The sequence below is a fragment of the Pelophylax lessonae genome (genome assembly GCF_965119305.1).
Source record: "Pelophylax lessonae genome assembly, chromosome: 5".
NCBI lineage: Eukaryota > Metazoa > Chordata > Amphibia > Anura > Ranidae > Pelophylax > Pelophylax lessonae.
Window position 1 is genome coordinate 171,434,740 of NC_138772.1, and position 72,089 is coordinate 171,506,828.

Here is a 72,089-nt window from a genome sequence, read left to right on the forward strand (position 1 = left end):
CCTCTATGGGGGATCGGAGGAGAGCAGACCGCTTGTCCGCTCTCATCAGATCCGCTCCGCTCCGATTACTGAACGGATGGAAAAATAGGGTTTCCATCCGTCCAGATTTCAGCACAGGATCGGATGCGGATGGCAGCGGGTGTCAGCGGAGGTGACCTCCGCTGACACCCGCTGCCCCATAGAGCTGCATGGAGGATCCGATCAGATCCGCCTAAAAAACTGATAGGCGGATCTGATCGGACCGCCCGTGTGAAAGAGCCCTTCAAGTTGCTCTGTTCTGCAACACTACATACATTGTAACCACTTCTACCAGAGCAATTAGCTTCCTGTCAGGAAAGGAATCAGCATTCAGCAACAATAGAATGCTGGATGCAGAGCAGGTGTGTCACCACGCCCATCTCCCCAGCCCTGGCCCTATATAAGACACACTCTGGCTGTGCTTCAGTGCTGGTTTATCATCAGCTCCTGTACCCGTGACCTGTTCGATTGCCTGTTGTTCCTGTGTATCCCGGCTAGCTCCTTTGACTTACCTGCATCTCTCCTTCGTTTGACCTCGGCTTGCCTGACCACCCCTTACTCTAAAAGACACCTCTGCTGGATCTCCTGTGTACCGACCTTGGCTTGGATCCCACGGACTCTCTCTCTTGTGCGGCCCTCTGTACCTTCATCTCCTCGGACTGATTATCTGTGTATGACCCTCGGCCTGGCATTAACCTTTGTCTCTTTTCTCTGAGCATCTATAGATCTCCTGGAAGCGGTCCTGAATCACCATCCATCCATCCATCCGGGATCCATCCGCATCCAGTGCTCCTTGGGACGTGTCATCTCCTGTTTCACCACCAGGGGTGATCCGCACCGAGCTGCAAGGGAAGCCCTTTCAGCACTTCGGCCTCCACCAAGGTAACTGACAGCATAAACCAGCCATGTCAGAGGCCGACAGAGGTGCTTCCCCGCTCGAGGCTCTGTGCCAACAGGTTTCAGCCCTGACCCAGGCCGTACAAAGACTACAAGATGGTTACTTCCAGCTGGAAGGTCGGGTACTTAACCTAGCCGGCTCATCCTCCCCGACGGACCCTACTCAGCCTGCCACTAGCTCGCTACTGGCTCCGTCCCAACCGGATCAAGCTAGCTCCGCCCATTCAGTTTCAGCTCCGCCACCAGAGCCACGGGTGCCCACGCCAGAATGCTTCCGTGGGGAGCGAAGGAAGTTCAGGGCCTTCAAGAATGCCTGTTTGTTATATCTGGCTCTCCAGCCCAGGACCTTCTCCTCTGAATCCATTAAAGTAGGGTTCATAATTTCCCTATTGGCTGACGAACCTCAGACTTGGGCACACAACCTCCTGGAACAGAAGAGCCCGATCCTAAATTCCGTAAGCTCCTTCTTTGAGGCTATGGCCCAATTATATGAAGATCCCCAGCGCACGGTCACCGCAGAGTCTGCCTTACATGCCCTACAACAGAACAAACGCCCGGCCGAGGACTACACTGTAGATTTCCGTAGGTGGGCAGCCGACACGGACTGGAATGAGGTAGCATTGAAGTATCAGTACCGACATGGCCTCTCTGAAGCTCTAAAGGACGAGCTTGCTCGAGTAGAGACACCAGCATCCTTGGAAGATTTAATCTCCCTTGCCATCCAGATGGACAGGCGTCTCCGGGAAAGACGCTCAGAACGCCTCCAGGGGGCTCGAGCTACTTGGGTCATGCCTAAGGTTCCATTTGCTGCCTCTCCTCTTCCTGGACCAGCTGTCAATGCCTCTGCAGATTGTGAACCCATGCAGATTGGGCTAATTCGTTCCTCCCTAACCCCCGAAGAGCGACAACGTCGCCGCCAGGTGAACCTCTGCCTATACTGTGGAGCTCTTGGCCATTTTCTCTGCAACTGTCCTGTGAGGCCTAGTAAGTGCTATTCACGGTCTCTTCTGAACTGTCAGGTCTCTGAGCCGTCCCCTGCTCACCTTACCCTTCCTGTCTCCCTACCGGTAGCCGAAGACAGGATCCAGCTGACGGCAATTATTGACTCCGGAGCTTGTAGTTGTTTCCTGGACTGCACTCTAGCTAAGAAACTAGGAGTCCCCCTGCAAGTTAAGGAGCAACGGCTTCAAGTCTTTCTGGCCGACGGGTCCTTGCCTAGCTCCGGACCCGTGACCAAAGAGACCTATCCGGTTCTTACTATCACAACCCCGGGCCATCAAGAGTTCATCCGCTTCAATGTCTTGTCCTCTCCCTTATTCCCGGTAATCCTAGGCCTACCTTGGCTCCAGGCTCACAATCCCCAAATTGATTGGATAAAGAAGAAGATCTCCTTCTCATCCAAATACTGCCAGGATCACTGCTTCCCTCCTGGACCCAATGTCCCTGCCGCTTGTCTAGCCGTCCAGCCGGTCCCAGACCCCCTTGAAGACCTTCCTGAAGCTTATCGGGACTTTAGGGATGTATTTGACAAGAAAAAGGCTGATGTTTTACCCCCTCACAGGCCCTACGACTGCCCTATTGAACTTCTCCCAGGGGCAGAGATCCCTTTCGGAAGAATATTTCCCCTGTCTGAGAAGGAATTGGAAACTCTTCGAACCTATGTCAATGAAAACTTGGAAAAGGGGTTCATCAGGCCCTCATCCTCTCCAGCGGGTGCTGGAATCTTCTTTGTTGAGAAGAAAGATGGCACATTAAGACCCTGCGTTGATTACCGGGAGCTCAACAAGGTGACCATCAAGAACCGCTATCCTCTCCCTTTGATTCCAGAGTTGTTTCAGCGCTTCCGGACTGCCCGGGTCTTTACTAAATTAGACCTCCGAGGGGCATACAACCTTATCCGCATCCGAGAGGGGGACGAGTGGAAAACAGCATTCAGGACCCGGTTTGGCCACTTCGAATATATGGTCATGCCCTTCGGGCTGTGTAACGCCCCGGCCACTTTTCAACATTTGGTGAATGACATTTTTTTCGAGAGTTTCTGGACAACTTCCTAATTGTGTACCTAGATGACATCCTGGTCTTTTCTTCCACTCTGGAACTCCCCCGGATCCACGTTAAGAAAGTACTAGACACCCTGAGGAAACATGGGCTCTATGTGAAACTGGAGAAGTGTGAATTTGAGAGAGAGTCCATCCAGTTCCTAGGGCTCATTATCTCAACAGGGGGTGTATCTATGGATCCGCAGAAGGTGAAAGCAATTCTGGAGTGGCCAGCCCCCACAGACAAAAAAGGAGTTCAGCGATTTGTGGGTTTCGCTAACTTTTACAGAAGGTTTGTGAAGGGGTTTTCAACAATTATTACACCCATCACCCAACTTACGTGCCAGCAGATCCGCTTCCGCTGGTCACCGGAGGCTCAGTCAGCCTTCGATGAGTTAAAGAACCTGTTCGTGACCACACCTATTCTCCAACATCCGGACCCAGCTTTACCCTACATCCTCGAAGTGGATGCCTCGGAAGTAGCCACAGGGGCTATCCTGTCCCAGCGACAAGGCCCAAAGGCCTTACTACATCCGGTAGCGTTCTTCTCTCGGAAAATGTCACCCCCAGAGAGGAATTACGATGTGGGGGACCGGGAACTCCTGGCCATTAAATGTGCCTTAGAAGAATGGAGGTACCTGCTGGAAGGTGCAATGCACCCTATTATGATATTCACGGATCACAAAAATCTAGAATATCTCAGGGCCGCTAGACGCCTAAGACCTCGGCAAGCCCGGTGGGCTTTATTTTTCTCACGCTTCAATTTCCATATCACCTACAGGCCAGGGTCGAAGAATGGAAAAGCGGATGCCCTGTCCCGGATGTTTCCAGACTCTCCCAGCACAACGGAGCCCAATACCATCTTGTCAGCTCAAAACTTTTTCCTGATCCACGCTGACCTACAAACCTCAATTCAACAAGCCTCTACCCAATGTACAGGACTTGAAGCAGAGTCTCTAAAGAAACGGGATGGACTCCTCTGGTACCAGGAAAAAATTTTTGTTCCCGCACAAGTGAGATTGATGGTCCTCAAAACCTTTCATGACCACAAACTTGCCGGACATTTTGGGGTGAGAAAAACCTACGAACTTATTCAACACCGCTTTTGGTGGCCTCAACTGCACCAGGACTGCAGAATGTATGTGAATTCCTGGATTACGTGCCAATGGAGCAAAGGGGCAAAAGTCAAGTCATGGGGCCTGTTGAGGCCATTACCGATTCCAGAGCAGCCCTGGAAAGGTTTATCTATGGACTTTATAGTTGAACTACCGCCCTCAGAAGGGTTTACCACCATCCTAGTAGTCGTAGATCGACTTTCAAAAATGGCTCATTTCCTGCCCATGGTGGGCACTCCTTCTGCCTTGGAAACAGCCAACGCATTCATCAAAGAGGTGGTCAGGTTACATGGACTTCCGAATAATATAGTATCAGACCGAGGCGTTCAATTTACCTCTAGATTTTGGAAGGAGCTCTGCAAGGCCTTGGCGGTTGGAGTGTCCCTGTCCTCTGCCTACCATTCACAAAGCAACGGGCAGACGGAAAGAACAAATCAAACTCTAGAACAGTACCTCCGATGCTTTTGCACCAGCTCTCAGGACAACTGGGTCTCCCTGCTCCCATGCGCAGAATTCGCTTACAATAATTCTGTACACTCCGCAACCAACCAAACCCCGTTTTGGGCTAATTATGGCTTCCATCCTTCTTTCTTGCCCAACTTGGACCAGGAAATCACGGTTCCCGCAGTCCTGGATCGTCTGGCTGCCATTAAAGCTAATTTTCAGTTACTACAGGACAATATTCAGAAAGCCCAACAGGATTATAAGAAATTCTTTGACCTCAAACGGAAGGTGAACCCTGCACACAAGGTGGGAGATAAGGTCTGGCTCTCGTCAACTAATTTAAAACTTTCTTGCCCATCCAAGAAGTTGGGGCCAAGATTCATTGGTCCTTTCGAGGTCAAGAGAGTGGTGAACCCTGTGGCCTTTGAATTAGTCTTGCCCGGTTCTTTCAAAATTCACCCGGTGTTTCATGCCTCGCTACTGAAGCCCGCAATACCGAGCCCATACCCGGGGAGAGAAGAGGTACCACCTCCTCCAGTTGCAGTGGAAGGGGAGCCTGAATTTGAGATTGAGACTATCTTAGATTGCCGACGGAGAGGCAATCGCACTCAATACTTAATTAAATGGAAAGGATACCCCCCGGAGGACAATTCCTGGGAACCATTGGGTAATATCCATGCTCCTAAGCTACTGAGAGAATTTCATAGCAAATTTCCGGAAAAACATGGTCAGAGGGCATCCAGAGGCTGCCCCTCGGGGGGGGGGGGGGGGCACTGTCAGGAAAGGAATCAGCATTCAGCAACAATAGAATGCTGGATGCAGAGCAGGTGTGTCACCACGCCCATCTCCCCAGCCCTGGCCCTATATAAGACACTCTCTGGCTGTGCTTCAGTGCTGGTTTATCATCAGCTCCTGTACCCGTGACCTGTTCGATTGCCTGTTGTTCCTGTTTATCCCGGCTAGCTCCTTTGACTTACCTGCATCTCTCCTTCGTTTGACCTCGGCTTGCCTGACCACCCCTTACTCTAAAAGACACCTCTGCTGGATCTCCTGTGTACCGACCTTGGCTTGGATCCCACGGACTCTCTCTCTTGTGCGGCCCTCTGTACCTTCATCTCCTCGGACTGATTATCTGTGTATGACCCTCGGCCTGGCATTAACCTTTGTCTCTTTTCTCTGAGCATCTATAGATCTCCTGGAAGCGGTCCTGAATCACCATCCATCCATCCATCCGGGATCCATCCGCATCCAGTGCTCCTTGGGACGTGTCATCTCCTGTTTTACCACCAGGGGTGATCCGCACCGAGCTGCAAGGGAAGCCCTCTCAGCACTTCGGCCTCCACCAAGGTAACTGACACTTCCTTTTTTGCACACATATTATTAAAATACACATTTAATCCCCCCCCCCACTCTGAAAAGCTAAGACCCTAGAGAATAAAATGGTGGTAGTTAAATTGTTTGTACGTCACATGACATTAGTGCATATCAAATGCAACTTTGCAGTATTTTTGTAAAAAAAATATACTAAAGTTAATTTTGTTGCCCCTAGGCAAGTCTTAATCTTGCCTAGGTTGTTAGCCCCGGCATAAATAATAAGTACATCTGGAGAAGGCTATTGCCCACAAAGATAAATTAATTGACCCCTAACATTCCTCCACCTTAAGCCCCTTACACCCCACCACAAAACATGAAATAGTCTTTTATTTAAACCAAGATTTGTTTTAGAATTCCTGAACAAAGCTCTTCTTTTTGACCAGTATATAAAGGAGTGGCCAACTATCCAATTGACCCGTCTGCCACTAAAGAAGAGATTAAACAATGACAAGATCAGGACAAACATATGACTTAAATCTATCACTATTCCAGCGCCCCAGCTTTTTTAGCTCATCACCCGAAACCCCAAGGAGGAAAGAGTGTGAGGAAAATTGAAAACCAGATAAATTGATAAAGAAAACTGAAATCTTGTTAGGGGGGATAGGTTAAAATGAATAAAAAAATGAACCTGAAAATTGTGGTCTAATGCAGTGGTCCTCAACCCTGGCCTACAGGGCCCACTAACAGGCCAGGTTTGCAAGATAACTGAAATACATCCCAGGTGATATCATTTGCTGCTCAGTGATTGCAGTACTCTAGTCTGCATCTCCCCAAGGTAATACTTAAAATCTGGCCTGTTAGTGGGCCCTGAGGACCGGAGTTGAGGACCACTGGTCTAATGGACAGATATTGGGAAATCCTGAAGACCGGACAAATATTCTCAGAAGGGGCTCTATTAAGAATAACCCAACGACCCTTTCCTAATTGATCTGACTTAGACCTACGAAGAAAGATCCTTACTGTATCCCCAGATACCAAAATGTCAGGATACAAAACAAAAAAAAAGGAAGAAGATTTATTTGGAGTTGTGAACTCCCCGATTTAAAATGCACTAAAAAAAATGCAAAAACAAAAGCTGTTCTAAACAAAATTGTCTTGAATGAGGAGATGCAAACAGAATCCAAGACAGAAATTAGCTTCATCAAATAATCAGCAGAGATTGGGCATCTCCGACCCACAGAAGGGAAAGACTTTTTAAAAACCTTTAAAACTTGTCTAACTGGAAAAAAGGAAGATAAAGAAGCAGACCAGAACATTTTAGAAAAAAGAGACCCCTGCCAAAATGTTGTTAATTGAGGAAAAACTGACTTTTGCATGAATTAAGGACAAAACCTAAACCTGTGAAGGGATTCACTGAATATAACGAAATATTATTTATAGAACAAAAGACCAGGCTTGTATATAGTCCTCTCAGGGGCGACAGAATTAGTTAAAATAACTGTGATTGGCCCCAGAGAAAACCTGGGTATGGAAATCCTTCCCGATCCGCCTCCAGAGCAAGCTCTCGAAACCTCTGGAACTGCGAATGAGATAATGTGTCAGCAATCTCATTAGTAAAACCGGGAATATGCTCTGCTTTCAACCAAATGTTAGAAGTCATACACTGTAAAACTAAGAAACAAAGTGATTTTATAACTAACTCAGATTTTGACGATAAGCAATTTACCACAATGAATACGCCTTTGTTGTCTGTGTGCAAAATTTCTGAAAGAAATTATGCCAAATGACTATAGACACCAGTACTGGAAATAGCTCCAGCAGAACTAAATTGCCGTAATGACTGGAGATTTATAAGACTCATGCTACTTACCAGCACACCAATGACCATTTAGAAAGGCATCACAACCAATAGAACCTGAGGCATCTGTGAATAGGCGAATATCCAAATCTTCAAAGAAATGAATTTTGCCATAATGTACAACCATTGAAATTTAACAAAAACGGATCCCAAACTCTTAAGTCCTCCTTAATGGAATGGGTAAGTGAAAAATGTGACAATGGTTTCTTTAACCACTTGCCGACCGCCGCAAGTACATATACTGCGGCGGTCAGCCCCTCACAGGCAAACAACAAGCCGCCTGTCATTCTCCCCTGTGTAGGAACAGTGATCATACGGTTCTACTATGTAGGACCGTTGATCATTGTTCCTACACCTCAAGCCACAGGCAATCACAGTTAGAATCACACCCCTAGGGACACACACAGCCCCTCCCTCTCAAATAAAGTTAACCCCTTCACTACCAGTGTAGTTTTACAGTAACAGTGCATATGTATAGCACTGATTACTGTAGTAATGTCACTGGCAACCCCAAAAGTGTCAAAAATGTCAGTCAAGGGTCCGATCGGTCTGCCCCAATGTCGCAGTCCTGCAAAAAAAAATCGCAGATCGCCGCCATTACACGTTAAAAAAAAACAACAAAAATGACAAAAATCTTTCCCTTTGTTAGTAAACGCGATAACTTTTGTGCAAACCAATCAAAATACGCTTTTTGCGATTTTTTTTACCAAACATATGTAGCATACAACAAATTGGCTGAAAATGTTAAAAAATTTAGATTTTTACATTTTTTTTGGGGGGAATTTCATATAAAAAAATGTGAAAAATATTGTTATTTTTGCAAAATTGACGCTCTTTTTTTGTTTATAGCTCATGATCAAAAGATCGCACAGGTGATCAAATACCACCAAAAGAAAGCTCTGTTTGTGGGAAAAAAAGGACGTCAAATTCGTTTAGGCACAGCGTCGCACGACCGTGCAATTGTCCATTAAAGTCACACAGAGCACAATCGCAAAATACCCCCTGGTCAGGAAGGAGGTAAAATCTTCCAGGGCTTAAGTGGTTAAGCCCTTGGTGGCTAAAGTAAATATATGGGAAAAATTCTAGCTGCTGGGATTACTCTTGAAGGAAAAGCAAGTAGACCCAGCAAGCACTGCGCCTCTCGTAATAAAACTTTCCTTTTTGTCAGAAAACTGGCAATAATTAATCTCATTCTAATTATTTTTGACATGGGTAAACAGAATTCCATGGCAACTGAATCGATAATGATGCCCAGGAATTCGATGAGAGTAACCGGGCCCACTGTTTTATCCTGGGCCAGGGGAATGCCAAAGAATCACAGATCCTGAAGAAAGAATTGACCATACCTGAACATATGTCAGAAGCAGCTGGTCCAATAAAAAGAAAACCAGCAGGGTAGTGAATAGCACCACCTTGAGGGGAAATCTGAAAAAGAAACCATTGTAAGAATGTTGAAAAAGACTCTAAATATTACCATGATTTGGAAAAACCCATGGGCATGCATTTATCAAAATAATATTGATCCTCAAAACAAAAACCTAGTGAATTAAAACCTGTGGGATGGACAGGTAGAAGGTGAAATGCTGACTTTATGTCTGCTTTAGGCATTAGGCGATGATTTACCATAACATCTCAACAAAACAAATGCGTCCAAAGACGCATATGATACGGATGAATCAAACTCAGATATTTCATTGTTCAAGGATTTTCCACGAGGGAAGGACAAGTGATGGATTAGACGTAAGGAACCAGGTTCCTTCTTAGGAACCAAGCCCAAAGACAATAACTGAAAAGGGAAGAAGGAAATGGCCCTGCTATTCTATCTTCTTGTATCTCTTTAGCAATTTTACTTCTGACTATGTCGGGCTGCAAGAGAACAGAACGTAAATTTCTTACCAGAAGACAATCTTGGCCTGAAAAAGAAGGAACTGGAAAACCAAACTGAAATCCTTTATAAAGAAGATCCGCTGTCTTGCTGTCTGGGTACCACTATAGCCAGAACAGCATTTTTGACAAGTTCACTGGCGTCCATGCCCTTCGCATTAATGTCTTTAGGTTGCAATGAACCTAAGGATTTCTTAAAGCAGCGAAAGGTGGGATAGGCGCCAGCGCAGATTGAAATTTGTGCTAGTATCTGTAGTTTGACAAGAATCTACATTGTGAATCATTGTATGCATAACATATTCCGTTACGAAAAATAGGCCGAGCAGTAATAACTGGGGTTTTCTGCGAATACAGAGGTCTCTGGGGCAAAATGAGGTTAAGCCAAAGGCCTACATCCCTAACCCTCCCAGTGTAGTTGTTCTGTCTCAGCATCGATTGTACCTGTGACCTTCTTCTAGACCCAGTCTGAAAGTATGTGCAGCAGGTTGAATGATGACTTTAACAGATAGTTTACTCAATGAATAAAGACTCCAGAGGTGTTCTCCAATGCTTCTTTATGCTTCAAGTTAGCAAAGGCATAAACATAGAGGCTTTTCCATAGGTAAATTTCCAATGAAGTTACACAGCTCTCACACTCTGCAGTCTCCTCATAACCACTACACAAAATGAAGTTACAGCAGGAAATGGAGGTGGGAGCAACCAACTAGCCAGAAACAGCAGGGGTGCAAGGAAGATACCAATAACATAGAATAACATAACATGTAAAAACAACTGCTAGACAGTTAAAGCTGCGTGGCAGCACACTCCCCGCCTGGTATTGTGAGATACCACTACACAATTATTTTCCATAAACATACAATTAACATGCATACAGTAGAATGCTATGTAGCCCTCTCCTCTAAGCTAACTATGCTAGAGGTCTAAGTGACTCCTTCACATAACACTGAATCAGAATTTTTGGAAGCAGGCATAATTAGGACTGTCTCAGTGACTGGTCTCAGGAAGGTTTTTGGGCTCCCGTCCTTTACAATCCTGACTTCCACACTTCGGACCTTTCCATATTCACTAACAATGGCCTTTGTAATAACTCCAACTGGCCACTGGATCCGATTGGTTTGCTTGTCTTTTAGAAGAACCAGGTCCCCTTCCTTTAAGTTAGGCTTCTGGGTTTGCCACTTTTTACGTCCTTGGAGAAGTGTGAGGTATTCCCTCCTCCATCTTTCCCAGAAACAATCTGCAAGGTATTGAGCGTATCTCTATTGACGTTTATATATGTCCTTTTCATCAAAGATGCTCTTTGGCGCTGGGATCTGTCCAATTTTCCGGCTCAATAATGCAGCTGGAGTTAAAACAGTCGGACATTCTGGGTCTGTGGATACAGCGGTCAACGGTCTTGAGTTGATTATTGCTGCGACCTCAGCAAGGAATGTAGTAAGTACTTCATGGATAAGACGTGAAGAACTCACATCAAGCAACATAGAATCCAGTATGCGCCTTGCCATCCCAATCATACGTTCCCATGCTCCGCCCATGTGTGAAGCGTGTGGTGGGTTGAATTTCCACATGCAGCCTAGATCACTCAAATAATTTCCAACTTGTTGTCGGTCGATCTGTAACTCCTTGCAAGCACCAATAAAGTTAGTTCCACAATCTGATCTCAACATCTTCACGGGACCTCTTAGAACAAGAAATCTCCTTAGAGCATTGATAAAGCTCGAAGTGTCCATTGACTCAATTACTTCGATATGCACAGCTCTTACAGTTAAGCAAGTGAACATTACAGCCCATCTTTTGCTGTTGACTTGACCACCACAACTTCTTCTAGCCGTTACTGTCCATGGTCCAAACACATTGATTCCGACATATGCAAAGGGTGTATCTGTCTGCAGGTAGGTCAGCCATCTGTTGAAACTGCTGTCTACTAGTGTTGAGCGAACACGGACTGTATTATTCGTGTTCGTACCGAATAATTGGATTTTTTTTACCCGAACACGGACACGGACACTTTACTGTATGTTCGGGTAAAAATCCGTGTTCGGTCGTTTTATTTCCGGGTTTTGCATGCTTTGGCGCTCTTTTCATGGCGGGCTTTCAACAGCCAATCAACAATCGTTTAACTGGTGTGCCTTAAGCCATCCCAGCCATGCCTGCAAATGTCTTAGTAGCTGTGATTGGCCGTCTGAAGCATGTGACCAAGTCTTTATAAGTTCGAGGCAGCCGCCGCAGCAGCGTCATTCTGCTGCTTAGCTAAGGGACAGAGCACACATCAATGTGCTGGCTGCTGATTAGGGAAAGATAGGCAGGAAAAAACCATTTGTGTCCGGATAGAATTGAGGGACAGGTCGGAGTGTTTAGGCAGGGCGAGTTGTAGGCATTTTAGGGATAGAGTCTGCTGAATTATAGGGTCAGTGTCTTCTACAAACTACAATCGATATTGCTGTGTGGGGGGTGGGGTGAATCTGCACTCAATCCTGATCTACGATCTCTTCTCAATCCTGTTAGGGACAGAGTCTGCTGAATTTTAGGGAAACTGTGTTCTACAAACTACAATCGATATTGCTGTGTGGTGTGGGATTGGAGATAGGCAGGTGTCAGTGATCCACATCCATTTTTCTGTGTGTGAGCTGCAGTGAACACAATCTTTTTGGGCTGCAGTGAACACAATCTTTTTGGGCTGCAGTGAACACAATCTTTTTGGGCTGCAGTGAACACAATCTTTTTGGGGTGCAGTGAACAAAATCTTTTTGGGGTGCAGTGAACACAATCCTTTTTGGTGTGCAGTGAACACAATCTTTGTGGGGTGCAGTGAACAAAATCCTTTGTGGGGTGCAGTGAACACAATCTTTTTGGGGTGCAGTGAACAAAATCCTTTTTGGGGTGCAGTGAACAACATCCTTTTTGGGGTGCAGTGAACACAATCTTTTTGGGGTGCAGTGAACAAAATCCTTTGTGGGGTGCAGTGAACACAATCTTTTTGGGGTGCAGTGAACACAATCTTTTTGGGGTGGAGTGAACAACATCCTTTTTGGGGTGCAGTGAACAAAATCCTTTTTGGGGTGCAGTGAACAAAATCATTTTTGGGGTGCAGTGAACACAATCTTTTTGGGGTGCAGTGAACACAATCTTTGTGGGGTGCAGTGAACACAATCTTTTTGGGGTGGAGTGAACAACATCCTTTTTGGGGTGCAGTGAACAACATCCTTTTTGGGGTGCAGTGAACACAATCTTTTTGGGGTGCAGTGAACACAATCTTTGTGGGGTACAGTGAACAGAATCTTTGTGGGGTGCAGTGAACACAATCTTTGGGGGGTACAGTGAACACAATCTTTTTGGGGTGCAGTGAACACAATCTTTGTGGGGTGCAGTGAACACAATCTTTTTGGGGTGGAGTGAACAAAATCATTTTTGGGGTGCAGTGAACAACATCCTTTTTGGGGTGCAGTGATCAAAATCCTTTTTGGGGTGCAGTGAACACAATCTTTTTGGGGTGCAGTGAACAAAATCCTTTGTGGGGTGCAGTGAACAGAATCTTTGTGGGGTGCAGTGAACACAATCTTTGGGGGGGGTACAGTGAACACAATCTTTTTGGGGTGCAGTGAACACAATCTTTGTGGGGTACAGTGAACAGAATCTTTGTGGGGTGCAGTGAACACAATCTTTGGGGGGTACAGTGAACACAATCTTTTTGGGGTGCAGTGAACACAATCTTTGGGGGGTACAGTGAACACAATCTTTTTGGGGTGCAGTGAACACAATCTTTGTGGGGTGCAGTGAACACAATCTTTGGGGGGGTACAGTGAACACAATCTTTTTGGGGTGCAGTGAACAACATCCTTTTAGGGTGCAGTGAACACAATCTTTGTGGGGTGCAGTGAACAACATCCTTTTAGGGTGCAGTGAACACAATCTTTGTGGGGTACAGTGAACAGAATCTTTGTGGGGTGCAGTGAACACAATCTTTGGGGGGTACAGTGAACACAATCTTTGTGAGGTGCAGTGAACACAATCTTTGTGGGGTGCAGTGAACACAATCATTGTGGGGTGCAGTGAACTCAATCTTTGTGGGGTACAGTGAACACAATCTCATACTTCTGAAGATTTGAGGGTGCTGCCTGTTCCATACTCCCCCTACTCCTCATCTAGCCTTTTAGGGGTACAAACAATAGTAATTGGGGCCTAGTGTGGTTGTGTACGTGTGATATACATACACTTTTTTTGGATCATATTTTCTATTCCGCTATTTAATCAAAAACCTTTGGGGATCAGTTAAATTGGGGGATAGTCTGTGTTGGTACGTGTGAGAGAGATCCACCTTTCCAAGTTGTTGGGGTTCATCTCATACTTCTGAAGGTTTGAGGGTGCTGCCTGTTCCATACTCCCCCTACTCCTAGCCTTTTAGGGGTACAAACAATAGTAATTGGGGCCTAGTGTGGTTGTGTACGTGTGATATACATACACTTTTTTTGGATCATATTTTCTATTCCGCTATTTAATCAAAAACCTTTGGGGATCAGTTAAATTGGGGGATAGTCTGTGTTGGTACGTGTGAGAGAGATCCACCTTTCCAAGTTGTTGGGGTTCATCTCATACTTCTGAAGGTTTGAGGGTGCTGCCTGTTCCATACTCCCCCTACTCCTAGCCTTTTAGGGGTACAAACAATAGTAATTGGGGCCTAGTGTGGTTGTGTACGTGTGATATACATACACTTTTTTTGGATCATATTTTCTATTCCGCTATTTAATCAAAAACCTTTGGGGATCAGTTAAATTGGGGGATAGTCTGTGTTGGTACGTGTGAGAGAGATCCACCTTTCCAAGTTGTTGGGGTTCATCTCATACTTCTGAAGGTTTGAGGGTGCTGCCTGTTCCATACTCCCCCTACTCCTCATCTAGCCTTTTAGGGGTACAAACAATAGTAATTGGGGCCCAGTGTGGTTGTGTACGTGTGATATACATACACTTTTTTTGGATCATATTTTCTATTCCGCTATTTAATCAAAAACCTTTGGGGATCAGTTAAATTGGGGGATAGTCTGTGTTGGTACGTGTGAGAGAGATCCACCTTTCCAAGTTGTTGGGGTTCATCTCATACTTCTGAAGGTTTGAGGGTGCTGCCTGTTCCATACTCCCCCTACTCCTCATCTAGCCTTTTAGGGGTACAAACAATAGTAATTGGGGCCCAGTGTGGTTGTGTACGTGTGATATACATACACTTTTTTTGGATCATATTTTCTATTCCGCTATTTAATTTAACTGGGCCTCCATGCGAGACCTGTGTGCCTTGTTGCGCTGTTTTGAGTACTCCACCAACATGGCCAGTGGCAATGACGCCGTTCTCAGCTTAACTATCCCACTTCTATGCCTCCTTGAAAAAACAATTCGGGCGATGATGGAAGAGGATGTGGCACAGGATGAGGAGGAGGAGGAGGATGAAGAGGTAACATTTCCAAGGCTTTCAGGGCAGTCATTCGCAAGGGGCTCCGAGGGTGGGTTCCTGCACACGCAAACGCCAGGGACGCAATTGTCCAGCAGGGGCACAGTTCTGGAGGATGAGGAGGATGAGGAGGAGGAGGAGCTGGAGGAGGAGATGGAACCATGTTCACAGCAGGGTGGCACCCAGGCCAGCTCATGGCCATCACTGGTGCGTGGCTGGGGGGATACAGAGGACACGGACGATACACCTCCCACAGAGGACAGCCTTTCGTTGCCTCTGGGCAGCCTGGCACACATGAGCGATTACATGCTGCAGTGTCTCCACAACGACCGCCGAGTTGCCCACATTCTAACTTGTGCTGATTACTGGGTGGCCACGCTGCTGGATCCCCGTTACAAGGACAACGTACCGTCCTTAATTCACTCACTGGAGCGCGATCGCAAGATGCGCGAGTACAAGCGCACGCTGGTAGACGCCATGCTGCTGGCATTCCCATCTGACAGCGGGGCCACAGTGGAAGCACAAGGCAGAGGAGGAGGAGGAGGAGGTCGCCAACGCAACCAGGGCACCGCCAGCACCTCAGAAGGCAGGGTTAGCATGGCCGAAATGTGGAAAAGCTTTGTCAGCACGCCACAACAAACAGCAGCACCAGCAGCTCAGATGGAACGTCTTAGCAGGAGGCAGCATTTTACCAACATGGTGGAGCAGTATGTGTGCACACGCCTACATGTAGTGAATGACGGGTCTGCCCCCTTCAACTTCTGGGTCTCCAAATTGGGCACATGGCCTGAGCTTGCCCTTTACGCCTTGGAGGTGCTGGCGTGCCCTGCAGCCAGTGTATTATCTGAACGGGTATTTAGCACGGCTGGGGGCGTTATAACAGACAAGCGCAGCCGCCTGTCCAGAGACAATGTGGACAAGCTCACGTTCATTAAAATGAACCAGGCATGGATCCCACGGGACTTTTCCGTACCTTATGCAGAATAGCAATGGATACCGACCTTACCCACCCATTGTTCCATTTTTGCTCTTTCTCACTCTTTTGGGGTGTACCCTCATTTAAAATTTTTGAAAAGAAGCAGTGTTGGCTACCTCGTCCTCCTCCTCAGGGCCAGATTAATGTAGGGGCTATTGGAGCTGCAGCTCCAGGCCCCTACCTTTTATATAGGCCCCGGGTTGGCCATATTCACTGTTACCGCTCTTCTGTCACTTGTAAACACAGAAGTCTGGCTTCTATGCTCGCTTCCCCAGGCAGCACCCTCAGAACCTCCCCACACAGCGTGAAGGCCGGACAAGGAGGGACAGTTGGCGATGCATGGATGTGTTTATGGGCTTCAGAGACAGCATCCCATGTTGAATTAGGCATGCATGGCTGCACCCTTCCTCCTCTGGGTGCATGGCAAGGCACGGCCCTTAAGGCCCTTCAAAATCCTCAGCACCAAGCCCATGATGCTGTTAATCCGGCCCTGGTCCTCCTCCACCGCCGCTTCCACCTACACAGCCCATAGGTGTGCGCAGCCTATTGCATTAAGGTGTGCACCCCAAAGTTGAAATACACATGCATGTGTTTGCCAGCAGGGAGAGTAATGTATCGGGGCCATGTACCTGTAGGCAAGGAGAAATAGAGCAGAGCAGGTCCCAGGGAGATCTTTCCCATCTCCTCACTGGCAATGCTATGTGCCCTAGGTGATTAGGGTGTGCCCAGGCACACCCAGCACACCCTGTGCGCACGCCTATGTCACCGCCACATCCACCACCACCTCAACCTCCCTCCTACTCCATATGGGCCTCGTCCTTCAGAGATGAAGAAGAACATTGTTTTATTTTTCTGTTTTTTTTTGTTGTTTTAAGTTATTTCCCTATCCACATTTGTTTGCAGAGCACTTGCCATGCTCTTAATTACGTTTTGCTGCCATTTGCAGCACTCTAGCCCTTTCCTTTGGTGTTTTAGAGCCATTTTAGTGCCTTAAAGTTCGGGTCCCCATTGACTTCAATGGGGTTCGGTGTCCGGGAAAAGTTCGGTAAAAGTCCGGGACACGGACCCGGACTTTTTTTTAAAGTTCGGCCGAACCCGTCGAACACGGACATCTAGGTGTCCGCTCAACCCTACTGTCTACCCCTTAACTTCTGACATTTAACACAGTTGTGAATGATCGTGGATATTTGTCTTTTCACTCCAACTATCCAGAACCCTGCAATTCTGACTGCACCTTCTGTGTAGTGTCTTCCTTGATGTTTGACTCTCTCATGGTAATGCTGTATAATCAATGTTCCCAAATGGTGGTTTCTTGGTATTATCAAGGGGTTCTGTTCTTTCCCTAGCAGGTTTGACCTTTTCAGTCGTCCACCGACTTGAAGCATGCCCTTGTTGTCGATCACTGGGTTCAGTGTGAATAGTGGGCTACATTTTGGGACTGGTCCATTGCCTCTTAATCACTTAATCTCTTCCACAAAGACTTCTTCTTGCACATGACGTATGATGAACAGCTCAGCCCTCTCATACTCTAATGTGTTGGGTGACTCCTTACAGGTGTGCCATCCATGACAAGACGATGTCTTATTCGATTTGCGGAAAATCTGTGCAATATGACTCAATCTTGCTATAGTCTTCACCAACCTTTTCCAAGAGGAGAAACGTTCAAAACGCCTTACCTCCAAGTTTCTTCTTGAGCAGATGTTGGAACTCAATGCTACAACTTTAGGCCGGATTTCCGGATCCGTATCTGGATCCTCCAGGTGGAAATCGATATCTTCTTCTGAGTTTGTAGAAGACTGGTCCATTAAAAACTTGGGTCTGTTGGAATTGTCCTTGAAGAACTCTTCATCCATAATCTTGATGAACTCCAATCTTGTTGTCATCACAAGTAGTCTGGTACACTGAATCACCAAAGTCCTTTTGAGAAGTGAGCTTGCAGTTAATACTTTGGAGTGCTTGATATGGAACTTCGTTTTTAAAATCAAGTCTTTCCTTCACATAATAGTGCAATGGACATTTCATCAATCGATAGGTAACATTCGTTTTGTAGGAAGCTACCTCCAAGAGCTTGTAAGATTGATCTAAACAGACTATTATCACCCATCCAAGATCAAGTTTCTGGGCCTGAGGAGCATCATCTGGACCGTTACATAACTCTCTTATTTTATGAACTCTAGGAATGTCTCTCCCTAGTAGAATCAAAATCTTAACATCCTTGTTAAGTGGTGGAATGTAGTTAGCAATGTGGCTCAAATGAGGGTGATGACGTGCAACCTCTGGTGTGGGGATTTCTTCTCTGTTGTTCGGTAGCTGATCACATTCGATTAGAGTTGGAAGAGGAAACTCTGTGTCCTCATATTCTGATGCAACTATGAAGCCGTGGGCTCTTCTTCCAGAAGTATTGACCTTTCCTGCACATGTCTGCAAGGTATAAGACCAGGTCTCTCCTTGAATGTTGAATAGGTCAAAGAATTCTGTACTGGCCAATGAGCGATTGCTCTGATCATAGAGTATGGCATACAATTTTTTGGAATTTTGTGGACATCCTTCAGGAAAAACCCTTACAAGACATATCTTGCTACAAGACTTGCTATGAAGCCCTTCTCCACATACCTCTGTACACCTTGTGGTTACGGGGTTGGCATATTGCTCAGTTCTCTCCCCGCCATCATCTGATGTAGTCTTGGGGTTGCTGCCGGTTGAAGGTTTCCTTTTGAACAGGTCTGAATGAAGAGCGTCCACATGTTTGGCACTGTTACAGAGAGAACATCTGATGGCGATCTTACAGTCTCTAGCTAAATGATCGGAGGATGCACAACACTTAAAACAGATATTATGCTCTTTGAGAAATTACTTGCGTTCTTCAATAGGCTTGTCCTTAAGTGCACGACATTTGGAGAGAGAGTGTGGCGCATTATGAATAGGACACTGTTGATTAACCACTTCCATACAGAGCAGTTAGACACCCTTCCTGCCCAGACCAATTTTCAGCTTTCAGCACTCTCACACTTTGAATGACAATTGCTCAGTCATGCTACACTGTAACCAAACAAAATTTTTATCATTTTTTTTCACACAAATAGAGCTTTCTTTTGGTGGTATTTGATCACAACTGGGGTTTTTTTTTCGTGATATATGCAAAGGTATTTAGTAAGAGGCATGGTGGGTTTTTTGAAGTTGTAATTTTTTCCCACAATTCTTGGGAAAATGAAGAAAAATTTTTTTTCTTTTTTTCCCCACAAAGTTGTCAATTTATAAGCTATTTCTAACACATAGCATGTACACAGCAAAAATTACACCCAAAAATACATTCTGCTACTCCTTCCGAGTGTGGCGATACCACATGTGTGAGACTTTTACACAGCCTGGCCACAAAAAGAGACTCCACGTCCAAGAAGCACCTTCAGGCGTTCTAGGAGCATAAATACACATAAAACTTTCTTACTACCTATCACACTTTTCAAGGCCCTAGAGCACCAATACAATGGAAAAGTCCACAAAATGACCCCATTTTGGAAAGCAAACACTCCAACGTATATTCTATGAGGCATTATGGGTCGTTTGAACATATCATTTTTTTCCACAGGTTTTTGGAAAATGTGGGAAAAAAATGAAAACTTTTTTTTTACACAAAGTTGTCAATTTATAGGATATTCCTAACACATAGCATGTACATAGCAAAAATGACACCCCAAAATACATTCTGCCACTCCTCCTGAGTATGGCAATACCACATGTGTGAGACTTTTTCACAGCCTAGCCATATAGAGGGGCCTAACATCCAAGGAGCATCATCATGTATCCTAGCCACTTGCCTAGGCCTATTTTTGACATTTGGTGTTTACAAGCTAAAATCAGTTGTTTTGCTAGAAAACTGCTTAGAACCCCCAAACATTATATATTTTTTTTTAGCAGAGACCCTAGAGAATAAAATGGAGATTATTGCAATATTTTTTATCACAACGTATTTGCGCAGCGGTCTTCCAAACGCAATTTTTTTGGAAAAATTCACTTTTTTTAATTAAAAAATAAGAAACCAGTAAAGTTAGCCCAATTTTTTTCCATAATGTGAAAGATAATGTTACACCGAGTAAATAGATACCCAACATGTCATGTTTCAAAATTGCGCACGCTCACGGAATGGCGACAAACTTTGGTAAAAATTTCTACAGGTTGCCATCTTTGAGTTACAGAGGAGGTCTAGGGCTCAAATTATTCCCCTTGCTCTAACGATCGCGGCAATACCTCACATGTGTGGTTTGAACACCGTTTACATATGTGGGCGGGGTTTCTGTATGCGTTCGCTTCTGCGCGCGAGCTCACGGGGACAGGGCGCTTTAATTTTTTTTTTTTTTTACTATTTATTTTATTTATTATTTTTTATTTTTACACCGTTTAAAAAAAAAAAAATTGATCATTTTTATTTCTATTAAAAGGAATGTAAACATTCCTCGTAATAGAAATAGGCACGACAGGACCTCTTTTTTGTCAAAAAGGTGGGGTCAAAAAGTCCTCAGATCTCACAAGTACACTAAAAGATAGAAAAAAAAAAAAATTATTATATAAAATGAAAAAAAAAAAAAAGGACCTTTAAACCGGTTGCTAGGCAACAACATTTTCCGTAGCTCCGGTCCTCCAAGACCATAGAGTCAAGTGAGGGCAAGCTTGCCCTCACTCGACATCCTGTCTGTGAGGATCTGGGACCGGATCGTTTTCCCCGCTGCCGGCGGGTCCGGTAAGCGGGGAAAAGGACTGGAACGTGGCGGGAGGGGGGGGGGCGCCTCTTCCGCCATCCCGGAAGGGTGATCCCACAGCGAATCCGCCGCTGGGACCACCCTTATCAGAAAGCCAACCGTCCACCGTTTAAAAAAATACCAGGGTTATGGCAGCTATCTGCTGCCATAACACCGGTATTTAGGTTTAAACGGAGGACGTATATAAACCTTTTTGGACTTGGACATGGTGGCTGTATGAAGGGTGATAGGTACTCGGGTACTTTGTTGGGCAGGTGACAGGTACTCTGGTACTGATGAGCAAGTGGCAGGTACTCGAGTACTCCGATAGGCAGGTGACAGGTACTCGGATACTCTGATGGGCAGGTGACAGGCAGGTGATAAGTACTGATGAGTAGTACTGATACTGATAGGTGATACTGTACTGATGCGTACTGATGATCAGTACTGATACATGATTGGTACTGATGAGTACTGATGAGTAGTGATGGGTACTGATGAGCAGGCGGCAAGTACTCGGGTACTTCAGGCGTCAGGTACTCTGATGAGCAGGTGGAAGGTACTCGGGTACTCTGATGGGTAGGTGACAGGTACTCAGGAACTCTGATGACGGGTACTCCGTTGACAGGTACTCAAAGTACCCGAGTACCTGTCATCAGAGTACCCGAGTACCCGTCATCAGAGTACCCGAGTACCTGTCATCAGAGTACCCGAGTACCTGTCATCAGAGTACCCGAGTACCCGTCATCAGAGTACCCGAGTACCTGTCATCAGAGTACCCGAGTACCCGTCATCAGAGTACCCGAGTACCCGTCATCAGAGTACCCGAGTACCCGTCATCAGAGTACCTGCGTACCCGTCATCAGAGTACCCGAGTACCTGTCATCAGAGTACCCGAGTACCTGTCATCAGAGTACCCGAGTACCTGTCATCAGAGTATCCGAGTACCTGTCATCAGAGTACCCGAATACCTGTCACCAGCCCATCAGAGTACCCGAGTACCTGTCATCTGAGTACCTGATGGGCTGGTGACAGGTACTCGGGTACTTTGATGGGCTAGTGACAGGTGCTCTTTATTGGGGGGGGGCAATCAGTGTGTTTGGGGTGCACTATGATTGGTAACTAGCTGTTACCACAATCTCTTCCTCACACAGGATCAGTGTGTGAGGAGGAGAACACGGTGACCGTGTTCTCTGTTGACATTTGTGACTGGCTGTGATTGGACACAGCCGGTCACGTGGTAAAGAGCCAATTTCATTGGCTCTTTACCTAGATCGGGGATCAACTCTGTCCGAGGGACGAGCCTCGTCCCCGATCGCTGCTCTGCGCGCCCCCGGGGGCGCGCATTGCAGAGAGAACGAGCGGCTCGTGCTGGAGCCGCTCATGTGATCGGCTGTGATTGACACAGCCGATCACGTGGTAAACAGCCAATTTAAATTTCTATTGGCTGTTTACCTTGATCAGGGATGGGCTATGTCCGAGGGACGAGCCTCACCCCCGATCGCCGCGCTGCGCACCCCCGATCGCCGTGCTGCGCGCCCCGGGGGCGCGCAGTAGAGAGGAGATCCGGGCGACGTCATATGACGGCGGCCCGGATCCTCACAACCACTTTGCCGACGTCATTTTACATGACGCGGTATGGAAGTGGTTAAGATTGCTTGCTTTAATGTCTGTAGCTAAGACGTTGGATGCTATCGTGGTCTTCCTTAAATCCTTGAATTTACTGTTGGTGGCAATACCCCTTGAAGTACTTAAAGGAATGGCGGTTGTATCTGGATAGAAGAAGCTTGGGTCATTCTTGGATCTTGCAACCTTCCGCACGAACTCTGCGAAATAAGAAAAGGGAGGGAAGGAAACATGATGTTCATACTTATACTTTGATCCTACACTAGTCCACTTTCCCTGAAGATAACTAGGCAACTTTGCTACAATAGGATTTACGCCCTGGGCAGTGTCTAAATAGCTAAGACCTGGTAAACTAGGATCTAACTTAGCAATTTCAAGTTCATGAAGGAGGTCACCTAACTCTCTAAGCTTATGATTGTCCTTAACAGAGATCTTAGGAAAGTCGTTTAGTCTCTGGAATAAGGCAGATTCAATGACTTCGGGGCTCCCATAGTCATTACTTGTTCTGAAGATTGACGCCCCAACCACTTTATTAGTAAGTCAAGTTCTGCTTGAGGTTCAATGTCCAAGTTCTTGGTTACCGCCTTAAATGTAGATCTCCAACTCCTGTAGTTCTCTGGGCGGTCATCAAATCTAGACAGTCCAGTTGTAATCAACTCCCGTCAAATCATATACTTGCTGAACTCTGCAATGTCAGTGCTTTCAGTCTTTATAGCCACAGGGGGTGCTGATGGTGCGCCGTCTTGGACCATGGTTGGTATATGATGTTGGCTGGTAGGTAGAGAGAAAGGTGTTGCAGATGGGTTTAATCTAGGTAAGGGTCTATCGTCTGAAGGTCTCTGAGCATTTGAAGTTAAAGAGAGCTGTATCAAAGGGGGTATAGAGTTCATTCTGTAGTCTTCTGCTGTGCCCTTGTAATCTCTATGCACATAGGGCTGTGGTGGCACATGAGCTGCGTAGGTTGATTCACTTGATTTTGTGACGTGCGGTAGTTGTGGAGAGTGTCTGTTAGTAGGTGTGTCTAGTTGACCAGCTTGCTTTGGCGACACATTGCCTTCTGATCCACTTGCTGGATGATTATGAGAAGAATCCCCAACTGTAGGTGGGACTGTATTGTCGTGGTTCTGAGTTAAGACGAACTGTAGGGTCCTTTCAACAGGGTCTTGACAAGCAGCCAAGCTGGTACAAGCTGCTCCTTCTTCTTCCAATAGGGCTTGTTCAAAGACAGATAACTCTGCTAACGCTACTTCCTTTTCTCTATTCTTCTGAAGAATTTCTAGCTGAGCCTGTGTTTCTGCTTGTATTCTTGCTTGAATGCATTTAGCTTCAGCTTCCTTGCATTTAGCTTCTGCCTTGAAGGCTGCTTCTTTTTCAGAGCAGGCGGCTTGAACCTGAGCTACTGCAACCTTTTGGCGAGCTTTGAGTATTTGGTCGCTCAGTATTGACCTTATAGAGCAGGACCGTAATGACTTAGAAGAAGATTTATGATATGAGCGGACAGACCTAGATGATTTTCCTGAGTGTCTGGAAGAAGCAGATTTACAGGATGTAGTTTCATGTAGCTGTGCTAATCTACCTTCTATCTGTGCCTTTGCTTCAAGATATGTGCTATGCCTCTGCTGGTCAGTAGAATTAAAGTCCTTTAATTCCAATGCAGCTTCCTCTATGTTGGAATGTGACAATAGGGAATAGTACTTCTCAGAAAGTCTTTTATAATTCTCAAATGCCTTCTTAACCCTTGAGAGAGCAGTGTTCAATTGCTCAGAATTGTTGCTAGTTTCATTAGTGGCTGTTATACAACTTAAAGTCTTTTCCCATAATGCAGTCAGGTTACTAGATGTTTCTTCCTTACTTGCTTCATAAACCTCCCTTGCCTTCAAGGATGGATGAGGGGCAATAACAGGACGAGGAGAATGAAGTAAGGAGTCTGCTTTATCTTGAATAAATGCAGGTAACTCTGTGGGATCTCTGTCAGACATGATGAAAAGAACTGTAGTTTTGGTGTCTTGTTAGAAATCTGCCAGAGCTCAGCTCTGTAAGTAGTGACTTCTGTTAGTAACCAGGCTGAGCTGAGGAGCTGGGTATTTGTGACAATAGCTAGCTAGTGCTGCAACTGGTTCAGACTGGATAGCTAAGCTCAGAAGGCTGTAACAGTAATGAAGCATTCAGTAGGTGGCTGGCTTCATATGCAGAGTAATGCTTCTGGTGACTGCAGCAGTAACTGATTGACTTTCAGTACACAGTCTGACGATGGGTTCCTGTCTTAGGGTGTTTGTTATTCACATAGGCATGTGTTTACTCACGTTTCTGAAGCTGCAGAGATAACCATGTGATGGATTCTTCTGGAAATTTACTTTCTGAAGCTGCAGAGATAACCATGTGATGGATTCTTGGAAATTTACTGTTCTGTCTCAGCATCGATTGTACCTGGGACCTTCTTGTAGACCCAGTCTGAAAGTGTGTGCAGCAAGTTGAATGATGACTTTAACAGATAGTTTACTCAATGAATAAAGACTCCAGAGGTGTTCTCCAATGCTTCTTTATGCTTCAAGTTAGCAAAGGCATAAACATAGAGGCTTTTCCATAGGTAAATTTCCAATGAAGTTACACAGCTCTCACACTCTGCAGTCTCCTCATAACCACTACACAAAATGAAGTTACAGTAGGAAATGGAGGTGGGAGCAACCAACTAGCCAGAAACAGCAGGGGTGCAAGGAAGATACCAATAACATAGCATAACATAACATGTAAAAACAACTGCTAGACAGTTAAAGCTGCGTGGCAGCACAGTAGTGATGGATGAACTGAAACATTTTTGTCTGAAACTTTTGTAATAAATAAACCAGGATATACCTCCAAAATGACAGTATGCTTCTGAAACTATGTCCAAATGCTGGAACAAACCAGAACATTTTTCAGGATAGTTTACACTCATTACTGACGCAAAAATGCAGAATGCCTATAGCCAATTCTGAAAGGTCCGAGGAATCGCCCTCCTCCTATTTTCCCCTGACCTTTCATCCATTTTCTTTTCAGATTTAAAGAAAAACTCTTTCGATGATGGGAGTAATGATAACATATCTATGTATTCCCCTCACCAATTTTTTTCCTTTACAGAGGAAGATAAGTGATATCCTAAAGGGGATAATTCGCAAGGTAGGGCCTCTTTAAGGCATACCCCAGAAACCAAAGTATTAGTAGGTATAGAGCAGAGAGAATTTGAAATAGGATTGAAAGAATCGTTAATATTAGCTATATTATCAATAGTAGCAGCATTATTCACAGTGTTTCTGCATATAGAACTGGCAGGGTTACCTTGAGAGAAATTAGCCTTAACAGGAATAGACAAACCACCACAGCCTCTGCCATTCCACACAGCACCGATACCATGCGAATCATTAAATCCATCAATTTCATTGGCTAAAGAACCAACTACTTTACCCAATTCAGAAAAAGTATTAAGATTATAATTCTCACCCTAATTAAGGTCCACGCCAACAGGTTGCCCAGACGCTGTTTCCTCCCTTGAGGTGCCCGCAGGAGCTGGCTGAGGAGTATTGCTTCTGGCCCTGTTCATAGAGCGTGCCTTTCCGCTTCTTACTTCAGTTCTTGCAGGAGAAGTTGGAGAATCTTCCCTTCTCAACCTCTTGCCCCTGTTATACCTGCGGCTTCTTCTTTGGACAGTAGGGAGAGCCAGGAGACTGCCATCTTCAATGCTAGGCATGGCACGAGAATGCTTCATATTAACTTGAGCTACAACTGAAGGGACAGCCTCCTCTTCTAAGCACCTCCTAAGCCACTCTGCACCTCCATATCCCTCCGCTTTCTGAATGAGGTGATGCAGAAGCTCTTCAATCAAAGGTCAGTGTGAGCAGCCACTGCACTCCGCCCTCTTGCAGGCTCTCCTCAGGCAGGTGCCAGAGCGGGAAAACGGCTTATAGCCTCTGTGCATGCTAGCCCGCCCAAAGTAGCCAATAAGGAGTTGTTGCTAAGCACTCCAGTCTTCTGCCATCTCCCAGTGCAACATGTAACAAAAGAACCAGAGCTCTTTGCCATGTCCCATGGAGCCTGGCTTGAGCGCTAGGGGCTCAATCATTCCCCTCTGACATTTGTGCATTGTAAGGATTTTAACAAACTTTGTTACAGATTCCTACCTTTTGCTATTCTGAAGAAAACCCTGTGTGTTTGTCTGTATGCATGCGGGAAAGTGAGTCTATTGGGAATGGGTTTCATAATTATCAATCAGCTGCTGCAGGTGTAGGGCTCTAATGAGGCAAAGCTGCTGGGCCTGCATCCCTTTAGACATGTTCCTATTGGGAGTATCTCACCCAAAATGACATTTTTATTGCAGGGGATGCCTGAAATCTGACTTGTATCTTAGGGCAGACTTCCAGGAAAATTGGTGAGCCAATTACACAAGCAGGAAATTATGTTTCCATGGGGCAATCTGTACACAGTATGTGGTAATAACATTTAATTACAATATGATTTTTTCTTTATTTGCTATTTTTTACCACAAAAGTGGACTTACCCTTTAAGATAAAAAAATCTTCTGTGTGCAGCAGGCCCCCTCAACCCCCCTAATACTTACCTGAACCCCATCTCGATCCAGCGATGTTGCACGAGAGCCTTGGCTGTCCGAGACTCTCCATCCTGATTGGCTGAGACATTGGCTCCCACTGCTTTCAATTAAAGTCAGTGAGCCAAAGAGGAGAGAGAGGGGACAGGGCCGAACTGCGACTCCATGTCTCAATGAAAAACATGAAAGTGTAGCGCTAAGAATATTGATGATCACACAATTAATAAATAGTGACCAAATGGATGAAAAAAACTACTAATCACAATGATGTGTATAACAAAGAAAAGAGTGTCAAAATGAATGAGTCCCAATATAAAAAATAAAATCATAAGTCCACGTGCACAAAATTGCAAGAAGTGATTCAACCCGTGACACACAGAGCAGTGGCTCGGATGCCCCCATAGCAAACTGCTTGCTGTGGGGAAACTTGGCAGGAGGGAGAATCCAGGAGCGGTGGCGAGAGAACCGAGAAGAGGAGGATATGGGCTGCTCTTTGCAAAACCACTGCACATAGCAGGTAAGTATAATGTTTGTTATTTAAATAAACATTACTTTTTTATCACTTTAAACTCTGACAACAAAACCCATAAGTTGATTGGTTTCTATGTAGAGCTGCACCAGATTTTGCACTTTCCTGTTTTAGTAAATGTACCCCACACCCACAGTGTCTTAAATATGAAGCAGTGGTGAAGCAGTGGTGGAACTACCAGGGGTGCAGCTGTCGCACCTGTGACTGGGCCCTGGAGTTCTGCCACTGAAGGTGGGCCCGCCTGCCCCCATTCTCTCACCGTAAGGGGCCCGTTGTTCTGGCTGTGCTGCAGTTAAGGGGTCTGTTCTGCCTTACAGGGGGGCCGTGCGGCCCGCCGGCCGCTGAGGGGAGGCTGAGCTAAGCACCACCATATCCTTAGAGCCTGGACCGCCCCACCTATCCTGTCCAAAGAGAGAATGAAGCCGATCTATGTACGGAGGAGGAGGTGGGCACTGAAAGTGTCAGTTTACCAGCTGACACCAATAGAGTGAAAGGGGGAGGAGCTCTCCCCTCTGCAAGGAGACCCAGTGACACATCCCTGGAGGCACATGAACACTGAGGGGAAATCGACTTGACCAAGTTAGTGAAAAACTTTCATCCTCCACCACCTCTGCTTTTTACTGATCAACCCCCCCCCACCCCCCACACCACAGATCTAATACCCATCACCTCTACAACAGAGGTGATGGGGGATAAAGATGAGCTCTCTGGTGGTGGTGGTGGTGGGGGGTGGCACCACCACTGCCACTAATCCCACCCCTACCTCAATGACACTGCTGCCAACCCCCTCACCACCACCACTGCCACTAATCCCACCCCCTCCCTGCCACTGGTGCCACTCCCCTCACTATCACTGCTGCCACTTATCCCACCTCACTCACTGCCACTGCTGCCACCTCCCTCACCACCACTATGGCTACTAATCCCACCCTCCTCACTGCCACTGGTGCCACCCCTCTCTCCACCACCGCTGTCACTAATCCCACCCCCCACTGCCACTGCTGCCACCCCCCTCACCCCCTCACCACCACTGCCACCAATCCCACCATTCCCTCACTGCCACTGCTGCCACTAATTCCACCCCCTCACTGCCACTAATGCCACTAATCCCACCCCCCCTCACTGCCACTGGTGCCACCCCCCTCACCACCACCACTATCACTAATCGCACACCCCCACTGCCACTGCTGCCACCCCCCTCACCACCACCACTGCCACCGATCTCACCCCTCCCTCACTGCCACTAATCCCACCCCCTCACTGCCACTGCTGCCACTAATTCCACCCCCTCACTGCCACTAATGCCACTTATCCCACCCCCCTCACTGCCACTGGTGCCATTCCCCTCACCACCACCACTGTCACTAATCCCACACCCCCACTGCCACTGCTGCTACCCCCCTCACCACCACCACTGCCACCGATCTCACCCCTCCCTCACTGCCACTAATCCCACCCCCTCACTGCCACTGCTGTCACCCCCCTCACCACCACCGCTGCCACTAATCCCACCCCCCTCACTGCCACTGCTGCCATCCCCCTAACCTCCACAGCTGCAAGTAATCCCATCCCCCTCACCACCACCGATGTGACTAATCCCACCCCCCCTCACTGCCACTGCTGCCACCCCCCTCACCACTACCACTGCCACCAATCCCACCCTCCCACTGCCACTGGTGCCAACCCCCTCACCACCACCGCTGCCACTAATCCCGCCCCCACTGCCACTGGTGCCACCCCCCTCACCACCACCACTGCCACCAATCCCACCCCTCCCTCACTGCCACTGGTGCCACTAATCCCACCCCCTCACTGCCACTTCTGCCACCCCCTCACCACCACCGCTGCCACTAATCCCGCCCTCCCACTGCCACTGGTGCCACCCCCCTCACCACCACCGCTGTCACTAATCCCACCCCCCACTGTCACTGCTGCCACCCCCCCTCACCACCACTACTGCCACCAATCCCACCCCCTCACTGCCACTTCTGCCACCCCCTCACCACCACCGCTGTCACTCATCCCACCCCCCCCCACTGTCACTGCTGCCACCCCCCTCACCACCACCACTGCCACCAATCCCACCCCTCCCTCACTGCCACTGGTGCCACTAATCCCACCCCCTCACTGCCACTTCTGCCACCCCCTCACCACCACCGCTGCCACTAATCCCGCCCTCCCACTGCCACTGGTGCCAACCCTCTCACCACCACCGCTGCCACTAATCCCGCCCCCCCACTGCCACTGGTGCCACCCCCCTCACCACCACCGCTGTCACTAATCCCACCCCCCACTGTCACTGCTGCCACCCCCCCTCACCACCACTACTGCCACCAATCCCACCCCTCCCTCACTGCCACTGCTGCCACTAATCCCACCCCCCTCACTGCCACTGCTGCCAACCCCCTCACCACCACTGCTGCCACTAATCCCACCCCCTCCCTGCCACTGCTGCCATCCCCCTCACCACCACCCCTGCCACTAATCCCATCCCCCTCACCACCACCACTGTGACTAATCCCACCACCCTCACTGCCACTGGTCCCACCCCCCCTCACTGCCACTGCTGCCACCACCCTCGACACCACCTCTGCCACTAATCCCACCCTCACTCACTGCCACTGCTGACATCCCCCTCACCACCACTGACACTAATCCCACCCCCCTCACTGACACTGCTGCCACCCCATCACCACCACTGCTGCCACTAATCCCAACCCCCCTCACTGCCACTGCTGCCATCCCCCTCACCACCACCCCTGCCACTAATCCCACCCCCCTCACTGCCACTGGTGCCACCCCCTCACCACCACGGCTGCCACTAATCCCACCTGCCCTCACTGCCACTGCTGCCACCCCATCACCACCACTGCTGCCACTAATCCCAACCACCCTCACAGCCACTGCTACCATCCCCCTCACCACCACCACTGCCATTAATCCCACCCCCTCACTGCCACTGGTGCCACCCCCTCATCACCACGGCTGCCACTAATCCCAACCACCCTCACTGCCACTGCTGCCACCCCATCACCACCACTGCTGCCACTAATCCCAACCACCGTCACTGCCACCATTGCTATCCCCCTCACTACCACCACTGCCACTAATCCCACCCCCTCAGTGCCACCCCCCTCAGCACCACTGCTGCCACTAATTCTACCCCCTTCACCACCGCTGCCACTGATCACCCTCCTCACCACCACCACTGCCACTGATCCCACCTCTTTTTCCCACCACCCCACCTCATCCCATCCCACCACGGCTGCCACTGATCCCACCCCCTCACCACCACCACCGCTGCAACTGGCCACCCCTTTCACCACCACCACGGCTGCCATTAATCCCACCCCTTTCACCAACACTGCCACTGATCCCACCCTCTTCACCACTACTGCTGCCACTGATCCCACCTCTTTTCCCCACCACTGCTGACACTCATCCCACCCCCTTTACCACCACCACTGCTATTCATTCCATCCGACCTCAGCTGCCACTGATCCCTTCCCCCCTCACCACCGCTGCCACACGCCACCCCCCTCACCACCACCACTGCTGCCACTGATCCCCCCTCACCACTGCCACTGGTCCAACCCCCTTCACCACCACTGCTGCCAACTCCCTTAACCACCGCTACTGCTACTCATCCCATCCCACCTTAGCTGCCACTGATCCCTTCCCCCTCACCACCGCTGACACTCGCCACCCCCTCACCACCACTGCCACTGATCACCCCCTCACCACCGCCACTGATCCCACCCCCTTCACCACCACTGCTGCCACTGTTCCCACCTCCCTTCACTACCACCTCTGCCACTCACCCTACCCCCTTCACCACCACCACCACTGATACTCATCCCATCCCACCACTACCACCGCTGCCACTCTTCCCATTCCACCACCGCTGGCACTCATCCCATCCCATCACCGCTGACACTCATTCCATCCATCCCACCACCGCTGACACTCCTCCCATCCTACCACTGCTGACACCAAACCCATCCCATCCCACCACCGCTGACACTCATCCCATCCCATCCCACCACTGCTGACACTCATCCCATCCCACCACCACTGACACTCATCCCATCTCATCACTGCTGCCACTCATCCCATCCCATCACCACTGCCACTAATTCCATCCCACCACCACTGCCACTCATCCCATCCCACTACTATTGCCACTCATCCCATCCCACCACTGCTGCCACTCATCCCATCCCATTACTGCTGCCACCCTTCCCATCCCACCACAGCTGCCACTGATCTCATCCAGCCCACCACCGCTGCCACTGATCCCATTCCTCCATCCCCCCATCACTACCACCACCACTGCGACTCATTCAAACCCCATACTCAAGGGGGTCCATGCCTCACCCCTTTACACCTGGATAGGAGGGGCAGCGGGGCGGCATATAGATGATCCAATCCTCTTTCTGCTGCAGGAGTTCCTCTATATGCTGCCCCTCCTATCCTGTTGTACAGGGGTAATGCATGGGACTGGGTCGCCCTGGGGGTCAGGGGGGCCCTTCATGTTTTCTTGCACCAGGGCCCTGAAGGTTGTAGTTTATGCCCCTGCAGTGAAGGCAACTTGAAAGAAAGAGAAATGCTTTTCTATGTACTCTATGGATAATCTAATTCCTATGTACTCTATGGATAATATAACAGAGTATAGCCTTCACAGGAAATGCAAATATTGTGTGAATCAGTAAGCACAAGCTACTCTCTAATGTAACCATATCAAGGTGAAATGGAATATTACCAGGTGTTTAGTTAATAATAATGCAGGGTCCTCTTTTCGGATTATTAGTTGCATTCCACTGTAGTCCACCAATGTTTATACAGTAATTTGGTGCAGAAACATAATTGGAAGATGTAAACACACACCTTCCAGTGTTAAATTGATCGCTAATTCATATAGTTTTACAGAGACTAGAGGCTATTACCTCCTAAATTTACTCAGAGTTTTAATGTTTGGATCATCTGTAGAAAGTAAAATGTAAGAAAAGATCCGCGCTTAGGATATAGATGTACCAAACTAGGAAAATTGTTGGCTGCAGCCCACCTTTAGAACTATAATCCTGGGATATATAGTTGAATATAAACAATAGAATGGGAGGTAGATGGCGCTGCCTGCATAAACCGCTGTGTGCAATAAGTATAAATATACAATCCTAATAGACAAATTAAAACCTTAAATAAAAGTGCTTTATCAGTAAAATGCATCAAAATTAAAGGGAATAAATGCACAAAGAAGGGCTGAAGCCCTTACCTAAAGGTGCTCAAATGACTGTGCAAGGAAGGAATAGGCTCAACTTCCTTAAAATGGGCTAAGGCCCTTATCTGAAAGTGCTCAGGTGACCGTGCAAGGAAGGAATAGCCCCAGAAAATAGGATCAACTTCCTTAGAAAAAAAAGGGTGAAAGAGTTGTTGATGCAACTCAGATATGCAGTGATTACAAGAAAGGAAAAAATTAATATGACCAAGCACACAGTGAACAGTGTGGAAAAACCGCACTGGTGTAAAAAAAAAAAAACACATATAAAGTGTTATAAAGATTATTAAAATAAGCAGATAGGCCCAATAGGGAGTGCAAAAAGTGCAAAGAAGTATATTGTATACGATGCGATTCACCAAAATCGCATGCACACCAGACCACTCTGATAAAGTGCTGGTTTGTGCAAAAAGTGATGGAGTGCTCAATGGATTACACAGATATTGAATAAATAAATATACGTGTAAAAATACTGAGATAAAGTGACTGAGAAAAATATAAGTGATGTTAAAATCCCAAACGCACAAATACTGTAAAAATTCCCATAAGAATCTAAAAAGACAGATGCATTAAACAGTGCGATTTGAGTTCCAAAAGCACTTTATATGTGTTTTTTTTACACCAGTGCGGTTTTTCCACACTGTTCACTGTCTGCTTGGTCATATTAATTTGTTCCTTTCTTGTAATCACTGCATATCTGAGTTGCATCAATAACTTTTTCATCCTTTTTTTTCTAAGGAAGTTGAGCCTATTTTCTGGGGCTATTCCTTCCTTGCACGGTCACCTGAGCACTTTCAGATAAGGGCCTTAGCCCATTTTAAGGAAGTTGAGCCTATTCCTTCCTTGCACAGTCATTTGAGCACCTTTAGGTAAGGGCTTCAGCCCTTCTTTGTGCATTTATTCACTTTAATTTTGATGCATTTTACTGATAAAGCACTTTTATTTAAGGTTTTAATTTGTCTATTAGGATTGTATATTTATACTTATTGCACACAGGGGTTTATGCAGGCAGCGCCATCTACCTCCCATTCTATTGTTTATCTGTAGAAAGTAGCTCTTGTTTTCTGCTATAACTGTACTGACAAATTCCAATACCAATACCACCTAACTCCTAGAAATGAGGAACACCATTAAGGAGTCAACAAGCAAAATCATAAATACATAATGTAAGTAACACAAAATTAATTAAATATCATATTAGGGTGTGGTTATGTGTATGATTAACAATAATGTGCATAATAAATTCAGTGAATGAATATGCTTTTCTATGATTTTCATATGAAGTTGTAATTTAGTTTGTTGACCTATTAAACAGGTGAGAAAGTAGACATTAATACAATAATCGTATGCTTAACAACTTCTGGACCGGAAGATTTTCTCCCTTAATGACCAGGCTATTTTTTGTGATTCGGCGCTGCGTTACTTTAACTGACAATTGCATGGTCGTGCGAAGCTGTACCCAAATGAAATTGAAGTCCTTTTTTCCCACAAATAGAACTTTCTTTTGGTGGTATTTGATCACCTGTGTGTTTTTTATGTTTTGCGCTATGAACAAAAAAAAGAGCGACAATGAAAAATGTAAAAATCAATTTTTTTTTTTTATAATTTTAGGCCAATTTGTATTCTGCTACATATTTTTGGTGAAAAAAATCCCAATAAGCGTATCTTGGTTGGTTTGCACAAACGTTATCGCATCTACAAACTAGAGGAAAGATTTGTCATTTTTATTTTAATTTTTTACAAGTAATGGCGGCGATCAGCGATTTTTAGCGGGACTGCGAAAATTGCGGCGGACAGATCATACACCTAACAGACATTTTTGGTGACATTACTACAGTAATCAGTGCTAAAATATGCACTATTACTGTAATAATGACACTGGCAGGAAAGGGGTTAACACAGGGGCGATCAAAGGGTTAAATGTATGCCTAGGGGGTGTTTTCTTACTGTGCGGGGATGGACTTATGCAATCAACACAGAGACCTTTGATGCTAAACAGGAGGAACACAGGTCCCATGGGTGTCCGCACGAGGGGGGGGGGGGCGAAGGGGGGGGCGAGTACCCCCCCTGGAATGTCTGGAGTGTCAAGCTCTGCTCTGTGCACCGATCGCGCCGGCTCCCTGCTCTGCCTGTCCTCTCTCCTTCCGACAGCTGCAGGGGGCAGGCCGGACCAAGGATTCCCTCTTGACATCAGTCAGGAGGGGCGGAGCTGTGGCCCGCAGAGGAGAGAGGAGCCTGGTGGAGGAGAAAGTCGGGATACACCAGTGAAAAGTGAGTCAGAAGAATTAATTGATCTATTGCTAAAGGCATGATAACAAGGTAAGTAATGAGGCGCTGCTACTAGTATTTAACTACCTCAATACTGGGCACTTAAACCCCCTTCCTTCCCAGACCAATTTTCATCTTTTAGCGCTGTTGCATTTTGAATGACAATTGCGCGGTCATGCAACACTGTACCTAAACCAAATTTGTGTCATTTTCCCCCACAAATATAGCTTTCTTTTGGTGGTATTTGATCACTGCCAGGTTTTTTCTTTTTTGGTGCACAAATAAAAAAAAGACAGAAAAGTTTGAAAAAAAAAAAAAGTTTTTTTGTTTAGGTTATAAGATTTTGTGAATAGATACGTTTTTTCCTGCACTGATGAGCACTGATGACGCCGCACTGACAGGCACTGATGAGGAGACACTGATTGGGTGGCACTGATGGGGTGGCACTGATGGGGTGGCACTGATATGCAGCACTGATGGGCACTGATAGGTAGCACTGATATGCAGCACTGATGGGCACTGATAGATAGCACTGATATGTAGCATTGGTGGGCACTGATAGGCAGCGCTGATGGGCACTGATAGGCAGCACTGATGGGCACTGATCGGCGGCACTGATGGGCACTGATAGGTGGCACTGATGGGCGGCACTGATTGGCACTGATGGGGGGCACTGATGGGGGGCACTGATGGGCACTGATAGGCAGCACTGGTGGGCAATAATGGGCACTGGTGGGCGGCACTGGTGGATGGCAATAACGGGCACTGATGGGCAGCACTGATATATGGCATTGGTGGGCAGCACTGATAGGAGGGCACCACTGGCAGGCTGTTTGCCATCCCTGGTGGCCATGGTGGGCATCCCTGGTGGTCATGGGTGGGCATCCCTGGTGGCTCTAGTGGCACCCCACCCCCCCCAGGGCTGCACTGGTAATCAATGTTCTGATTACCAGCACAGACCCCCCCTGTGATCAGTGAGTACTTAGAAATACTCACTGATCACCCCAGCTCCAGTATCGATCCTCTTCTTCTCCTCTCCTGTCAGGGAGGAGAAGAGATCGACGCCGTTACAACGGCTGTATTTACATTGCATGATGGCTGTGATTGGACACAGCCGTCATGTGATCAGGAGGGCCAATCACAGGGCCCTCCTGACGCATCTTGTTGCGCTGTGTCCGAGGGACACTGGCACATCGAGATCGCGCCGCTGCGCGTGCACGCGGCGGCGCGATCTCGCTCCTTCTGAAGGACTTTCCGGAATGTCCATTCAGAAGGACGAGACTCCCACCCGGCCGTATATGTACAATGGCCGGGTGGGAGGTGGTTAACATATAGATACATAACACTGTAAAAAATTCACTTTATGCAATCTAAAATAGGTGACTCTAAATTTCCGTGCTAGGGTGAATGAAACGTATTCGCTCAAAAGTGATCAGAAATAAATGACAATAAATATTAGAATGATATATAAAGTGCTTGTGATAAATTATGCTAATTTTCTCAAAACGTGCTAGATTCAAATATGTGCATAAATACATTTATTTATGCACATATTTGAATCTAGCACGTTTTGAGAAAATTAGCACAGTTTATCACAAGCACTTTATATCTCATTCTAATATTTATTGTCATTTATTTCTGATCACTTTTGAGTGAATACGTTTCATTCACCCTAGCACGGGAATTTGGAGTCACCTATTTTAGGTTGCATAAAGTACATTTTTTACAGTGTTATGTATCTACAAACCCGATTCCAAAAAAGTTGGGACACTGTACAAATTGTGAGTAAAAAAGGAATGGACTAATTTACAAATCTCATAAACTTATATTTTATTCACAATATAATATAGATAACATATCAAATGTTGAAAGTGAGACATTTCGAAATGTCATGCCAAATATTGGCTCATTTTGGATTTCATGAGAGCTACACATTCCAATAAAGTTGGGACAGGTAGCAATAAGAGGCCTGAAAAGTTAAATGTACATATAAGGAATAGCTGGAGGACCAATTTGCAACTTATTAGGTCAATTGGCAACATGATTGGGTACAAAAAGAGCCTCTCAGAGTGGCAGTCTCTCAGAAGTCAAGATGGGCAGAGGATCACCAATTCCCCCAATGCTGTGGCGAAAAATAGTGGAGCAATATCAGAAAGGAGTTTCTCAGAGAAAAATTGCAAAGAGTTTGAAGTTATCATCATCTACAGTGCCTAATATTATCCAAAGATTCAGAGAATCTGGAACAATCTCTGGGCATAAGGGTCAAGGCCGGAAAACCATACTGGATGCCTGTGATCTTTGGGCCCTTAGACGGCACTGCATCACATACAGGAATGCTACTGTAATGGAAATCACAACATGGGCTCAGGAATACTTCCAGAAAACATTGTCGGTGAACACAATCCACCGTGCCATTCACCGTTGCTGGCTAAAACTCTATAGGCCAAAAAAGAAGCCAGATCTAAACATGATCCAGAAGCGCAGGCATTTTCTCTGGGCCAAGGGTCATTTAAAATGGTCTGTGGCAAAGTGGAAAACTGTTCTGTGATCATAATTTAAAGTTCTTTTTGGAAAACTGGGACGACATGTCATCCGGACTAAAGAGGACAAGGACAACCCAAGTTGTTATCAGCGCTCAGTTCAGAAGCCTGCATCTCTGATGGTATGGGCTTGCATGAGTGCATGTGGCATGGGCAGCTTCCACATCTGAAAAGGCACCATCAATGCTGAAAGGTATATCCAAGTTCTAGAACAGCATATGCTCCCATCCAGACGTCGTCTCTTTCAGGGAAGACCTTGCATTTTCCAACATGACAATGCCAGACCACATACTGCATCAATTAAAACATCATGGCTGCGTAGAAGAAGGATCTGGGTATTGAAATGGCCAGCCTGCAGTCCAGATCTTCACCCATAGAAAACATTTGGCGCATCATAAAGAGGAAGATGCAACAAAGAAGACCTAAGACAGTTGAGCAACTAGAAGCCTGTATCAGACAAGAATGGGACAACATTCCTATTCCTAAACTTGAGCAACTTGTCTCCTCTGTCCCCAGACGTTTGCAGACTGTTATAAAAAGAAGAGTGAATGCCACACACTGGTAAACATAGCCTTGTCCCAACTTTTTTGAGATGTGTTGATGCCATGAAATTTAAAATCAACTTATTTTTCCCCTAAAATGATACATTTTCTCAGTTTAAACATTTGATATGTCATCTATGTTGTATCCTGAATAAAATATTGAAATTTTAAACTTCCACATAATTGCATTCTGTTTTTATTCACAATTTGTACAGTGTCCCAACTTTTTTGGAATAGGGTTTGTACATGTTAAATACTAGTAGCAGCACCTCATTACTTACCTTGTTTGACATTTAAGTATTACCACATAAATTGAAGGCAGCTATACTTAATACATTGTCTTCAGATCAGGGAAGGCGCCGTTCCTTATACTACCGTATTTATCGGAGTATAACACGCACCTTCACTTTAAGAGGGAAGTTTTAGGAAAAAAAACATTTTAAATATTTAAAAATAACAGTACACAGCCCCTTTCATTAAACCGCCCCCCTATACATTGCACAGTTCCCCCCCATGCACACTACATACCCCCTTTTATTACAAAGCCCCCTTTACATTGCACAGCTCCCCTGCACTCCCAGGAGACCCCCAGTCCACAGCGGCCACTGATTCTCCATGGGGTTTAAGTCAGGCGAGTTTGCTGGCCAATCAAGCACAGTGATATCATAATCATTATACAAGGTATTGGCACATTTGGCAGTATGCCAAGTCCTGCTAGAAAATGAAATCAGCATCTCCATAAAGCTGGTTAGCAGAGGAAAGCATGAAGAATTTCTGTGCTGACTTTGGACTTGATAAAACACAGTGGACCAACACCAGCAGAGGACATGGCTCCCCAAATTATCACAGATTGTGGAATATTTTTCATTTAACTTGGAAATCAGGGTCCCAGAGTCTGGAGGAAGAGTGGAGAGGCACAGAATCCAAGTTGCATGAGGTCCAGTGTGAGGTTTCCACAGTCTGTGATGATCAAGTCTAAAGTCTGCGCAGCCCTCTACCAGGGAATTCCTGAGAATGGCATGTTTCCCTCTGCTGAACAGCTTTATGAAGATGCTAATTTAATTTTCCAGCAGGACTTGGCACCTGCCCACACTGCCAAAAGTACCAATACCTGGTTTAATGATCATGGTATCACTTTGCTTGATTAGCCAGCAAACTCGCCTGACCTAAACCCCATAGAGAATCTGTGGGGTATTGTCAAGAGGAAGATGAGAGACACCAGACTCACCAATGCAGAAGAGCTGAAGGCCACTATAAAAGAAACCTGGGCTTCCATAATAACACCTCAGCAGTGCCACAGGTTGATTGACCCCATGCCATGCCATTGATGCAGGTATTCATGCAATAGGAGCCCTAACCACGTATTGAGTGCATACTATACAGTACACGGACATACTTTTCATTAAGCCAACATTTCTGTATTAAAAATCCTTTTTTTAATTGGTCTTATATAATATTCTAATTTTCTGAGATACTGAATTTAGGGTTTTCACTAGCTGTAAGTCATATTCATCAAAATAAAAGGAAGAAATGCTTGAAATGTATCACTCTGTGTGTAACACATCTATATAATCTATATGAGTTAGGGCTCTTTCACGCGGTCCGCCTCCGTAGGCGGATCCGTGTTGCTCAGCGGGGATCGATCCGCGATCCCCGCTGAGCCGGCGGGTGACAGCTCCGTCTCCGCTTGCAGAGCGGAGAGGGAGGTGTCTCAGCCCCCGCTGCCCTCTATGGGGGATCGGATAAGAGAGCGGACCGCCTGTCTGCTCTCATCAGATCCGATCCACTCCGATTACTGAACGGATGGAAAAATAGGGTTTCCATCCGTCCAGATTTCACGCACAGGATCGGATGCGGATGGCAGCGGGTGTCAGCGGAGGTGTCTCCGCTGACACCCGCTGCCCCATAGAGCTGCATGGAGGATCCGATCAGATCCGCCTAAAAAACTGACAGGCGGATCTGATCGGATCGCCCGTGTGAAAGAGCCCTTACACTTTTTAAATTGAATTACTGAAATACATTAACATTTGATGATATTCTAATTTTATGAGATGCACCTGTAATCCTTCCAGTGTTACATTGTTATTAAGGTTGAAAAAAGGCTGATGTCCATCAAGTTCAACTTTCCACAAACCTACAGCTTTTTCACACAGCAGGAAAGAAAAGTCTTTCCTGACCTCCAAAGGGCAGTCAAGATTAAAATATTGCTCTTATAGTTTTAGTAATTATAATTTTGGAAATATCTAGTTGTAAGTAATGTATCTAATACCTTTTTCAAAATTATTCTATTGTTTTAGCCATTACTACCTCATGTGGTAAAGCATTTCACATTCCAATTGGAATGAGACATATAGCATGCTAATTGCAAAATTTAACAACTAGCTTTGTGTGCAACAGTATCAACAATATGCCACTAGATGTCCTTCTTTTATTAGTCATAACCATTGTAAAAATGTGTATGTTGGCGCTTTCCCTGGGAAATCTGCAAACCAAATATGTACTGTTCTCTAGCTACTGTACTTTAAAAATGCTACAATACGAACACTTTGTACACAATTTTTTTTACACTTCCAAAAAATAATCCCAGAGTTTAGAGACAGGTCCCTGGCTTTCAGTACTGAATTATGGGCACACATTATATTCCCTGTTATCTACTGGCACAGTATTCATGTAGTACACTGTTTTAATAAAAATCCAGCTCTGTTTGTTTGTATTATGGGACAAATATCACTTCAGTGAACATTTCTAGATTGAAGTTGAATAGTCCAGAAAATGCTGGTTTTGTTATTTTATCTTGTAATGGGTTTTTCCTTTTTATCTGGGTATTTTTTGATTAACTTCAGCTTTAAAGGGTAAGTTCAGCTTTTAGAATATGTTACATGTTACACTCGTATTTGTTCTGCTCCTCTCCTCCTCACTGCCTCCTCTGTGTGACAGAGGGCAGGGGTTCTTCAGCCTGCAAAATGACAAGCAAACACAAGGGCGCACCGGCCTAGTGCATTATCCTTTTGAAGGTTTATTATAAAAAAGGGTTAAAATAGTTACAAACGAGTTCTTGATAAAAGCATATCAAACAAGGTACGCAGTCCTCAGCATCGAGATCCAAGGGTGTACCGTCCCCTGAAGCTGTATAGGCTTACGTGTTTCGAGGCTTAGCTTCTTCAGAGCCTCTTTTATGAAGAACTCATTTGTGAGTATTTTAACCCTTTTTTATATTAAACCTTTATAATAAACCTTCAAAAGGATAATGCACTAGGCCGGTGCTCCCTTGTGTTTGCTTGTCATTTTCAGTGATTCTGGACTACTCTGGTTGTGTAAGGGGCAGCAAGGCCGAAACTATCCTGTGTTGCCGTGTCACTAGCTCTCAACAGCTGCAAGACCACAGCTGAGGTCGATAGAGGATTACACTACTCAAAGCGCAGGGAGCTGGTGCTCTGCACCAACTATTTATGTGTTGTTCTTCTCTCCGCACCTGTTGTCAGGGCTCAGCTCACACAGTGTAATTTATTCACAGGAATCTGTGAATGAAAAAACTAACACCATGGCAGGCGGACTTGAAGTTTGAATGAACTGCGGGTGATCTGATCAGCATGCTCATAGTTCATTCACACTGCCTACAGGTGCGAAAATTGGAAAGCACTGGACCCTTAGGTTTATTTTACTGGTGTTGTTATATTAAGGTATTATTGTTGGTGTAAATGATCTGGTTCCTGGGCAGGCAGCTTCTACACCCCAGAGGATCCCCACAGTCTCCTTGGCTTGTAGTGTAATGTAAGAAGGGTTGAAATTTAAGCGCCACACCACTGCTAAGAAATCCAGATACAACTTTATTCCATTAAAGGTAAGGGGTACAATTCAAGAAATTTCATACGTGTTTTGGGGGTCTATGTGCCCCCTTCATCAGGGCTGGACTGGCAACCAAATAAGCAAACCAATAGTGAACTAAACCTACAATGGTATTTATTCCAGCGTGAGTTAAAAGCACAGGCCTAATCAGCAGCTTGTTTGGAAGCCAAACTTGAATTGTACCCTTGGCCTTTAATAGATTAAGTTGTATCTGAACATCTTAGCAGTGGTGTGGCATTTACATTTCAACTAGAGTTGAGCGAACACCTGGATGTCCGGGTTCGGCGGGTCCAGCCAAACTTGAAAAAAAAGTCAGGGTTCGTGACCCAGACTTAACCCAAACTTTACCCCGATGCTGAACCCCATTGAAGTCAATGGTGACTTGAACTTTTGAGCACTAAAATGGCTCTAAAACAAACATGGAAATGGCTAGAGGGCTGCAAATGGCAGCAAAATCTTCTTAAGAGCACGGCAAGTGCTCTGCAAACAAATGTGGATAGGAAAATAACTTAAAATAACATAAAAAACAGAAAAATAAAAAATAATTTTGAATGATGTAGGAGGAGGACGAGGCCCATATGGAGTAGGAGGTTGAGGTGGCGGAGGATATGGCGGTGTAGGTGGAAGCGGAGGCGGCGGTGGAAGAGGGTACACCACAAAAGAGTAAGAAAGATCAAATACAACAATGGCTGGGTAAGGCCGGTATACATGTCTATTCTGCACAAGTTACGGACAAGTCCTGTGGGATCCATGCCTGGTTCATTTTAATGAACGTGAGCTTGTCCACATTGGCTCTGGACAGGCAGCTGCACTTGTCTGTGATAACGCCCCCAGCTGTGCTAAATACGCGTTCAGATAATACACTGGCTGCAGGGCAGGCCAGCACCTCCAAGGCGTAAAGGGCAAGCTAAGGCCATGTGCCCAACTTGGAGACCCAGAAGTTGAAGGGGGCAGACCCATCATTCAGTACGTCTAGGCGTGTGCACACATACTGCTCCACCATGTTAGTGAAATGTTGCCTCCTGCTGAGACGTTCCATATCAGCTGGAGGTGTTGCTGCATGTTGTGGCGTGCTGACAAAGCTTTTCCACATTTCGGCCATGCTAACCCTGCCTTCTGAGGTGCTGGCGGTGCCCTGGCTGCATTGGCAACCTCTTCCTACTCCTCCCCTGCCTTGGCCTTGTGCTTCCACTGTGCCCCCGCTGTCAGGTGGAAATTTCACCAGCAGCGCATCTACCAGCGTGCGCTTGTACTCGCGCATCTTCCGATCACGCTCCAGTGAGGGAATTAAGGACGGTATATTGTCCTTGTAACGGGGATCCAGAAGGATGGCCACCCAGTAATCAGCACAAGTTACTATGTGTGTGCCAGACTGCCCAGAGGCAATGAAAAGCTGTCCTCTGTGGGAGGTGTATCCTCTGTGTCCTCTGTATCCCCCCAACTACGCACCAGTGATGGCCATTAGCTGGCCTGGGTGCCACCCTGCTGTGAACATGGTTCCATGTCCTCCTCCATCTCCTCCTCCTCATCCTCGTCATCCTCCAGAACTGTGCCCCTGCTGGAAAATTGCGTCCCTGGCGTTTGTGGGTGCAGGAACCCACCCTCGGAGCCACTTGCGAATGACTGCCCTGAAAGCCTTGGAAATGATACCTCTTCATCCTCCTCCTCCTCCTCATCCTGTGCCACATCCTCTTCCATAATTGCCCGAAGTGTTTTTTCAAGAAGGTATAGAAGTGGGATAGTTAAGCTGAGAACGACGTCATCGGCACTGGCCTTGTTGGTGGAGTACTCGAAACAGAGCAACAAGGCACACAGGGCTCGCATGGTGGCCCAGTTATTGGTGGTGAAGTGGTGCTGTTCCGCAGAGCGACTCACGCGTGCGTGCTGCAGTTGAAGCTCCACTATGGCCTGCTGCTGCTCACACAGTCTGGCCAGCATGTGCAAGGTGGAGTTCCACCTTGTGGGCACGTCACATATGAGGCGCTGAGCGGGAAGGCCGAAGTTACGCTGCTGCGCTGACAGGCGAGCAGCAGCAGGGTGAGAACGCCGAAAGTGCGCACAGACGGCCCGCACTTTGTGCAGCAGCTCTGACATATCTGGGTAATTTCTAAGGAACCTCTGCACCACCAAATTCAGCACATGCGCCAGGCAAGGGATGTGTGTCAAACCGGCTAGGCCCAGAGCTGCTACAGATTTTTCACCGTTGTCGCACACCACCAGGCCTGGCTTGAGGCTCACTGGCAGCAACCACTCATCGGTTTGCTGTTCAATGCCCCTCTACAACTCCTGTGCGGTGTGTGGTTTTTCCCCCAAACAGGCAAGTTTTAAAACTGCCTGCTGTCGTTTACCCCTGGCTGTGCTGAAGTTGGTGGTGAAGGTGTTACGCTGACCGGAAGAGGAGGCGGTAGAGGATGAGGAAGCGGAGTAGGAGGAGTTAGGAACAAGAGGCAAACTGAAGCGCCCTGCAATCCTCGGTGGTGGAAGGACATGCACCAAACTGCTATCCGCCTCAGGCCCAGCCGCCACTGCATTTACCCAGTGTGCTGTTAGGGAGATATAACGTCCCTGACCGTGCTTACTGGTCCACATATCCGTAGTTAGGTGGACATTGCCACAGATGGCGTTGCGCAATGCACACCTGATTTTGTCACCCACTTGGTTGTGCAGGGAAGGGGTGGCTTGCCTGGAAAAGTAGTGGCGGCTGGGCACGACGTACTGTGGGACAGCCACCGCCATAAAGCTTTTAAAACTCTGCGTCTCCACCAGCCGGAATGACAGCATTTCAAAGGCCAGGAATTTTGAAATGCTGGCATTCAGGGCCAAAGATCGCGGGTCGGTAGGGGGGTATTTCCTCTTCCGCTCCAATGTTTGGGAGATAGAAAGCTGAACGATGGATGGACATCGCCTGCAGGTGCCAACTCTGACCTTTCAGCAGAAGACTGGGTGGGAGATAATGTGAAGGAACTGGAGGCACTGTCAGCAACCCAATCTACTATCGCCTGTACTTGTTCTGGCCTCAACATTTTCACCTGTGCGTGTAGCTGGCACAGATCGACCACGTCCTCTCCTTGCAACAAGAGCTTCATAAGCAACACCACAACCCAGGCCACATCCCTTATTTGACCTTCTCCTCATATTTATCGAATTTTGGATCTTCCCCTAAATGGGTTTTTATTGATAAGCGGAATACAACAGTATGCAAAGGGTGTATCTCACTGTACCATATGCAGACTAGACCGCAGTTAACTTTTTATCCCCTAAATGGGTTTTTATTGCTAAGCGGAATACAGCAGTATGCAAAGGGTGTATCTCACTGTACCATATGCAGACTAGGCTGCAATTAACTTTTTATCCCCTAAATGGGTTTTTATTGCAAAGCGGAATACAACAGTATGCAATGGGTGTATCTCACTGTGCCATATGCAGATTAGGCCGCAATTAACTTTTTATCCCCTAAAAGGGTTTTTATTGCAAAGCGGAATACAACAGTATGCAATGGGTCTATCTCACTGTACCATATGCAGACTAGGCCGCAATTAACTTTTTATCCCTTAAATGGGTTTTTATTGCAAAGCGGAATACAACAATATGCAATGGGTGTATCTCACTGTACCATATGCAGACTAGGCTGCAATTAACTTTTTATCCCCTAAATGGGTTTTTATTGCAAAGCAGAATACAACAGTATGCAATGGGTGTATCTCACTGTACCATATGCAGACTAGGCCGCAATTAACTTTTTATCCCCTAAATGGGTTTTTATTGCAAAGCGGAATACAACAGAATGCAATGGGTGTATCTCACTGTACCATATGCAGACTAGGCCGCAGTTAACTTTTTATCCCCTAAATGGGTTTTTATTGCAAAGCAGAATACAACAGTATGCAATGGGTGTATCTCACTGTACCATATGCAGACTAGGCTGCAATTTATTTTTTTCCCCCTAAATAGGTTTTTATTTTAAAGCGGAATACAACAACAGTGTCCAATGGGTGTATCTCACTGTAATATATGCAGACTAGGCTGCAATTAAATTTATTTCCCCTAAATGGGTTTTTATTGCAAAGCAGAATACAACAGTATGGAATGGGTGTATCTCACTGTAACATATGCAGACTAGGCCGCAATTTATTTTTTTCCCCTACATGGGTTTTTATTGCAAAGCAGAATGCAACAGTATGCAATGGGTGTATCTCACTGTACCATATGCAGACTAGGCCGCAATTAACTTTTTATCCCCTTAATGGGTTTTTATTGCAAAGCGGAATACAACAGTATGCAATGGGTGTATCTCACTGTACCATATGCAGACTAGGCTGCAATTTATTTTTTCCCCCCTAAATGGGTTTTTATTGCAAAGCAGAATACAACAACAGTATCCAATGGGTGTATCTCACTGTACCATATGCAGACTAGGCTGCAATTTATTTTTTTTCCCCTAAATGGGTTTTTATTGCAAAGCGGAATACAACAGTATGCAAAGTGTATCTCACTGTAACGTATGAATGAAAATCTGAAAAAGAATTGTCCCCTTAATTGGTGCTTGTTGAATAGCAGATTTGAACTGCAGTGTCTAAACGCTGTAAGTCACAGTAAAATATGAAGGAAAAAAGTTTTTTTCTTTTTTAAATGCAGATTAAGCAGACACATATGCACTGAGCTTGCATTAAATGGCCGCTATACACTGCACGCCTAACAGGTTGGATACTGTTGTTGTTCTATTCCGCTATTGAAAAAAAAAAAAAACCCCATTTGAATGAAAAACTGAAAAATATTTTTTTTTCCCTAAATACTGAAATATAATTATTTTCCTCTTACATTGGTGCTTTTTGAAGAGCAGGTTAGAAAAGCAGTGTCTGTCTAAACACTGTATGTCAAAGTTAAATATGAAGGAAAAAAGTTTTTTTCTTTTTTAAATGCAGATTAAGCAGACACATATGCACTGAGCTTGCATTAAATGTGCAGCACCCCACGCTGCCCACCTAACAGACTGATAAAAGTTTTTTTTCTCCTTTCTCCTCCTCACTGGTCTCAGGTCAGGGCATAAAGATCGAGCACTGCACCCCCGCACAATACAATCAATGTAGATCGCTGTCTGATTAAAGAAGATTCTTCCTATTCTTTCCCTCAAAGCAATCTCCAGCCTGACCCTACAATAATCTCATATCTCTCCCTCCGGGCAAAAAGATTGTGCACTGCACCCCCACACAATAAAACCAATCTAGATCGCTGTCTGATTAAAGAAGATTCTTCCTATTCTTTCTCTCAAAGCAATCTCCAGGCTGACCCTACAATAATCTCCTATCTCTCCCTCAGCAGCAGCATCAGGAACCTCTCGCTAGTATAGTTTGAGCAGAGTGACGCGCGGCGCTATGTGACTCCAGCTTATATAGAGGCTGGGTCACATGCTGCACTGGCCAATCACAGCCATGCCATTAGTAGGCATGGCTGTGATTGCTTCTAAGGGCACACTAGTTAAATGCTTGCTGATTGGCTGCCTTGCACCTGTTGAAACCGCGCCATTAAAACCGCGCCAAAACATCAAATAACATTACCGAACAACGGACAGTACCCGAACATACAGTGAAATGTTCGGGTCCGTGTCCGGGTACCGAATACCCAAAAGTCCGGTACGATCCGGAACAATACAGTCCGGGTTCGCTCAACCCTAATTTCAATCCTTCTTATAGCAGTGAAAATGACAGCCCATAAAGAGGTACAAGAAACAGAGCTATAGACAGTGTGTGCAGGAACCTGACATTGTACCTGTGATCTGCTGATCACGAGTGCAATACTTTGCAGGCTCCAGTTTTAAAAAGTAATGAATACGCATTTTTTACCTGCAAAAAGATGTGCATTTATTTATTTTTTTTAATGAAAGGTGAACTTAGCCTTTGAGGGGAAACCTGTGAGAGAAATACAAAAGGTACCATTGCTGGTCTGGTTGTAATGTAGATTCAGCAACTTCAAATACTTTCTTAATCACCGAGTATGCAGAAATAGAAGTTCCGACTTCAGTGATTGCATCAATATTTCAAGCCACTGACTTGGGAAAGAGATGAGCGAACAATTTAGTTTGCAAGAGCTTCACAAACCAATAAAAAAATCTGCTAAACCTGAACATAGCATCCTTCTCCATTTGAGTCTACGGAAAATTAGTCTAGTTATTTATTTCTGGCCTTTTTCAAGGCCAGCTTGCAAGTTTTTTTAAAAAGGGCACATCCAGCTGTGCTGCACATGCCCATGGGGGTTATGTGGCAATGCAAAAAAATACCATTCATCAGGGAGAGGGTCTTTCAATGCAAAAAGGAGCATCTCAGATCAAAGGTGGTAAAGAATTGCCACCATCCCATAAAGCAATTACATATAAGAAAATGTCTTATTTACTTTACTTTACTTTACAGATGGACGGACTGACATACGGACAGGGGGACAGACAGACATGGGGACAGACAGGGGGACAGACGGACAGGGGGACCGGGAGGACAGACAAAGGGACAGACAGGGGGACAGACGGAGAGGGGGACAGACAGACTGAGGGACAGACTGAGGGACAGACAGAGGGACAGACAGGGGGAGAGACAGGGGGACAGACGGGCAGGGGGACAAACGGACAGGGGGACAGACAGATAGGGGGACAGCCCGAAAAGAAAGAAAGAAAGGACGGGAGGAAGGGAGAAAGAAAGGAATGGAAATAGATGGTGGAAGGGTGCCCCTTAAATCAGAGTACTCACTGCAAGGGATGGAGGGTTCCTGGTCTGCAATCTTCCCGCCCACATCTCATCTTCTGAGGAGAAAACTGTCGGGGAGTGTGGGCGGGGCAAGCACAGGTGGAGAGGGTGGGAGGAGGAGCAGAAGCAGCTCTCTCTCCTCCCCCGTCTGTGGTCTGTGAGGGAGGGGGTGGTGTCAGTGCCGTGGCTCCAGTATCGGGCTGTGATCCGGAGATGTCAGTGAGCTCCCATTCCTTGGTGAGCTGCTCCTAATCACAGCCCCGAATCGTAGCGAATTGTACTGCTTACAGACAAGCTGGGACTCGGAATGGGGACTGTGCTGATGGCAGGGAGATCCCTGCTGCCAGCCTCAGAGGCGGCTCTTTAACTCGGCAAATTAGGCGGCCACGAGGCCCCTGTGAGTGCGAGGCCTTAGGCTACCACCTAATTTGCCTAATTAGAGAGCCGCCTCTGCACAAAAGGGTCAGTATACCGATTTCCTGCCTCGTTTGGTAATCTTGGTTATCACACGCAGGAGATGAACTCCTTCTGCAAAGTGAAGTTACTGAGTCCCACACTTTCAGAGCTATCCAAAATAAACAGAAGCATGACTGGCCCACGTTGGCATTCTGTGGAGAGGAAAATTGACAAAATAAATGTTAGGCTAGAAACAAATATACACCATTCTTCTAAATGCAACTTCAAATTACCTTCTCTGTCTGAATGGACTTGTTACCACCTTTAACAGGTTTTAACAGGCCCATCACCTCTTCTTGTTAAAGTGACTCTATCATGCTTCTTCCACACTCCCAGTAATGTGGGCCATGAAAAATACTACACAAAAATGACTGGTTAAACCCATCAGTGCTTTTGTTTACCACTAGTTTTTCTTTTTTACTGGCTTTCTAAAAAAACTAAAACAATAATCTAGAGCTTGGATCAAAGGTTTAGAGAAGTAGAACAGTTTTGGTAGATAAGTAATACCTCTTTATAGCAGTCTGTACATAAGTCCTAAAAGAGGGACAACTGATGAGGAAAGAGTGGACAAGGGATCTGGTTCTAAAAGAGGGACAGTTGGCCTCTTGAGATATCTGCAAGCTATCCAAAAACTTAAAAAAAACATTGTCTGAGGCTGAAAAATAAAACCTAGTGACCAGCTAAATTGTATCACTGCTGTGCAAACATTATCAAAATACACATGAATGCACTTAAGACCCCGTTCACACTGGGGCGACGCTACTTGCCGGGGCGACCTAACAGGTCGCGGTGCGCAGCTCGCACCGCGACCTCTGAGCGGCCGGCACAGACTTCATATCATTGAAGTCAATGCAGGTCACTCCGGGTCGCCCCAAAGAAGCTCCGGACCCTTTTTCTAAGTCAGAGCGACTTGTGTCGCTCCTTTTAGAATGGGTCCACAGCTTCTCTATGGCAGGCGACCTACGGCGACCTGTCAGGTCGCCCCAGTGTGAATGGGGTCTTAACATGTTTTAATTATTCATGTATTTTTGCTTTAGAAATATACTTAGCACTGTACAATGTATAATCTCTGCTGTAAGGGAGGCCCCAAGTTGTAAGGATACCTACCGGGCATTTTTCAATTATTATATTTTTCTTTTAACTATGGTATGATTCCCCATATGCATTGTCATCCGCATCATACTACATCTGCTTTCACTTAAAGCAAATATGTGCTTTGCATTAGTAATCGAATAAACAGGTTCACATGGCAGGATCTGCTAAAAGTCAATTTTTTTTTCTTTCAATATTCAAGAAAATCGTTATTGAAATTTAGAACCATAACCTTGCCAAACAAAATGGTGAAATGCATTGCCCAGATGGTTAATAAATTACATCAAAGCTGACACAAACAACAGCAATAAGTAAAGTTGTTACATACTGTAAATAGTATACAGCTGCATTGATATCATCAGTACATGTATACACAAGCAAACTCAGATCCAAGACTATACAGGAGCACACTCTTGGATTACATCCTTATGCAGTGTTCAGTCTTAACAATTTGTCTATAATTATGTGACACTGCCCCCTAGGGAGCTGCTGAGTGTGGATTCCCCTGGGTTACCCATAGCAACAGTCTGTAAAACTTATCACTTTAAGACTTGGCTCAGGCAATGAACAGTCCAGGGAATTTGGTTTTTGTGTTTTATTTTAGAACTTAGATGGGAGAAGGGATGAGTGGGATACTCCAACTTAAACTATGCACAATTTCTGAGGACAACTGACTGTAGTGTGTGCAGCAAGGGCGATGCTTCGCCTTGCCACTGAAGGGAAGTATAAGATATGTTCCTGGCTGAATTTCTCTTCAGGGTCCTGACTTGGCACCCCCTTTCTCACTTCCCGTGCATGCTAGCCCCTTGTCCACTGACTCTCCACTGGAGTGGTCCCCTTCCTGGGCAGACCCCTGGCAAGCTTCCTGGTACTCACGGACACTGTTTTTCCCTAGGTTGCTCTGCCTTCAGCTCCACTCGTCAGTATCCTGGACCTCCTGGCTCAGCATCACACACTTGGTCCACTAGGCCGACTGCCTGTGACCACCTTCCTTGCTGACAGGAGGAAAGACAGCCGTCACCATCCTCCTGGGACCTGGCTTCCCGCCCAAGGGCGCCCGGTCACATGTACCCCTGGCTTATATGACCTATCCCAGGATGCACCGCTGTTGTGCCCTCCCACTGGGACAGCCACAAAAGCCTGTGTGTCACTGGCTGGGTTTCCTCCACTGTCCAACAGGCTCCCCTATCGGATACAGTGGGGACACTCCCCCAGACCAAGTGAATCACACATGGACGCATGTAACAGGCAAAACTGCTGATCAGGCTCCCCTGATAAGCAGATGGAGCAAACAATGCTTTTTCCTAGCACCTACCTAGGAGGGTGATACAATTAGATCCACTGGTGTTAGCCCATGAACATCCAGCCAGGGATCCTATTCAAAGTTCATATTTACCTTCTCTGTGTTCCCCTTCCATTCCGATTGGCCATCAGATCTAATCAAAACCAGCAATTTTAGGAATATAATATCTGACACACCTCCCTGCTTCCTCAATGCTTGGTATCTCATTGGGTAATGACCAGAACTGAGCACTGCCACATAGTGACAGGGGTGTGCATAGCCCTGAGCACTTTGTGAAAGCTGAAATGCTGGGAGCAGAGTATGGAAAAAATAAGTGCCCCGTGATTATGGGGCCTTCTTCTAAGCAAACGTGTTATTTTTTCTAGCGAAAGGAAAAGCATATGTTTGCTTTAGCCACTTAAGGAAGGTTTTACCCCCTTAATAACCAGGCCATTTTTTGCTATACGGCACTGCGTTACTTTATCTGACAATTGTGCGGTCGTGCGACACTGTACCCAGATAAAATTGTCCTTTTTTTCCCCACAAATAGAGCTTTCTTTTGGTGGTATTAGATAATCTCTGTGGTTTTTATATTTTGCGCTACAAACAAAAAAAAGAGTGACAATTCTAAAAAAAAAAAAAAACAATATTTTTTACTTTCTGTTATAAAACATTCCAAATTAAAAAATACGTATTTTTTCAACAATTTAGGCCAATGTGTATTCTGCCACCTATTTCTAGTGAAAAAAAAAAAAAAATCACAATAAGTGTATATTGATTTGATTACGTAAAAGTTATTGTGTCTACAAACTAGGGGATAGATTTATGTAATTTTAATTTTTTTTTATTTTTTAATTTTTTTTTATTTTTTTTTTACTAGTAATGACGGCGATCAGTGATCTTTAGAGGGACTGTGACATTGCGGCAGACAGATCATATACCTGACACTTTTGAGGAGACTAATGACATTACTACAGTAATCAGTGCTAAAACTATGCACTGTTACTGTACCAATGACACTGGTAGGGAATGGGTTAACACCAGGGGCGATGAAAGGGTTAAGTGTGTCCCTAGGGGGTGCTTTCTAACTGTGTGAGGGTTGTACTCACTGGATGAACACAGAGACCTGTGCTCCTTAATAGGAGGAACATAGGATCTCTGTGTTCATCTCTGACAGAACAGCAATCTGCCTTCTTTACATCGGAAGACCACTGTTCTGTCTCATGGGGAGTGATTGCAGGTGCCCGGTGGGCATTACATCTGCTGGATCCACTGATTGGCTCCCCCTCTAGCCAATTGGCATGTGTGCATACCTCCAGCGGCGCACATGTGCCCCAACTATCAGTTACACAAAGCAATGTACTTGTATGTCGTTTCATGTAACAGCCAAAATGCCGCACTAAAACTACGGTGGCTGGATGGCAAGTGGTTAAAGTGTATCTAAAGCCAAAAGCTTTAATTTATTATTGATAAAATAAAGAATAGAGAAAACCCTGTCAGCCTTTTTTTCTTTTGCCATCAGTGTAATGTTTGCTGATTTTCCTTTACCGTACTTCCTGTCCTGTAAAGACAAAATTAAATGGGAGGAAATCCTGTTTAGATAGTTTACAAGGGGAAAGCTGCGCTAAATTGAAGTGTTGATGGTAAATCAAATATAAAAAATACCAGTGAATAAGTGATTAACCAATAACGTGTAAACTTAATTGATAAGTGCTGAATATTCCAATATAGTGACACAAATCAGTGTAATATATATAAAAAATATAAATATATAAATGGATAAATGTCCAAAAAACAAAGTACAAAGTAGGGTGCTGAGTGCAGAAAAAGGATCCACCCCCAATATTGTGACTTATCCACGGTTAGTGCTGCATGCTGAAACACACTAAGCGCTTACCAGATCCCAGATGTAAGTAGGCATCAAACAAAGGCATCAAGCAAGGGATAGAAGCATCAATGGTAACCCCCTCTTACATCAAGGATACGAGGCATGTAATTAATACATTGGCATCACTGGTCCCTGTTGATGGATTATGGATGGTCACTGAAGACGCGGCGTCTCTGTATTCCATCATTCCTGATAATTTGAGCTTTGAAGGCTGTTAAAGACTCGTTGATTCGGAACTCCCAGATCCCCAGTTCCCAGATTCAGTTCATCATGGAACTGTTAAGATTTGCCACCAAATCAAACTATTTTTGGTTTGGTGGACAATTCTTTCGTCAAGATAGAGGAGTTGCATTGGGGGCTAAATATGCCCCCTCCTTGGCTAACCTGTTTATGGCCCAGTGGGAGGAGGACGTCATCTATAGTTGTGCCCGACCCCAGAGTATGCTCTGGGCGAGGTACATTGATGACGTCTTCCTCCTATGGAATGGGTCTAGGCAGGACTTGGATATCTTTATGGAGGAGCTCAATCAAAATACTAGGGGTATACAGCTGAGTTTTGAAGCAAGTCAGGAAGCTATCAACTTCCTAGACTTGACTATTACACGCGATGCAAGGAAGTTCATCACTAGCACCTTTTTTAAGGTGACAGATAGGAACTCATATATTCCTATAGATAGCTGTCATCATGCCCCATGGCTCCAAGCGGTCCCAAAGGGACAATATATGTGGCTTAAAAGGAACTGTACGAACCATGAGGACTTTGTCCGACAAGCTCAAGTCCTCACAAACAGGTTTATTGATAAGGGCTATGACAGCTAATTTCTTTCAGATACCTTAGAAAAGGTTGATGGTATGGAAAGATCTAATATGCTTTCCACCACGGTTCAATCTGTTAAGAACAACTCTCCTTATACCGTACCATTTGTCACCACGTTTTCAACGCAACATAGAAGCATTAAAAATATCATTGAAAGGCACTGGCATATTTTGAAAAATGATCGCACTCTTACCAAAGTGCTACCAGATAAGCCCAAGGTTATTTTTAGAGGGGCCCCTACTTTAAGGGATAAATTGGCCCCAAATGTTTTGAACCCCCCAGAGCCTAGGCCAAGCTTTTTTAGTCAACTAACTGGCTATTATAGATGTAACCATTGCCAGACCTGTTCTGTCAACAAGTGTAAGCGTAGAAACACTAAAGAGTTTTTCTCTACGAGTACAGGATTAACGTTTCCAATAAAACCTTTTATTTCCTGTTCCACAAAGGGGGTTGTCTATTTATTGCAATGCCCTTGTGGCTTGCAATATATAGGGAGGACCAAAAGATCCCTTTTCGTTCAGTGCAACGAACATATAGCAAATCTAAAAAAAGGGATTCAAGAAACATTCAGTATCTAACCATTATCGCTTGAAACACAATAGAGATCCACGCAATACTATCTTTATGGGTATTGATAGGTTTTTCCAACACTGGAGAGGAGAGCCATTTGTGAGGGGACTTTCCAGGTTGGAAATGTCCTGGATCTACAGAAGTAAAACTTTTAGTCCCTTTGGCTTAAACGTTGACACAGATGTAAATGCTTTTATAGACAATTCCTAGGAAAAGTTGTTCTTTGGTATTTATGCTATCTAATGTCTGGTCATGTTCCTAGAAAACTAAACAACATCTGTGTAAACCCAGTGTGAGTCGCATTCCAATAAAGTCCTGGGACAGTCTTATGTTAATTTTATTATTTTTAATGTATTCGGGACACTTTATAAAATATTATTTAAGTGTTTATATACTGTGTACCACACATACAGTGGGTACGGAAAGTATTCAGACCCCCTTAAAATTTTCACTCTTTGTTATATTGCAGCCATTTGCTAAAATCATTTAAGTTCATTCTTCTTCCTCATGAATGTACGCATAGCACCCCATACTGACAGAAAAACACAGAATTGTTGACATTGTTGCAGATTTATTAAAAAAGAAAAACTGAAATATCACATGGTCCTTAGTATTCAGACCCTTTGCTCAGTATTTAGTAGAAGCCCCCTTTTGATCTAATACAGCCAGGAGTCTTTTTGGGAAAGATGCAACAAGTCTTTCACACCTGGATTTGGGGATCCTCTGCCATTCCTCCTTGCAGATCCTCTCCAGTTCTGTCAGGTTGGATGGTAAACGTTGGTGGACAGCCATTTTTAGGTCTCTCCAGAGATGCTCAATTGGGTTTAAGTCAGGGCTCTGGCTGGGCCATTCAAGAACAGTCACGGAGTTGTTGTGAAGCCACTCCTTCGTTATTTTAGCTGTGTGCTTAGGGTCATTGTCTTGTTGGAAGGTAAACCTTCGGCCCAGTCTGAGGTCCAGAGCACTCTGGAGAAGGTTTTTGTCCAGGATATCCCTGTACTTGGCCGCATTCATCTTTCCCTCGATTGCAACCAGTCGTCCTGTCCCTGCAGCTGAAAAACACCCCCACAGCATGATGCTGCCACCACCATGCTTCACTGTTGGGACTGTATTGGACAGGTGATGAGCAATGCCTGGTTTTCTCCACACATACCGCTTAGAATTAAGGCCAAAAAGTTCTATTTTGGTCTCATCAGACCAGAGAATCTTATTTCTCACCATCTTGGAGTCCTTCAGGTGTTTTTTTAGCAAACTCCATACGGGCTTTCATGTGTCTTACACTGAGGAGAGGCTTCCGTCGGGCCACTCTGCCATAAAGCCCCGACTGGTGGAGGGCTGCAGTGATGGTTGACTTTCTACAACTTTCTCCCATCTCCTCACTGCATCTCTGGAGCTCAGCCACAGTGATCTTTGGGTTCTTCTTTACCTCTCTCACCAAGGCTCTTCTCCCCCGATAGCTCAGTTTGGCCGGACGGCCAGCTCTAGGAAGGGTTCTGGTCGTCCCAAACGTCTTCCATTTGAGGATTATGGAGGCCACTGTGCTCTTAGGAACCTTAAGTGCAGCAGAAATCTTTTTGTAACCTTGGCCAGATCTTTGCCTTGCCACAATTCTGTCTCTGAGCTCTTCAGGCAGTTCCTTTGACCTCATGATTCTCATTTGCTCTGACATGCATTGTGATCTGGAAGGTCTTATATAGACAGGTGTGTGGCTTTCCTAATCAAGTCCAATCAGTATAATCAAACACAGCTGGACTCAAATGAAAGTGTAGAACCATCTCAAGGATGATCAGAAGAAATGGAAAGCACCTGAGTTAAATATATGAGTGTCACAGCAAAGGGTCTGAATACTTAGGACCATGTGATATTTCAGTTTTTCCTTTTTTTAATAAATCTGCAACAATGTCAACAATTCTGTGTTTTTCTGTCAGTATGGGGTGCTATGTGTACATTCATGAGGAAGAAGAATGAACTTAAATGATTTTAGCAAATGGCTGCAATATAACAAAGAGTGAAAATTTTAAGGGGGTCTGAATACTTTTCGTACCCACTGTATATTTAGCACAGAAGGTGTGACTGGTACAGACACCCTTATTACTATAAATTAAATATATTGATAATTAATTATTTGATGAAATGATAGGGTCTGTGGTATGATATTTATTTCTATATTTTTTCTTTCTTTTGCAGCAATTTATTAAATAGATGTCTAATTTTCTCAATTAATTAATTGGATATTTTATCCATCTAGCTATTTATTTTGGTGACTTAGGAGTTAATTCTCAGAATTCACCTAATAACTTTAGCAAATATGAAATCGGTTTGATTTCTTGATATCTATACCTTGCTGCAATATATATGTATATTTTTGTGATATTTAGATGGATGCTTATTTGCATCTGATATCTATTTATCCTTTTATTATTTAATTGTGTCCAGTCACTTTTAGCTATACCGTGGCATTTTAAGAGTTAATTCTCCATAATTCACTTGTAGAAACACCGGGAATTAGAGTCTGGTTTTTAATGATAAAGGTGCCAGTTCTTTTTGGAGGCAGCTCAGACAAGGGTAACGTTTCCTATATTTTTATATTTGTATTTTTTACGATGGGATTTTGCTGTGCATACATTAGCTATGTACTGGCATTTCCCATTGCTCAAGATGGCGCCGGCTGCTTCTGGTGATTCCGGAAGGGGTGGCAGCTATGTTTGTATGCTTGGTATTTAAGTGGTGAGTCAGCGCGCCGCCCGCATCCCCGGGAAGACGTCATCTATGACGAAACGCGTCGATAAGGCGTGCTGACGTCACCACGTGATACCCGGAAGTCGGGCGGCGGTGTTCTATTGAACGAACTGTGAATTAGCGCTATTGATATCAACATAATTGTGAGTTTTTTACCGTGTTTTATAATAAAGTGTCCTTTGCATATTACACTATTGTGGCCCCCTTTTTCTTGCATATCTCTTTTGGGAGCATTGAGCTTTGGACGTGACCGGGCTTTATATGGTGTTTGGTGTATATCTTGGCTCCCTGCTGACTGCATACATTATCTAGAGAGAGTTACTAGGACACCCGCAGGATACCATTGATGCTTCTATCCCTTGCTTGATGCCATTGTTTGATGCCTACTTACATCTGGGATCTGGTAAGCCCTTAGTGTGTTTCAGCACGCAGCACTAACCGTGGATAAGTCACAATATTGGTGGTGGATCCTTTTTCTGCACTCAGCACCCTACTTTGGACTTTGTTTTTTGGACATTTATCCATTTATATATTTATATATATATATATATATTTATATTTATGATTTGTGTCTCTATATTGGAATATCCAGTACTTATCAATTAAGTTTACACGTTATTGGTTAATCACTTATTCACTGGTATTTTTTATATTTGATTTACCATCAACACTTCAATTTAGCGCTGCTTCCCCTTTGTATATTTTCTTTTAGTGTTTCCCACTACAGCTGCAGCTTTATTACACTAGTCATTTATTCTTTTTATTCATAATACTGTGCCTAGCGCGGTTATTTTTTATACTGTTTAGATAGCTGTTATAGGAATAAGTGTCTCAATTGGAAGATTTCTCCTGTTTCTGTTCCAGTGAAAACTCTAAATTTTGGATTTGGTCCAGATGCCAGTGGTCACCTAGAAAAATAAAGAAAGGAATCTCCCCATTGGGAGTGGGCAGAGCCAGATGAAGAACTTTGAGAGATTAGTTCCCCATCAGCTCTGCTTTGCCTGTGATTGACAGTGGAGAACAGTGGATGGATTCAAAGCCAACAGCGAAGAGAAGTAGTTTTTCAGAAATCCCTGTCAGGCTCGCCCCCTGAAACTCCAAATCATGGTCACTGTGCTTGTTAGTTGGGTAAAGTATGATAGAGGAACTCTAAGACTAGTTTCCTATCAGGTCCACCTTCCTGTGATTGACAGCGCACAGAAGTAGGTGGACTAGAAAGCCGGTATTAGACATAATAATGGCTATGGAATCTGATCACTGCCTTGTCAATCAAGGGTAAAGCAGACCTGGTGGGGAACTATACTCTCAGTTCCCCATTAGGCTCCATCCATCAATTCAAAGTTCCTCAGCCAAGCTCCTTTAGGTTTGACGGGTAGAGTGGCTGGGGAGGGAGGGTGTGCAATGAGGAAAGAGTGTCCTGAGATAGACACTCTCATCTCAGTGGCGGCATTGACAGAGTAATGTACCTGTCTCTAAACAGGTACATCAATCAGGTGCTTTCACTTTCAATGATTGTCCAATAGAATAAAAAAGGGGTGTCTATGACACCCTTTTTGAATTCCACTCAGAATTCTTACCAAATATAAAAGAAAATAACTGTCCTGAATTGATTAAAGGACCACTGTTGCTAAGCCAACAGAAGAGGTGGGGAAACTGCTCCCGCATTGATTTTGGAGGAGAACCCCTAGATAGACAGCTAGCAGAGAAGCCATGTTTTTTAACCCATTGGTTGCTATGGCATTTATATAATAAATGATATGCTATCCACGAGACAACACAGTTGTGATGTATGTCATTTATTCTAGCTAGTCAAAGTGTTAATACATTTTTTTTAGGATTGGATAGCAAGGATTGGAGGTGCAAATAATGTTTTTTGAGTGTCTTCTATGAACAGGGGCCTATTTACTTCACCTGTAAAACTAAAAGAGCAGTAAGCCAGGACTTGCTAGTTGGTCCATGAGTAGGGTTAAGCGAACACGGACTGTATTGTACGGGATCGTACCGGACTTTTGGGTGTTCGGTACCCGGACCCGAACATTTTACTGTATATTCGGGATACAGTCCGTTGTTTGGTAATTTTATTTCATGTTTTGGCGCGGTTTTAATGGGCGGTTTCAACAGCTGCAGGTCAGCCAATCAACAAGCGTTTAACTAGTGTGCCCTTTGAAGCCATCACAGCCATGCCTACTAATGGCATGGCTGTTAATGGCCAGTGCAGCATGTGACCCAGCCTCTATATAAGCTGGAGTCACGTAGCGCCATGCGTCACTCTGCTCTAACTACTGTAGGGACAGGTTCCTGATGCTGCTGAGGGAGAGATAGGAAATTATTGTAGGGGCAGGCTGGAGATTGCTTTCAGGGAAAGAATAGGAAGGATCTTCTTTAATCAGACAGCAATCTACATCGATTTTATTGTGTGAGGGTGCAGTGCACAATCTTTTTGCCCTGACCTGAGCCCAGTGAGGAGGAGGGAGAAAAAAAAAAAAAAAACTTTTATCAGTCTGTTAGGTTTGCGGCGTGCAGAGGCCATGTAATGCTATTCAAAAAGCACCAATTTAGGGGAAAATAATTATTTTTCAGTTTTTAGGGAAACATCATTATTTTTCAGTTTTTCATTCAAATGGGTTTTTATTCAATAGCGGAATAGAACAACAACAGTATCCAACCTCTTAGGTGGGCGGTGTGCGGCGTGTAGCGACCATGTAATGCAAGCTCAGTGCATATGTGTCTGCTTAATCTGGATTTAAAAAAAAAAAAAATTTTTTTCCGTCATACTTTACTGTGACATACAGCGTTTAGACACTGCTGTTCTAATCTGCTATTCAAACATCACCAATTTAAAGGGAACATTTTTTTTGTTCATTTTTTCCTTTATATGTTACTGTGAGATAAAGCCTTTAGACACTGCTGTGTTCTTATCTGCTCTTCAAAAAATCACAAATTAAAGGGAAAAATAAAAAATTTTCATTCATACGTTACTGTAAGATACACCCTTTGGATACTGTTGTTCTATTCCGCTATTCAATAAACACTCATTTAGGGAAAAAAAATAATTGCGGCCTAGTCTGCATATCTTACTGTGAGATACACTCGTTGGATACTGTTGTTCTATTCCGCTTTTCAATAAAAACCCATTTAGGGAAAAAAAATTTAATTGCGGCCTAGTCTGCATATGTTACTGTGAGATAGACCCGTTGTATACTGTTGTTCTATTTCGCTATTCAAAAAACACCCATTTATGGAAAAATAAATAAATTGCAGCCTAGTCTGCATATTTTACTCTGAGATACACCCGTTGGATACTGTTGTCCTTTCCGCTTTACAATAAAAACCCATTTGTGGAAAAAAATTTAAATTGCGGCCTAGTCTGCATATGTTACTGTGAGATACACCCGTTGTATACTGTTGTTCTATTCTGCTATTCAAAAAACACCCATTTAGGGAAAAAATATTAAATTGCGGCCTAGTCTGTATCTGTACATGTGAGATACACCCTTTTAGATACTGTTGTTCTATTCTGCTATTCAATAAACACCCATTTAGGGGAAAGAAAGATATTAAATTGCGGCTTAGTCTGTATCTGTACGTGTGAGATACACCCTTTTAGATACTGTTGTTCTATTCTGCTATTCAATAAACACCCATTTAGGGGAAAATTAATGATTTTGCAGCGTTTTCTGATTATGTTACTGTGAGATACACCCTTTAAATTTGTTTGGCACATCTCCTTCCACCACTGAGGATTGCAGGGTGCTTCAGTTTGCCTCCTGTTGCTAACTCCTCCTACTCCACTTCCTCATCCTCATCCTCTACCGCCTCCGCATCCGGAGCAGTGATCATTTCCAAGGCTTTCAGGGCAGTCATTCACAAGTGGCTCTGAGGGTGGGTTCCTGCACCCACAAATGCCAGGTACACAATTGTCCAGCAAGGGCACAGTTCTGGAGGATGATGAGGTGGAGGATGAGGAGGAGATGGAGGAGGAACCATGTTCACAGCAGGGGGGCACCCGGATAACAGATAACAACAGATACTACACTTGATCTTAGCCAAAAGGTCGAGAAGCGATGCTGGTAGCATTCCCACCTGACAGTGGGGGCACAGTGGAAGCACAAGGCGAAGGCAGAGGAGGAGGTCGCCAACGCAACCAGGGCACCGCCAGCACCTCAGAAGGCAGGGTTAGCATGTATTAAATGTGGAAAAGCTTTGTCGGCACGCCACAACAACCAGGACCACCAGCTGTTTTTTTTTTTTTTAAGCCCGTGGGTGCATAAAAAAGTGCACACCAAAAAAGTGAAACACAAAAAGTGCATAGGGTGTACACATGGTCCCTGACCCTAATCCCCCAGGGAGTAAGGCTCCTGACAGGGACTGGGGTACTTACACTGGCTAACCTGGCCGAAACAGTGCCGTTCTTTAGGAGGTCTGCTGAAACAGACCACCCCAAGTACTAGGTGGGGCTCTCCCGAAGAGAGACCCCATGAGAGAGGGCGAACCAAGCCAGAAGGCCATATCCACCCCCTCCCAAGACTTTCAGGGACAGGCCCAAGGACCTACAACCTACTAATCACGCTGTGTAAAATAAAGTGTACTGCCACAATAAAAAACACAAAACGCGAGCCACGCAACACATGAAAGTGGGGAAAGGGATAGTGGAGAAGTGCAAGATTAGTGCCACGTTGCAATACTATGGCAGGCCTTTCAGCCAGGAATAAAAAATTCCTCTGGCCCTGACTCCTGACCAAAAGGCCCTGCCCTAGAGGCAGGTGTGAAAAACGTGTGTAGGAAGTGCAGTGTCCTTGGTGCCATACTCATAGTGTTGCCATCTACCGTGAATTATGGAACCCCTGGACTGCCACTCCAAGGGCAACATACACCACAGGCTTTTCAGAATCCGGTCCCTGGCAAGACCAGTGCTGCCCCGTCCCTACCAGAAGGCCTCAGAACTTAGACAGCTTTGGGAGAGCCTGGCCCACAACCAAAGACACATACCTTGTCCAAGGCCAGACTCAACCCAGAAGGGGGAAAAAAGCCCCCCTGCCGCCATCACCATTCCTTGCCATATACCATACACCATATACAGTTCCTTACCGTTCCTTACGTACTTTACACGTACTGAATGATGGGTCTACCCCCTTTAACTTCTGGGTCTCCAAATTGGGCACATGGCCTGAGCTTGCCCTTTACGCCTTGGAGGTGCTGGCCTGCCCTGCAGCCAGTGTATTATCTGAACGTGAATTTAGCACAGCTGGGGGCGTTATCACAGACAAGCGCAGCCGCCTGTCCAGAGCCAATGTGGACAAGCTCATGTTCATTAAAATTAACCAGGTATGGATCCCACAGGACTTGTCTGTACCTTGTGCAGAATAGAATAGACATGTATACCGGCCTTACCCAGCCATTGTTGTATTTCTGATCTTTCTCACTCTTTTGAAAATAAATAAAATTAAAAACAAAAACCAGTGTTGGCTACCTCGTCCTCCTCCACCGCCGCTTCCACCTACACAGCCACATCCACCGCCACCTCAACCTCCTACTCCATATGGGCCTCGTCCTCCTAGATCAAGATGATTATTTTTTTTTCTGTTTTTTCTGTTATTTTAAGTTATTTCCCTATCCACATTTGTTTGCGGAGCACTTGCCATGCTCTTAAGAAGATTTTGCTGCCATTTGCAGCCCTCTAGCCCTTTCCATGTTTTTTTAGAGCCATTTTAGTGCTCAAAAGTTCGGGTCACCATTGACTTCAATGGGGTTCGGGATCGGGGTAAAGTTCGGGTTAAGTGCGGGTCACGAACCCAGACTTTTTTTTCAAGTTCGGCTGGACCCGCCGATTCCCGGACATCCAGGTGTTCGCTCAACTCTATCCGTGAGGATGAATTTAGATTTACAATATAATTTTCTTCATACCATAGAGCATATCTCCCAGAATATATTTTTGTCTTACTCACCACAGCATGCTGCAAAACAAAAGTTTGGGTAATTTAGTCAGGCAAGAATTTGGGAGCACACACATACTGTATTATAAATAAAATCAACATTATTATACATTTTTACATACAGTGAATGTGTTTCTAATCAAAGTTTCATAGTATAGCAAGTTTATAAAGGATAACTCTATCCTTTTTATGGTTATGTGGGCCTAGGTGACATGGTCCAACTCACATATTGCCTTTTTACCTTCATTGCTATGATCCCTCAGTTGTCAATAATCACTGGTATTCTTGCCTGCTCTGGTCTCTGGCTATATGTTTTCAAATATCTTCTGAACTAGGTGAAAGGGAACACCTTCTACATGGGCCAAGTGAGCAAACAGCAACGTATGAGAACTTGTATGGTCACATTATCTTGGAGCTGATTGGGTTTTCAAAGCGAACATAGCTTTGTCATATTTACTAAGCTAGGTGAACATTCTCTAATACTTTAAAGCTTGTATTTCCAGGCTTCATATGTAATAACAAGGTAAATATAATATGTAGACATGTGCGGTTGGTTTGGCTCCAAAAAAATATTTGGATAAATTTTTCATTATTCAGAGATTCGTTTCAAATTAAAAAAATCGGTAAATTCAAAGAAAATTCAAAAAAGACATAAAACGAATTCCAAATACGAATCCCAAATACTAATTAAATGAATCAACCAAATTTAATGAAACAAAAAAACTAGATTAACGAATCGAAACGATATGAAACAAAACTATTTTTTTTTTAGTCATGCACATTTCTAATTAAATGCTTTTGGGAGCTTCTAAAATATCTTGATTTAAAGCAGAGTTCCATCCAAAAGTGGAACTTCCTCTCATCTGCTCCCCCCCCCCTCCGGTGCCACATTTGGCACCTTTCAGGGGGGAGAGGGAATGGGTACCTGGTATTGACAGATAGCCTTCCCTTCCCAATTCCGGGAGACAGTGCCATTCCTCGGAAGGTCCGTCCTTTTCTCCTTCCCCCGCCGTCGAGCCAATGACAATGCGCAGCACGCTTCATGCATGCACATTAGGGTACCTGCTGTGAAGCCAAAAGGATTCATTGATGGTTTCCCTTAGAGTGAATGGTGGTGGCAGCACCCAGCAGCCAACCGAAAATCGGCTGGGGTGCTGACATTGCGGGCTCCCTGGACAGGTAAGTGTCTATATATTGCAAGTGTGAGTTTCTTTTATCTGCCTTTCAGTTGCTGTCAATTTGCTTCTGAGTTGCATTGTGCTGCTTTAGGTTATGTTTACATTAACTTATATGAGAAAAAATTCAGCTAGGATTCTGACAAAAGGCCATGTACACCTTTAGGTGTGACGGGTACAGTGGCTTAAGTGGGGTACACACTATAAGAAAATCGGGCGAACTATTGTCCAATTTTACTCATTGTTTCACAGAAAATCGGAAACCGATGAAAGAATTTTCGTACGAAAATTCTCGTACGTCAAAGGCTTTTTTTGTTGTTTATTGTTTCTGATCATGTGTAGTCTTTCTTTTCTGATTTTTCTTGTACAAAAATACGAATATATACGAATATACGTATATACGAATATACGTATATACGAATATACGAAAACGGTACACATTAAACAAAAATCGTTCGTTTTTTCCCGTATGAGGAAAATTTTGGAGTTTGTCCCTTTGAGGATTTTCGTACAAAGAATCTGAATCGTCTGTAGAAAGTTCTGCACACACTATACGAAAATCGTACAAAAATTCTTTGGATGAAAATGGTCGCCCGATTTTCTTATAGTGTGTACGAGCCTTTAGTTAGCTCTTAGGTAAAACTCACCTTCAGTCTTGCACAGTTGTACAGGCTCATCTCCTGTACCGAAATTGCTTACTCTGTTTCTAATGTACACTGAAGGACCTTCAGCATCCTCTAGCCTACAGGTATCAAACACAAGGCCCACGGGCCGAATCTGGCACGCTAGGCTATTTCATGTGGTCCTCGCACCCAGGGTTTTGTTTCAGCTGGAATGTGGTGGAACTCTGTTCCGCCACCTCTGACTCTTGCAGATCCCTGCCTACCCTGCATGCACTCATAGCGGGGCACAGCAGTGCCAATCAATGATCTCCCTGCAAGTGAGAGAGAGATGCAGAGCCACCTACACTACTAGGAGGTACTAGAGCCAGGCAGATGAGATGTGGGAAGCATTTTGGGGGTGGAGAGGGGCACTGTATACTTGGCACACTCCTGAACTCTGCATGCCCTCTACTTCTTATCTCTGCATTCTGTACAAATAGCACAACCATAAAACTTGCATTCTGTATGTCATACACTCCTCAACCCTGCAGTCTGTACACAGTGCAACCCTGAATTTTGCAATCTGTATGTAGCGCACTCGTGAACTCTACACTTTGTACACTGTGTATTCCTAGGTATTTAAGTAGATAGATAGTCTTACAGATACAACCGGCCCTTTGAGGACAACCCTAATGCTGATGTGGCCCACAATAAAATTTAGTTTGACACCCCTGATCTAGCCCTTTCCTCATCGGCCTTAATGTCTATGTCTTGCACATTTCATTCATTGGATTTTAGTTCTTTCAATCATGGAGGCTCAGCATCATTTGCTGGTGTTACCCAGGGTAATCTGTATGCCAAAGTAGTTCATAAAGGAACATCTATTCCTCCAAACTGACATACACCCATCGAGGCATTTTGATTGTTGCATCATCATTTTTAAATATTAATTACTGTTTCACGATTTTTGATCAATCCCATAGTCTGATAGTGCTACTGATAGTATTACTAGATATCACATGTATCTGAAACAGGGTGGAGACGTGTACTGAGGCAATTACGTTCGCTGATTTTTAACTCTTATTCCAAAAATGCTAAATGGCTGTATTTGTGATGTTTTATTCACTGATGTGGAATAAATATACTGCCTACATATTATTAACCACTTCTGGACCGGAAAATTTTTCCCCCTTAATGACCAGGCCATATTTTGTGATTATGCACTGCGTTATTTTAACAAACAATTGCGCGGTCGTGCAACACTGTACCAAAATAAAATTGATATCCTTTTTTTCCCCACAAATAGAGTTTTCTTTTGGTGGTATTTGATCACCTATGTGATTTTTATTGTTTGCACTATAAACAAAAAAAGGCCGACAATTCTGCAAAAAAAAAACTATATTTTTCACATTCTGCTATATAATATTCCCCCACCCCCCCAAAAAAAAAATTAAAAATCAATGTTTTTTTATCCTTTTAGGCCAATTTGTATTCTCCTACATATTTTTTGGTTAAAAAAAAATCGCAATAAGCATATTTTGATCGGTTTGCGCAAAAGTTATCACATCTACAATCTAGGGGAAAGATTTATGTAATTTTTATAATTTTTTTTTTACTAGTGAAGGCGGCGATCTGCGATTTTTAGCTGGACTGCGACATTGTGGCGGACAGATCGGACCCCTAAGTTACATTTTTGACACTTTTTGGGGGGAACAGTGACATCACTACAGTAATCAGTGCTAAAAATATGCACTCTTACTGTAACAATGACACTGGCAGGGAAGGGGTGATCAAAGGGTTAAGTGTGAGCCTAGGGGAGTGTTTTCTTACTGTATGGGGGATGGGCTTGTTAAATGACCACAGATGCCTGTGATCCTATATACAGTAGAAGGATCGCAGGTGTTTTGTGTTCATCTCAGAGAGAACAATGGTCTGCTGTGTTTACAACAGCTGCTTGTATTTCTTTCTCAGCGGGGAGCGATCGCGGTTGTCAGGCGGCAATTGGGGCAGCAGCAGGGATCGGATTCCCCACTGCCTAGTGGGGGTGGGAGCACGTGCCCCCCCAGCACCACGCACGCGACCGAAGTAGGGCTATGTCGTTTCACACAGCCGAGCCAGCCTGCTGCAGTAAATCTGCGGCAAGCGGTCGACAATTGGTTAAAATTCTTGCAATGTACAGAGATCACCCAGAAGGGAATGTTTTTTTCTCAACATAAGGGTTGAGAAAAAAAAAGTTGTGCTTTAAGGGTCAATGAAAATGTTTGCATTAGGGATAGCTAGGCAAATTATTTTTTCACAGTCAGAGATTGTGGTCCACATGTTTCTCATATGAAAGGCTTTCTTTAAAGTGGAGTTCCGGCCAAATGTTTTTTTTTTTACCTAAAAATACCCCTAGAATAGTCATTGTTTGTGCATTTAAACAATGATATCCTCTAAACTGTCCCCTATTTAGTGTACCTGCAGGATTAATTACTTACCTTGTGAAGTTTTTGCCCAGCGCTGCCATCTGTGGTGTGAAGCCGCAGTGTCCCTCTTTCTTGATTTTGCGAGTCCCAGAATGCTATACCCTCATTACTTCCGTGGCAGACGCGTCATACCACAGCTGGTTCCGCGTCATTGCGCATGCCCATATCTCTGTTCTCCATCCATATGCAGAGAATGACACGCCTGCACTGGAAGTGACGAGGGACACTGATGCAGGTGCATTGACTCCTGATATTGATGACACTCATCTCCCAGGAGTCAATGCAAAGCAGGAAATGATGTCCGCGGCCGCGGCGACATAAAGAGGAAGTGGGAGGAACGGAAGATATTTTTCATTAAAAATAAGGTAAGTGAACATAAAAAAAATAAAAATAAAATAGCCAATTCGATTTTAGAAAGGGATATAGTTAAGAATGTTGTGAAGTGTAAAATTAGGGTGGAACTCCGCTTTAAAGAGAAATTAGAAAGAGACCCTGTCGGGAGGGGTGTGGCTAGCCGGCAAGATGGCCGGCCGCATGTGATCAGAGCTCTGTCAGCCTCCTCACGAGCTCCGTAGCTATCCTGAACTAATCCTGATCCAGACACTTTGAATGATATTTTGCAGATTCTAAACACCCGTTTGACGGTATGAGTGAGGAGTCGATTAAAGAGCGTCCAGCCACGGCATTGGAAAGCCTGAAGCAATTTGTACGGTCCGAGAAGCAGGAAGCAGGCCGAAGCCCGCCAAACACACGGAGCGGAGGAAGCAGCAGTAACACGCTGTTCAATATGCCGGCAGAGAAACCACCAGCAAAGATCTCACTGGAACAGGTACACTCTCAACCTATGGCCGCTATAACAGCCAGTAGTACTTTGTTGACTGGGAAAATGGAAGAAATAAAAACAGATATAGGTCTACTGCGGCATGATGTACAAGCTATTAGAGAGCAGGTTACTGAAGTTGAAAACAGGATCTCTACAATTGAGGATAATTACGCCCTACTACCTAGTCGGATACTGGCAGTTGAAAAGCAAACTTCATTTTTTATTTAAAAGGCTGATGATTTAGAGACTGAGACGTAATAATATCAGATTTGTGGGTTTACCTGAAAGGGCTGAGGGGAAAAACCCTGGAGACTTTGTGGAGACATGGATTAAAACTTTATTCCCAGAGACTGCCTTTTCCACAGCCTTTGCAGTAGAAAGAGCCCATAGAATACCTGCAAAACCACCAGCACCTGGGGCTCCACCAAGACCCTTATTAGCACGTTTTTTGAACTGCTAAGATCGAGACCTTATATTGTGAAAAGCTAGACAAAAGGGCAACATTCAATATGAAAATGTACAAGTGTTTTTTTCCCCTGATTTTTTAGTAGACCTACAAAAACTGAGAGCTACCTTTTATTGAGGTTAAAAAGAAGTTAAGCGAACGCCATATTAACTATTCTATGATGTATCCTGCAAGGTTGCGGGTGGAGGAAGATGGAAGAGGACTTTTTTTCAACTTCCCGGAAAGTGTTCAGGAATGGCTTTGCTCAAAGGGAACTATAAAGTGATGAAAGGATAGATGCATTGTTTTCTCCTTTCCGTTTCAGCAAAGATATTTTTATACTGACTGACGCTTAATCAAGAAGATGCTGTGGTGGAAGAGAAGATTCTTTTTTTTTTTTTCTTTCCCCCTATTTTTTTTTCTCCTTCCCCTGTCCCTCTTTTTCCCCTCTTTTTCCTTCTCTCCCTCTGGTATTATTATGCCTTTTTCTTCTTATAGGTCTATTCTCAATCCGGATTTATACATGGGAGCTCAGGTGGAGGCCGCGGTCACGAATTGCTTTGGCATACAAATGTTTGTATGCCTGGGCAATGTCCCAATATTTTTTCTTTATAGGATACTGTTTAAAAATTTGTCATATGTGCATGACGTTTTTTTTTTCTTTTTCCCCCTTTTTTTTTTTCTTTTTTTTACTTTGAAAATTGTTGTTCCTGGTGTGCTCACTTAACTTTAGTATTGATATTGATGCAAAATATAAATATATTGCATTTTGGAGATGGATCAGATGGATGACCAGAGCGATGGACCCCCCTGGGAGGAGGTTCTTATTATAATCTTCTGATTTGATTAAAATTACTACTCAATGTAAATTTATATTGTGGAATGTTAGGGGTCTGGGTACTCCCCAAAAAAGATCTCAGGTAATCACAAATATAATACAATTAAAAGTGCAAATTATTTGCTTACAGGAGACGCATTTGAGTTCTGATACGATAAATCAGTTGTGTAAACCCTGGATTCAGTGGTCGGCACATTCTGGTTACTCTACATATGCCAGAGGGGTCTTGCTGCTTGTTCAGAAGTATGTTTCATGGCAATGTCTTAGACAAAAAGTTGACTCTGAAGGGCGATATGTATTTGTACGGGCCCAAATTTATGATATGCTATTTGTTATTTTGGGTATATAAAATCCTCCACCTGCCACATTATGTGTGGTTAAAGAAGCTATGATGTTTGCAAGTTCATATCCAGAAGCTTTAGTATTGTGTTTTGGAGATTTTAATCTCCTGTGGGATCCACTTATGGATAGGCATGGTCCTCCTCTAAAAACATGAAGGCCCTCTATGTTGCGTCAGTTAGTGGAGGAATTTGGATGGAAAGATTTATGGCAAATATTTAATCCCCATACCAGAGCCTATTCTTGGGCCATCCCAGGTAGGGGACGCCTATCAAGAATAGACCTGGCTATGGGAAACAATAAAATTACCCCCCGGGGTTATTTCTGTTGAGTACTTGACTCAAGGAGTGTCTGACCACTCACCACTCTTGGTGAATATATCAACTGGAATTGAGGGTTTGGGGCAAATCTGGAAATTCCAACCATACTAGTTATCTCAGATCGGAACGCATGACCGTATACCAGAACAACTGCAGTTGTTTTTGGAAGCACACGGATCCTCAAGAGACTTAATCTTTTGGGACACCCTGAAGGCATACCTCCGGGGTGCCCTTAGATCAACAATACCATATATTAAAAAAGAAACCAGACATGAGACAGAGGAACTGGAAGAGAAGTGCAGAGCGGGCGTTTCTAACAGTACCATCTGAAACCAATAGGGATGAATGGGAAACCACAGTAAGGACGTATACTACACATATGGCAGCTAATGCTAAACATAAACAATTTAAATTTCAGCAGAAATGTTTTGAACAAGGGAATATCCCAAGTCGCTTTTTAGCACATATGGCGAAGCAACAAAATACGAGTTTAGTTTTAGCTAGTATACAACGTTCTGATGGGGTGTGCGTGAGAGACGTGGCAGGCATTTTGTCCTGTTTCCACACATTCTTTACCAATATGTATGCCACCTCTATAACACAGATGAGATCTCAACTTATCTAAGTGAACTGCAATTCCCAACCTTAACCGATGAACAAGTCAAAACATTAGAGGAAAATCCAACCGAGGAAGAAATAAGAAGAGCTTATGGGCTTCCAATAGAGGTGTATAGTAGATATGTTGATATCCTTCCTCCAGTGTTAGCTCAGGTACTAAGCACTGCTTTTGGGGTAAAAAGGCTCCCATGGACTATGTATTCTGCTACAGTGGTGCTTATTCCAAAGCCAGATAAAGACCCAAAAGATTGTGCCTCTTATAGACCTATATCTTTGTTAAACACAGATTATACAATTCTTGCAAAACTTTTGGCACATAGATTAAATACAGTAATTCTTAATATTATACATCCAGATCAAACTGGGTTTATGCCAGGGAAATCCACTTCTATAAATCTTCTTAGGACACAACTTATGACTCAGCTTAGGGACCAATTACCAGATTCGAGTTTACTGGCCTCCCTTGATACAGCAAAGGCCTTCGATTCTATTGAGTGGCCCTTTCTGCAGGTCGTTTTGAAGGTATTTGGCTTTGGAGAGAAATTCTGCACATGGGTGACTATATTGTTTGCAAGTCCCTCTTCTCAACTTCTGGTGAACGGTCTGTTATCTGATTCTATACAACTATATAGGGGCACCCAACAGGGATGCCCATTGTCACCGCTTCTGTTTGCAGTGGCTATAGAAGCTTTGGCCCTCCGCCTACGGCAATCTCCCTCTATGATGGTAATTACATTGGCAGAGAGGACAGAGGTAGTTGGTCTGTATGCTGATGATCTTATTTTATACTTAAGTGATGCTCACGGGTCCCTAGAAGTTGCTATGCATATTATAGAAACATTTGGCCTTTATGCAGACCTTAAAATCAACTGGCAAAAATCTTCTCTTATGCCATTGCAACCACAATTACTTATTTTGATTTTGAGTGAGGTATCATGTCTGTTAAAGGTAGTTTCTTCCTTTAAATATCTAGGAATTATTATTACAAGATCGCCATCTGCAGCTCTACAAGCTAATTTTAACCCTCTTATGAAAATAAT

The 72,089-nt window shown here is 44.8% G+C and overlaps 2 pseudogenes across 2 annotated transcripts; both read right to left on the bottom strand.

Moving 5' to 3' along the window:
* Positions 1–22,503: 22,503 nt before the first annotated feature.
* Positions 22,504–24,316, bottom strand: LOC309556183 (annotated as a pseudogene). Its single transcript has 2 exons — positions 22,866–24,316; positions 22,504–22,537 (listed from the first exon to the last, which is right to left on the bottom strand). The product of its transcript is annotated as an uncharacterized misc_RNA (transcript).
* Positions 24,317–33,750: 9,434 nt separating this feature from the next.
* On the bottom strand, positions 33,751–49,235 carry LOC309556453 (collagen alpha-1(VI) chain-like; annotated as a pseudogene). The gene is made up of 2 exons: positions 49,120–49,235; positions 33,751–33,831 (listed from the first exon to the last, which is right to left on the bottom strand). The product of its transcript is annotated as a collagen alpha-1(VI) chain-like (transcript).
* Positions 49,236–72,089: the final 22,854 nt, after the last annotated feature.